This window comes from Loxodonta africana, chromosome 12, assembly GCF_030014295.1.
Source record: "Loxodonta africana isolate mLoxAfr1 chromosome 12, mLoxAfr1.hap2, whole genome shotgun sequence".
In the NCBI taxonomy this organism is placed as follows: domain Eukaryota; kingdom Metazoa; phylum Chordata; class Mammalia; order Proboscidea; family Elephantidae; genus Loxodonta; species Loxodonta africana.
The window spans coordinates 91,926,890-91,996,380 of NC_087353.1; the positions used below are offsets into that span (position 1 = coordinate 91,926,890).

Sequence of the window (69,491 nt, forward strand, 5' to 3'; positions counted from 1 at the left end):
GATTTCCAAGGCTGTACTCTTTTTTTTTTTTTCTTAATCTTTACGGCAGCTGACTGCCACATCTTTCTCCCACAGAGTGGCTGGTGAGTTCGAACAGCCTACCTTTTCGTTAACAGTGAGCGCTTAACTACTGCACACCACGGCTTCAATGTATGATACCTTTAAATTTCTCAGCCAAATTACATATAATTATCATTATATATATTGGTATAAAGGAGCCCTGGTTGCTCAGTGGTTAAGCCCTTGGCTGCTAACCAAAAGGTAGGCTGTTGGAACCCACCAGTCCTCCTGTGGGAGGAAGATGTGGCAGTCAGCTTCCGTAAAGACTACCCCCTGGAAACCATACAGGGCAGTTCTACTCCGTCTTATAGAGTCTCTGTGAGTCACTAGGAGTCGGAATCCATTCAACGCAGTGGGTTTGGTTTTTGGTTTATAATGGTTTTATAGGGAGCCCTGGTGTTGCAACAGTTAAATGCTAGGCTGCTAACCGAAAGGTGAGCAGTTTGAACCCACTAGCCGCTTCATGGAAGAGACAGATCTCTCTCTGGCATCTGTGTCTGTAAAGATTACAGCCTAGAAAACCCTACGTGCAGTTCTGCTCTGTCACATGGGGTCTGCATGAGTCAAAGCTGACTTTCTTGACTGTAATTTTTATGAAAGCAGACTGCCAGACCTTTCTTCTATGGCACCATTGGGTGGGTTTGAACCACCAACATTTAGGTTAGCAGCTGATCAAAAACTGCTTGCACCATCCAGGTTCCCTATAGTGATGTACTATGGATATATATACGTACGGGAACCCTGGTGGCATACTGGTTAAGAGCTACAGCTGCTAACTAAAAGGTTGGCAGTTCAAATCCACCAGGCACTCCTTGGAAACCCTATGGGGCAGTTCAACTCTGTCCTTTAGGGTCGCTATGCATTGGAATCAACTTGACGGCAATGGGTTTGGTTTCTTTTAATGTACATATATACACATACACACACATGATATACGTCGTCTGCACGTGTGTCATTGGATTAAAATTCATCAACTAAGTTATGTTTGTTACTGCTCTTGTTGTTTGCTGCTCTAGACTTCGACTCATGGCGACCCCACATATAACAGAATGAAATGTTGCCTGGTCCTGTGCCATCTTCACGATTGTTGGTATTCTCGAGTCCATTGTTGTGGCCACTGTATATTTTGAGTGCCTTAAAAAAAAAAAAAATTTTTTTTTTCCAACCTAGGTAGCATGGTGGTTAAGTGCTTGGCTGCTAACCAAAAGGTCAGCAGTTTGAATTCACCAGCTGATCCTTGGAAACCCTATGGGGCAGTTCTGCTCTGTCCTTAAAAGGTCGCTATGTGTTGGAATCGACTCGATGGCAACGGGTTTGGTTTTGGTTTGGTCCAACCTGGGGGGCTCATCTTCCAGCACTATATCGGACAATATTCTTTTACTTCTTTTTTTATTGTATTTTAGATGAAGGTTTACAGAGCAAATCAGTTTCTCATTAAACAATTTAAATACGTATTGTTCTGTGACGTTGGTTGCCACCCCCACAACATGTCAACACCTTCCCCTTCTCAACCTCGCGTCTCCATTACCATCTTTTCTATCCCCTCCTGCCTTCTCATCCTTGCCCCCGGGCTGGTGTGCCTATCTAGTCTTGTTTTGTTTTATGGGCCTGTCTAATCTGTGGCTGAAGGATGAACTTCAGGAGTGACTTCACTACTGAGTTAAAAGGGAGTCCAGGGGGCCATACTCTCAGAGTTTCTCCAGTCTCTGTCAGACTAGTAAGTCTGGTCTTTTGTGTGTGTGTGAGTTAGAATTTTGTTCTACGTTTCTCTCCAGCTCTGTTTGGGACCCTCTACTGTGATCCCTGTCAGAGCAGCCAGTGGCGGTGGGCAGGCACCGTCTAGTTGTGCTGGACTCAGTCTAGTGGAGGCTGTGGTACTTGTGATATTTTGGATAATATCCTGTTGTGATTTGTAGGGTTTTCATTGGTTGATTTTTGGAAGTAGATTGCAAGACCTTTCTTCCTAGTCTGTCTTAGTCTGAAAGTACCACTGAACCCTGACCACATGCATGACCCCGCTGGTATTTGAAGTACTGGTAGAATAGCTCCCAACATCACAGAAACACGATAGCTACCACAGTATGACAAACTGAAGGGTGGTAATCAGTAGTCAAGGAATCAAACAAAATATTGCATTGGGCCAATCTCCTGCAAAAGACCTCTATAAAGTTCTAAAACAACGATTTAACAATGATTCTGAGGATGGTGCAGGACCGGGCAGTGACTCATTCTGTTGTACATAGGTTCACTATGAGTCAAAACTAACTTGATGACACCAAACAACAATAAGGTTTTAAATAGCAAAATATCACTTTGGCAACTGAGGTACATCTGACCCAAGCTATGGTCTTTTCAACTGTCTCATATACATGTGAGAGCTGATTAACATAAAAAAGAAGACAGAAGAAGAACAGATACTTTTGAACTGTGCCATTGGTGAAGAATATTGAATATTTCAGGGACTGTTGCAAGAATGAACAAATCAGTCTTAGAAAAAATACAACCAGAATGCTCCTGTCATGGATTGTATTGTGTCCCTCAAAAATACGTGTCAGGTTGGCTAGGCCACAATTCCAGTATTTTGTGATGGTCCACCATTTTGTCTTCTGATGTGATTATCCTATGTGTTGTAAATTCTATCTCTTTGATGTTAATGAGATGGGATTACTAGCAGTTATGATAATTAGGCAGAATTCAATCTACAAGATTAGGTTGTGTCTTAAACCAATCTCTTTTGAAATATAAAAGAGAGAAGTGAACAGAGAGACACGGGGACGCCATATCACCAGGAAAGCAGCACCGGTGCAGAGTGTGTTCTTTGGACCCAGGGTTTCTACGTGGAGAAGCTCCTAGACCAGAGGAAGATTGATGATAAGGACCTTTCCCCAGAGCCAAAAGAGAGAGAAAGCCTTCCCCTGGAGCTGGCGCCCTGAATTCAGACTTTTGGCCTAACTAGACTGTGCGAGAATAAACTTCTGTTTGTTAAAGCCAGCCACTTGTAATATTTCTGTTATAGCAGCACTAGATAATTAAGGGAGAACTGGTACTGAGAGAGTGTTATCTGCTCTAACAGATACCTAAACTATGAAAGCAGTTTTGAAACTGTGAATGGATAGAGGCTGGAAGGGTTTTTAAAGTGCCTGAATTGTAAAAGCCTAGATTGCCTTGAGGAGACCGTTGGTGGAATTATGGACCTCAGACAATTCTAGTGAGGACTCAGAAGAAAGTGAGGATAGCCGTTACACTGGAGACTGTGCAGACAATAAGATGCAGCAGCAGAAAAACAGCAGCAGCAGAACCAGAATACTGGCATGAGACAGTGCCGGAGCCAATCCATAGAGTGAAGTAGCTGAATGCCTTTGCAAAGTGGGGTGCCTCCAGGTACTTATTGCTAGAGCTAAAGAGCTTTGGAACACTTGCCCAAGCAGGGCAGACCCGGGTAGTGAGGCCGAAGGGCTGAGAGGCCAAGGAACCAGGAAGCAGAAGGTGAAGAGACAAGGAACACAGGAAGTGGAGCTGCCTCAGTCTCAAATGGTGGAGTGACCACTCAGATGAACTACGAAATGGGGGTGCCCAAAGTGTAGGGAGCAGAGTTGCCATTCCAGAGGGCCCAGAAGGGGGAGCTGAAGACCAGGGCTCAGGGACCTCCACGTAGAGTCCATAGAGCATGGCCAATACCTAGAATCTGGAGGTCAGGTGTAGCTACTGTGTAAATGGTCTCAGAGAACTGAGGATTATTTTCAAGACTTGAGGGCTAATGTAATGTGTTCTGCTGACTTGCTTGGTGCCTATTATACCTTCTTTCCCTCCATTTTCTCTCATTTGTAATGGAAATGTCTAGCTTGTGCCTGTTCCATCATTGTACTTTGGAAGCAGATGACTTGTATTCCAGATTTCACAGATGAGGAGGAATTTTTAGATTTTGGATATGGAGTCAAATTGAGACTTTTGGTATGATATGATGGGGTGAATGTGTTTCACATGTGGCAAGGACATGAATTTTTGGGGCTCTCATACAACCAAGAAAATAGTGTCAGGAGAAGAGCGTGTTCTTTGGACCTGGGGTTCCTGCACTGAGAAGCTCCTATCCTAGTCCAGGGGAAGATTGATGACAAGGACCTTCCTCCAGAGCCAACAGGGACAGAAAGTCTTCTCTGGAGCTGGTGCCCTGAATTTGGACTTCCAGCCTACTAGACTGTGAGAGAATAAACGTCTGTTTTTAAAGCCAGCTACTTGTGGTATTTCTGTTATAGCAGCACTAGATAACTAAAACAGCTCCTTAGAAGCGAGGATGGCAAGACATCATCAGGAAAAACCAATCGCTAGAAAAGGACATCATGTTTGGTGAAGCAGGTCAGTGAAAACAAGGGAAACCCTCAGTGAGATGCACTGACCCAATAGCCACAACGATGGACTCAAACACACCAATGATGGTGAAGACGGCGCAGGACAGGGCAACGTTGTTCTGTTATACCGTGAGTCACCATGAGTCGGAGCCAACTCGACAGCAACTGATAACGATGACAAGGACAGTTACAGTCTCCTTTTTTACTGTCGCTGCCCCTGCCTGGTGGTGACCTGGTCTAGCTTGTTCCCATGGGGTGTCCTGTGTTCAGGAAGGGTTGGGGGAATGAGTGAGTGATTTGCGTCAAGCCCCTGGCCAGGGGAAGACCCAGTGCGTAGATGCTATAATGCTATGAGGTGGCTTCAGCCTTGCAGGGATGTGGCCAGGCAGAGCCAGCCTGGGCCTCCTGACCCCCACAGTTCCTGGATTCTCCCTGCTATGACCCAGAGCCAGGGTGGGTCAGACAAGGGCCTGACCTAGTGGGCTATCAGTGATTGTCAGCCAGCCCTGCCCCTGCTGAGCATCACCGGGCACTTCTGCATATGGCTCACAGGTGGGCCCGGGGGCCACAAAGATGGCCCTTCTGCAGCCAGCAGACTTGTCCCTGAGGGTGGCTGTGACAGAGATGAGCAGGAACCTGGACGAAGGCTGAGGGGGGATGTTACGGCCAAGTCTGCAGCTGCATGAGTGTGAATGTGTGTGTATGCCGTGGTTTAGCAATCAGGAAACAGCTGTTCCCGTCCACTTGTCCTGGGGCCTGAACTTGGGCAATGCGCCCCACCCCCACCCCCGGCTCACGCTTGGGGACTACAGGTCTCCTTGCCTGGGTCATGCACCCACAGCCCAGCCCAGGCCAGCCCAGGCTTCCCAGGAATTTGCTACTTTCCCCAAGCTCTCCCCATCCTCTGAGGCCCAGCCCAGCCCCTCCCTGCAGCCTTCCTTCCTCCCCACCTACCTCTCCAGGGCTGCCCCTCGTAGGAACCACACGCTCACTGTCTCACTGCCCCTTGTCTGGAAACCCTGACTTCTTATGGAGCTGACATGTGTGTACCTTGCTTATTCAGTAATCCGTCCCTGGCTTACCCACGTCTGAGGCCCCTACCTCACTCAAGGACCCACTGCCCCAAGACTCAGAGGGCTGGTCCTGCTGGGGAAGTCCCTGGGGTCCTCTGGCCTCCAGACAGCAGAGGTTGGCCCTGTTCTACCACCTTCTGGGCCCCACAGCAGAGAGATGAGTTGCCAAAGGGAAGTTGGGGTGTCATGGGCAAAGAAAGCTGGGAGACCCAATCCCCAAAATGTCTAGTGCATCCTGCTCCAGACCGTACCCCCCAACCTCAGGACCCTCTCCCTCTCCTCCTAGGTGGAAGCTGCCCCTTCTGTCCTCCAAAACCAGCTCCCAAACCCCTCTTTCCTCATCATTCCTGCTCTCTCTCTCCTCTACATTCAATGGCTTCCCTCTTGTTATGGGTTAAATTATGTCTCCAAAAAGATATGTTGAAGTCCTAACCCCTACACTGGCAAATGTGACCTTGTTTGGGGAAATATTAATTATCTTTGCAGATGTTATCAGTTAAGTTAATGAAGTCATACTGGAGCAGGGTGGGTTCTAAACCAAATCTCAACTGAGTGGTGTTTTATAAAAGGGAAGGAGAGATTTGGAGAGACACACACAGGAGAAGACAGACACCTCACAAGGGTCCATCTACAAGCAGTCAAGGAACGCTAAGAAATGCCGGTAGCTACGGAAGCAAAAAGGGACAAGAAGACTCCTTCCCCAGAGCCTTCAGAGAGAGCATAGCCCTGCCCACACCCTGAATTTGGACTCCCAGCCTCCAGAACTTCGAGACAATAAATTCCTGTTCTTTAAAGCCACACACTTTGTGGTGTTTTGTTTTGTTTTGTCACAGCAGCAGTAGGTAACTAAGACACCATCTATATAAGTTTCCCGGGGCAGCTATAACAATGTACTACAAATTCTGTGGCTGAAAACAACCAAAATTCATTGTTTCCCAGTTCTGGAAGCTAGACGTCCAAGTTCAAGGTGTTGGCAAGGCCATGTTCCCTCTGAAGGCTCTAGAGGAAGAGCCTTCCTTGGCTCTCCCAGCTTCTGGTGGCTCCTGGTGATCCTGATTTCCTTGGCTTTCGAATGCATCACTCCGATCTCTGCCTGTCTTCAAGTGGCTATCTTGTCACTGTGTCTCTTCTGTTTTTTAATTTTTTTTTTCTCATTTATAAGGACACCACTCAGATGGGATTAGGACCCACCCTACTCCTGTATGACCTCATCTTAACTAACTGATGACACCTTCAAAGACTCTTTTTCCAAATAAGACCACATTCACTGGTACTGAGGTTAGGACTTCAACATATCTTTTTTGGGGGAACACCATTCAACCCATAATAGGAGGGCCAGATCATGCGGTGGAAAGGCCCAGGGACATTCGGTTCTGAGTTCCAGGTCACCGTTTATCAGCTCTGTGGTATTAGGCAAGTTCCCCTTTACAGCTTCGGTTTGTTGTTGTTGTTGGATGCTTTCAAGTCGATGCCAACTCACAGTGACCCCACGTGATGGAGTAGAACCGCCCCACAGGGTTTCTAGGCTGTAATCTTTACAGGAGCAGATCGCCAGGTCTTTCTCCCACAGAGCCACTGAGGGGATTCAAACCTTTTGGTTTGCAGCTGAGCGTTTAACCATCGTGCCACCAGGGCTCCTTAGCCTCAGTTTACTTACCTAGAAAATTCAGGTGCTGAAGTTCTGAACCTACCCCCTTCCCTGTCTCAAGGGTGGTTGAGAGGCCTCCCTGAGAGGCTTCTTGTCAAACTGAGCTTCTGGCCAGAGAGTGGCTGCCACCTTCCCTATGCTGGATGCAGGAGGGAGAGGACAGTGCCGTTAGTCTCTCTTCAGGGTGACTACAGGCTGCCTTGGGGGGCCGTCCCACTAAATTTAGCAGCCACTTCACCACCCTGGATCCCTCCCAGCCTGGGCGAGTTTCAATCCCGTGAGTCAGCAGTCATTAGTGCTTAGATGCCTGCGTCCTGCTGAGGGCCTGGGGGGGGGGTGGCCCCCCAACTTTGAGGCCCTCCCTACGCTCCAGCAGAGGTTTCCAGGATTTCCTCTGCTCATGAACATTCCAATATGGAGTATTTAAGACAAGACTCTGCCAACACAAATGCCATTATCATGAGGCTCCCGGGCAGGGCCCAGGCAAGCTGGTTTCCTGGCAGTCCCAGGGCTCAGAGCAGCCTTTTGGGGGCTGTCATTTGAGACTTCACTGGGCAGTCTGCCTTCTAACCTGGGCAAAGCCTGGCCAGAGAGCAAAAGCTCCTGGAGGCAGCCTCTGGCCTGAGACGGAAAGCACTTTCCAACAATTGTCTGAAAATAGAATGGGTTGTCTCGCGAGGAAGAGAGTCCTCCGTCATGGCAAGGGAGCAAGCAGAAGCAGGAAAACTGCTTGGCACGGAGGGCAGTCTAAGGTCTTTTCTCAACTTCTAGTATCTTAGATATTTGGGGAAGGAGTGGTATGGAGGCAGGGCTGGGCACTAGCACCTTTCTCCCAAACTAGCTGTCAGGAGGAAAAGTTTGTGCTGGGAGAGAGGCCATCCTCCCCAGGTTTCGGGGGGTGCTGGGGAAAGAACCAGCCAGGGGTTTAGGTAGGAGATATCCTGGTCCCACCTGACACACCCCGTCCCGTGGCTGGGTCACCTCTCCTCCTTGGTCCTCAGTTTCCCTTCGTCTCAATGAGGTTCAGGTGAGCTGCTCTTCGAAGACCTGTCCCACTTTGATGTCCCAGGATTCCAGGAGCACCTGAACAGTCAGTAGCCCCTACTCTGAAGGCTCCACCCTGAGGACCCACACCTCCAAGACCCACCCAGCCAGTGGCCCAGGCTGAGTTCAGGCCACCGACCTGTGGGCTCCGGGGTCGAAACAACGGGGAGGAGAAAAACATGTTCAAGCATGCTCTCATCTGGCTGAGGTTTCCACACGTCTAGAACAATCTGCTAAAGCACCACTCATGATCACCATAAAGGTGGAAACAACCTAAGTGTCCATCAACAGGTGATGGATAAAGAACACGTGGTCCATGCATACAACGGAATATTACTGAGCCATAAAGAGAAGTGGCGTTCTGATACATGCTATAATGTGCGTGAACTTTGAAAACATGATGCTGGCTGAAATAAGTCAGAATCAAAGGGACAAATATTGTATGATCCCACTTACATGAAATAATTAGAGTAGGCAAAAGGAGCCCTGGTGGCACAATGGTTAAGTGCTCAGCTGCTAACAAAGGTTGGCTATTGGGACCCACCAACGGTTCCTCAGGAGAAAGACCTGGCAATCCGCTTTTGTAAAAATTACAGCGTACGAGACTCTAGGGGGCAGTTCTGCTCTGTCATGTGGGGTCACTATGAGTTGGAATCTACTTGATGGCACCCTATAATAACAGAATAGGCAAAGGTATAGAGACCAAAGTTTATTAGTGGTTACCAGGGGTGGGAGAGAGGAGAAGGAGAGTCATTGATTAGGAAGCACTGAGTTTCTGTTAATGGACTCTGGGTGGGATTTATGGGGTCCTGAGGGGAGGAGTCCACACCTGGGAGCTGCTGGGGGCCCCTCTGGGGAGACTAGCTGCCGAGTTTCTTTCTCTCCCCCACCCCCTCCCTGGGTCCTGTTCCTCTCCTTTCCTACAGAATAACTAATCTTCGTGGCCTCAGTGTTCCCTCTTTCCCTGGACTTGGGCCACCTGAGCTCATCCCATTGCATTCCCGGCCCAGGGCTTCCCCTCCAAATGGACCCACTTCCTTTCTAAGAGTGACCCCTGCCCAGGAAGAACCTTGTATCCGGGTGTACACAGAACTGTGGGAAAGCCATAAAAATGGCGCCCGTGTGTTAAGGCTCCTCAGGCACTGAGCTAGGGTCTCAGTGATCATACAATAATGGAATCCTCACTTCCATCCAGTAAGTAAGTGCTATTTTCTCTCTTCTTTTATTACTAATTTAATGTTACAGTTTTGAATGGGTAATAAATTTACACAGTTCAACAGTTAAAAACAACATAACAAGGTTACAAAGAAATTTCATTTCCATATCTGTCCTATCCACTCCCATCCCCCACATCAAATCAAAACCTACTGCAGTCAAGTTGATTCCAACTCATAGTGACCCTATAGGACAGAGTAGAACCACCCTATAAAGTTTCCAAGGCTGTAATCTTTATGGAAGCAGACTGCCACATCTTTCTTCGGTGGAGCAGCTGGTGGATTTGAACCACCAACCTTTTGGCTAGCAGTCAAGTGCTTAATCGTTTGGGCCATCCAGGAACTCTGGGAAATATATAGGTAACAAAACAGTTGTCATTTCTACAATCTTCACACGCACAGTTCCCGTGACATGCAATATGTTCATCACGTTGTTTAACCCACATTTCTCTTATTATGAACGCAGACTTCCTTTACTGTGAACTCTCTCTTCCTATCTGTTATGGATTGAATTGTGTCACTGCAAAAATATGTGTTGTAAATCCTAACCTCTATACATGTGGGAATAAGGTTTTATTTGTTATATGAGGTCATATCAGCAAAGGGTGTGTCTTAAAGGAATCACTTTTGAGATACAAAAGGAGCACTTTAGGTACAGAAACCAGCAAGGACAAATGAGGGAGACAGATGCTACATGAAGATCACCAAGGAACCGAGCGATAGAAGCTGAGAAAAGACAAGGACCTTTCCCCACAGCTGACAGAGAGAGAACCTACCCCTAGAGCTGCCCTGTGAGAAAAGTCGAAGGTCAGGGAAAAAGAAGGAGGCCCTCAATGAGATGGATTGACACAGTGGCTGCAACAGTGGTGTCTTAGGTTGGGTTCTTTAGAGAAGCAAAACCAGTAAAGCATATAAATATATGTATATGGAGAAGTTTATATCAAGGAAACAGCTCACGTGATTGTAGAGACTGGAACGTCCCAAGTCTGTGGATCAGGATAGAGGTTTCTCCTGATTCACATAGCCACAGGGGCTGGTGAACCCAAGACAGGCAGGATGGAGAGCAGGGACTCTTGCTCACAGGCTGTGAAGATCGATGAATCCCAAGATTGGCAGGTAAGCTGCTAGCTCAAGTCCCAAGAACCGGAGATCAGGTGGACAACAGGCAGCTGCAGGATCCAAAACCAGGCAAAAGCCTTGGCAAGGCAGACAGGAATGGAGTAGGCAGTGGATGGCAGAGAGATGAAGGCTGAGGGGGTGGTGAGTCACCACAGGCCCCACCCCTGCTGGTACCACTCAGCAGATTCCATTATGAGGGTGATCACATATCAAATTTCAACAGGGAAGTGATCACAACATTATACAACTGCCAAAACACAAAATTATGGCCCAGCCAAGTTGACACACAATCTTAACCATCACACTTCCTTGGTCTAGGAGCTTCTCAGGCACACGGACATGGGTCCAAAGGACATGATCTGCTCCCAGCACTGCTTTCTTGGTAGTAGAGGTCCCCCTGTCTCTCTGTTCGCTTCTCTCTTTTATATCTCAAAAGAGATTGGTTTAAGGCACAACCTAATCGTAAGGATTGAGTCCTGCCTCATTAACATAACTGCCTCTAATCCTGCCTCATTAACAACATAGAGGAGGTAGGATTTGCAACACATAGGAAAATCACATCAGGTGACAAAATGGCGGACAATCACACAACACTGGGAATCATGGCCTAGCGAAGTTGACACACATTTTTGAGGATACAACTCAATCCATAACAGTGATCAAGTTTCCTGTGGACTAAATTATGACATAGGGCTGGAGTTGATATAGTTTTGAGGTAGGACAGTGAAGGGATATTGCTGGCCTTGCCAGCTGGAGGCAAACTGCTTCTGGTGGTCCTTCAAAACAGGTATGGAGAAAAAGGCATTGGCCAGATCAACAGCTGTATACCAGGTACCAGGAGACGTCTTAATTTGCTAAAGCAATGAAACCACACCTGGAATAGCAGCTGCAATTGGAGTCACCACCTGGTTAAATTTTTGATAATCCACTGTCATTCTCCAAGATCCATCTGCTTTTTACACAGGCCAGATTGGCAAGTTGAATGGGGACGAAGTGGGAATCACCACCCCTGTATCCTTCAAGTCCTTCACGGTGGCAGTAATCTCTGCAATCCCTCCAGGAATGCAGTATTGCTTCTGGTTTACTATTTTCCTAGGCAGGGGCAATTCTAATGGCTTCCACTTGGCTTTTCCTACCATAATAGCCATTATTCTACTTGTCAAGAATTCACTGTGGGGATTCTGCCAGTTGCTAAGTCTATCTATTTCAATTATGCATTCTGGAACTGGGTTTGGGGACCCAGTGGACCTACTGTGAGACAGACATAAGCTAAGATTCCATTAATAAACTGACTCCATATGCCCCCACTCTGACTGGTAGACCACAGTGATGTTTTGAGTCTCCTACAATTAAAGTCAGTTCAGAACCAGTATCCTGTAATCCCCCAAAAGTCTGATTATTTCCTTTTCCCCAGTGAACGATCACTCTTATAAAATGCCATAGGTTCCTTTGGAGAAGGCTGGGAGAAAGATTAACAGTATGTTTCTGGCAGTGAAGAGGAGACCTTCCTCAAGGGGACACGGCCTCCCCTTCTTTCAAGGGGTTGTGGGTCTGTAAAATCTCCCAAGTCTGGGAACTGGATGAGGGGCCCTGACTCTCCATTCTGGCAATTCAAGTTAGACTGCTGTTCACTTGACCTAGAATTCATCCACTTGCACAGATCAAGTAAGTATTTACAAGATTTCCTATCTATTTCACTCCTAGGGACACCAGGACTAAGTAGCCAATGCCATAAGTCCATATGAGTGAGACTCTTCTAATTACTGATTTGACTCTGCTGTCCATTATGGTAACCATGCCCACCTGTTCGTCAGTTGCGTGCCACCACTTGGCCCCTACTACCACGGGGTCCAATCAGCCCCATTGTAGTTAGGTGTCTTAATTCAGTTAGGGTAGTTTTCACTGTCAAATCTGACTTACATAAAATAGCAGTCCCAGCAGTCTTCAAGGATGCTAGGGCTCCTTCACAATTTTTTTCCTCACCATTGTGGTAAAAGGTGTGTCCCCTGGGCACTCCATGCGGGGGTCTGTGGGTCTAACCTGATAAATCCACTCTAACATGCCAATTTCCCTAAGCCTTTGGATACCTTCTTTTACAGTATACCAAGGCAGGTCTGGCACTTCAATCAATTTAGCACAGGCCACTGCCCATCCAAATAAATTATTAGATCCTTTCCTAACCTCTCGAGCTGAAACACTGAATGAAGAATCAGTGCTTAATGGGCTCATATCAATAATCTTATTTTTATGTTCCTTGCACCATTATCCCACACCCTTAATAGCCATTCCCATATATATTCCCCAAGCAGTTCTTTTCGAGTGTAGCGTACCTCCTCCTGGGTCACATTTTGTACTTCACCTTTTGGGGCTTTCTGAGACTTAAGCCTAGTTATAGGTCTAGAAGACAAAATGAGTGGTGGGGATCTGTTCTGAAAGCACTCAGCATTGTCTTACAAGGCATTTGCCTCAGGCCATGCCCCACACAACGACTCAGACAAAAGTTCTTGTCTTAGTCATCTAGCGCTGCTGTAACAGAAATACCACAAGTTCCACTTGAACAAAGTAAAACTTTGTAAAGTGGCTTTAACAAAGATAAATTTATTCTCTCACAGTCTAGTAGGCTACAAGCTCAAATTCAGGGCATCAGCTCCAGGGGAAGGCTTTCTCTGTTGGCTCTGGAGGATGTCCTTGTCATCAATCTTCCCCTAGACTAGGAGCTTCTCCACATGGGAACCCCAGGTCCGAAGGATGTGCTCTGCTCCCGGCACTGCTTTCTTGGCGGTATGAGGTGCCCCCTCTCTGCTTGCTTCCCTATCCTTTCTATCTCTTGAGAGATAGAAGGTGGTGCAGGCCACATCCCAAGGAAATTCCCTTTACATTGGATCAGGGATATGACCTGGGTAGGTGTTACAGTCCCACCCTAATCCTCTTTAACATAAAATTACAATCACAAAATGGAGGATAACCACACAATACTGGGAATCACAGGCTAACCAAGTTGACACATATTTTGGGGGACACAATTCAATCCATGACAGTTCTTTAGAGACAACTGGGTTAATCTCATCAGATGGGGTTAGAGGGACTAATGGTTTTCCTGGGGAGGGTGGTTTAGCAGACAAAGATGAAGTAGTCTCTTCAGATATGAGTGAGAGGGCTGGTTCTGTAGGCAGGAGTGATTAAATGGAATTTAGGGACTCAATGTCCCCAGCTTCTTGATTATCTGCCCACATGTCCTCATCACAAGTTTCAGGATCCCATTTTTTCCCAATCAATGCTCTCACTTTAACTTTAGACACCACTCACGGTTGGGAATTCAGTTGGTGGTGTAAGTCAGCCACTCTTGCGATAAGGTGCTGGGTTTGGTTTTTGGCAATAACAGCTCTGTTCCTACAAGAAATAAAGTTTTCTTTCAGGCACAAATGGAAACTTTGAGGTCATTTACGTGGCGCTTGAGCTTCGACTCTGAAGCCCTGAGCTCATCTCTTTCTTTCACCACTTTGTCTAGTGAAAGTAGGACCAACCAACCAGCTTCCTTATGCTTCTCATTCTGACCAAATTGTAGAGAGGTATCAAACATGTGATCACCCAGAGCATTGCCTGTCACCAATACCTGATCTATTGGTGGTGATACCTTGAGTATTTCTATTGCCACCTCATGCCATGGATTAGCAGTGCCTTCTTTACTATTGCCAGCAGACTTATCAACATCTTTAAGACTAAGCAGACTTGGGAACCAGTATAGAAAACTCATCCTTACAATTTTGTTTCTCTAGAACCACTCTTGCTACCAAATGTCTTAGGCTGGGTTTTCTAGAGAAGCAAAACCAGCAAAGTGTGCAAACATATACAGAGACTAATTTATATCAAGAGAATGGCTCACGCAGTTGTAGAGGCTGGAACATTTCAAGTCCGTGGGTCAGGCTGGAGGCTTCTCCTGATTCACATAGCTGCAGGGGCTGGCAAACCGAAGATCATCAGGTCAGACTGTAGGGCTCTGGCTCACAGGCTGAGAAGACCAACGAATCCCAAGATTGGCAGGCAAGATGGCAGGTAATCTGCTAGCTCAAACCCCAAGAACTGGAGGATTCAGAGCGAGCAAAAGCCCAGGAGCCTTGCGAGGAAGTCCACCTATGTTGGATGCTGGTCACACCTCCAAGGAAACTCCCTTTCAACTGATTGGCTACTCACAGCAGATCTCATCGTGGAGGTGATCGCATTATCATACGACTGCCAAACTACATATAACTGCCAAACCACTGAGAATCATGGCCCAACCAAGTGGACATACAACCCTAATGATTACAAAAGAGCTCAAGCATAGCATCAATTGTGAGGACTGTGCACTACAGGCAATGTTTCGTTCCGTTGTACTTAGGGTCACGGTGAGTCTGAATCGACTGGAAGGCACCTAACAGCAACAAACTGTGAGAAAATAATTCTGTTTGTTAAAGCCACCCGCTTGTGATATTTCTGTTACAGCGGCACTAAGAAACAAAGAGACTATCCTTTTCCCCTCTCTGTTGGTCTTCTTTTCTATTTCCAGGATCCTGTTAGGATTGAATTGTGTCCCCCAAATATGTGTTGGAATCACAACCACAAAACAACAACATATCTGTGGATGTAATCCTCTTTGGAAATAAAGTTTTCTTTGTTGTGTTAATTAGACCACACTCGAATACGGGGAGTTTTAAATATAATCACTTCTGAGTTATAAAAAGAGCAGACATATACCATACACCCACACAAAAGACAGACGACACCTGAGAATTGTCTACAAGCAAAGAGATGCCAACTATTGCAGCAGCCACCAGAAACATGGAGAGAGGCCCACAGAAGGGCCCTGCTTCGGACTTTTAGCCTTCAGAACTGTGAGATAATAAACTTGTGTTCTTTACAGCCGTCCACTTTTGTATCCATGTTACAACAGTACTGCGAAACTAAGACAGAGCCCTTTATATATGAAGGAGACAGCCTTTTGTGAGGTGAGTTGCCAATATTTTTTTCCTAGTATATTCTCTGGCTTTACTTATGGCATTTTTTGCCTTAAATCTTTTCTTTTATGACTTCCGGATTTTTAATCATGTTTAAATAAATCTTTTCCCATTCCAAGTTAATGAAGGAAGTCACTCATGTTTTCTTTAAAAAAAATTTAAATCTTTGATCCATTTGAAATTTATACTGGTGTATTGGCTGGATAGAAACCCTGGTGGCATAGTGGTTAAGAGCTACGGCTGCTAGCCAAAAGGCCAGCAGTTCGAATCCACCAGCTGCTCCTTGGAAACTCTATGGGGCAGTTCTACTCTGTTCTATAGGGTCGCTATGAGTTGGAGTCGACCCAACAACAATGAGTTTTTTTTGTTTATGGGATGGATGAGGAGCCAGGGTGGCCCAGTTGTTAAGGCACTCGGTTGTAAACCGAAAGGTCAGTGGTTCAAACCTACCCAGTGGCTCTGCAGGAGAAAGACCTGGAGACCTGCTTCCATAAAGATTTCAGCCTAGGAAACCCTATGGGACAGTTCCGCTCTGTCCTGTAGGGTTGCAATGAGTCAGAATGGACTTGATGGCAATGGGTTTGGTTTGGTTTGGATGGAGTAGATCGAGTGTGGATCCAACTGTATCTTTTTCTACAAGTTGTCCCACCACTTGTTAGAAAGTCCATCTTCACCATATTAAACTCATTTTAAAGTTGAAAAAATTAAGGCTCAGAGAGGTGAGATGAAGAGACCACCCCCCCTAAGGTATGACCAATATGTGACCTTATACCAAAACCAAAAACCAAACCTGCTGCCGTCGAGTGGATTCCGACTCATCGTGATCCTATCGGCCAGAGTAGAACTGCCCCATAGAGTTTCCAAGGAGCGTCTAGGAGATTCGAACTGCCGACCCTTTGGTTAGCAGCCATAGCACTTAACCACTAGGCTACCAGGGTTTCCATGTGACCTATAAGTGACCTATATCTCCCACTTCTAATTTCAACTTCTCATCTTCCTTCTTTCAAGCAAATAATAATGACGATGATAATAATGACAGTGCTACCGGGAGTCCCTGGATGGCACAAACAGTTAAGCACCAGGCTGTTAACCAAAAGGTTGGTGGTTCAAACCCACTCATCCACTCCTCAGGAGAAAGACCTGATGACCTGGTCTAGAAAACCCTATGGGGCAGCTCTCTACCCTGTCACATGGGGTCGTTATGAGTTGAAATCAACTTGAGGGCACCTAATGTCAACAATGGAATCCCTGAGTCGCACAAATACTTAATGCATTCAGATGCTAACCAAAAGGTTGGAGAGTTGAGTCCACCCAGCGATGCCTCGAAAGAAATGCCTGGGGATCTACTTTTGAAAAATCAGCCATTAAAAACACCATGGAGCACAGTTCGGCTCTGACACACATGCAGTTGCCAAGAGTCAGGGTTGACTGGACAGTAACCGCTTTGGTATTAGTGAGCAAACTGAATCTGAAGACTGCCATCAAATTAGGAAAACAAAGACACTGAGCAGAAACTAATACTGGACCACTGAGAAAGGGTCCTGGGAGTCCCGGGAGACTCAGATGATGGCTGGGGGACACAGAGACTAGCTGGACCGCACTAGCTCTGCATCTGCGGAGAGCGTTGGCAGGGGGAAAGGGGAAGCACCCTTCCAACCCCAGGGGAGGAAATCACGTTGAAAACATCCTGTGGCAATGGAGTGCTATTTCTCCTGCTGCTGTTGGTTTGTTGGTGGCTGTTACTCCTGAGGTTGTTAACCAACATCAGTTCACCTCGTTATCCCAGAGAGCCAAGGGGCCCTTACGGGGAAAGGCTTCTGAGCCGGTGGATGGTAGGAGGAATATTTGGGCGCTAGCCCCCCAGAACGAAGCCCACGTCCTCCATGGCAAGAAGCCACTTGGCCACTCCATAAACACCAAGCCAGGCTGTGGTGCGAATGGCACAAAGGAGAGCCACACAATCCTGGTCCCTTTCCCCATTTGTCCCCCAGGATACATCCCACAGTGCAGGCCACCAAGGAAACAGACTTCCTAGCGCCTTTGGCAGATGCAACAAGGGCCACGTGGGAGGCCGCCTGCCACTCCTGAGGCCCGGCATGTTTTCCTCATTTTACCTAGAACTCGCAGACATGCTGCTCCATCCAGACGGCTCATTCTTTCCGAGAGACGATCTAGACATGCATCTGCATCTGGGAGCTCAGCCTCCCTCAGAGTGCTGGGCAGAAGGAGAAGGCGCCTCCTGGGCCTGGCAGATGGCAGCAGCCATGCGACTGTGGACAAGCCACCCTTGTGGCCATCCTCACCTGTGGTGGGGAGGGTGTGGGTCCCCTCCCACGAGGGTTCCCCAATCTGAAGGGTCAATCACAAGGTACTCTGGGCCTCTGCTGGGCCTGCCTTTCCCTAGGGCAACCAACCCTGGGACTGGGATGACGTGAGTCCCCAGACCTGATGTCTAGGACTCCTGGACCCTGAGGCTAAGGGTCAGCAGCCATTGGTCACTCTGATGTTGTCTTTCCCATGAAGGAGAAACCGCTTTCCTTGCCCATTCCTCCATCCAAAACAGGAAATCAAAGGACAGATGAGGTGTCTGTGAGAAGAGGATGCCAGAACCCTCCTCTCCATTTGGGGCCCTGCGGGACCTGGACACGTCCCTAATCCCTCGTCTATTTTCTCAGCCTTGTGATAAAACCCCAAGACCTTGTCACCAGGTGACAACTTCCACACATCTACACACCCAAACACCACACTGAGCTCACCCCTCCCTAGACACCGACTCCTGCGGGAGAGCCCCTCCAGGACTACCCCCGAAGGACCGTTCTCCCCCCGGGACTTCCCCCAGGACCACCCCGCCGCAGAGGGATGGCCGGTCCCCGGAGGGCACTGACAATCACAGGCGAGGACAGAGGGCGTGATCAGTTAGGAACACGGACCCAGAGAAGATCCCCAGGCGCCCGCCCCTGCTCGGAGGGCTCTCTCCCCTCTGTCCCGTCCAGTTTCGGGGACAGTGTCTGCCCGATGCGACTCAAGTCAGAAGCAGGGTCCCTCGGCTGTATGCGGACGGTCGGAGACGGCCGACTTCCAGGTGCCAGCGCCTCGAAGAACCTGCAGGAGCGCGCGAACACAGGACTACTGCGGGGACGCTCCTCTGCTCCGGAGGACGCGGCGCTGGGCGAGGGGCGGCTGCACCTGGGGCTGGAGCAGGGGCTGGCGGCCGAGCTCCGGCTGAGCGCCCAACTCCGCACCTGTCCCTCCGCCACACCGGGCCCAGGAGGCCAGCAGCCGGGCGCGGCAGTGCTAGGGGAACGCGGCCACGACGCGTGGGCGGAGCGACGGCGCAAAGCTGGCGCGAGCTGGGCCCGGGGAAGGCGGGGAGATAGGGCGAGGTGGGCGGGGCCAGAGGTCGCGGAGGGGCGGGGCTGCAGGAGTGGGGAGGGGGCCGGACAGGCGGCGGGGCGGGGCGAGGTCCCGGCGAGGGGGCGTGGCCGCGCCGCAGGGGCGAGACCAAGGGGCGAAGTCGGAGGGGACCGGACGGGCGCCGCGAAGGCGCGATCCGGAAGCAAGTGTCAGATGCGGAGGCGCTGGGCGGGCACTCTGGCGGTGGGCGGTGCCTGCAGAGAGGAGGTGCCTTGGCGCAGGGGCGTGGCCTTTGCGGAAGCTGGGCCCAGGAAGGGGCGAGGCCGCGGTGAGAGGCCGGGGGAGACGGCGCGAGGTGGGCGGGGCCAGAGCTCCAGGAGGGGCGGGGCCGGCGGAGGGTGGGACGGGCGCCGCAGTGACGCGCGCTTACGCGCGATCCCGGAAGCGGGTGTCAGATGCGGGGCGGCCGGGCGGGCGCGCAGGCGGCGGGCGGCGGGGGGGGGCTTGTTGTTCTTCGCGAAGTCGGCGCCGGAGCGCGAGGCGGCGGCGGCGGCGGCGGCAGTGGAGGGGACCGCGAGGGAGCGCGAGAGCAAGCAGAGCGCGAGCCCGCGCGCCCCCCGCGCGACGTTCAGGTGAGGCGCGGTCGGGGGCGCCGGGCGGGGGCGTGGCGCGGTCCCACCGGCCGCTGAGTCATCGTCCGCGGCGGATACTCCCGCTCAGGGCCGTCTGCCCGCTTGGCTCTTTCCCACACCTGCCGTCAGGTGTGCGCGCGCCCGGAGGGGCCCTGCGCGGGGTGGGACGGGCCCCGCGGGCCACGGAGCCTTCTCCGTAGACCCCTCCTCTGGCGGCACCTCGCGGGCTCGGGGTCTCCTGGGACAGAGAAATGGGTCGCCTGCGCTCTCGGGGCCGGGAGAGAGCGCCCCCCTAACTTTGCACGTGTCGCCCAGCGCCCGGGCCGAGACCAGAGGCGGACTTGGAAGAGGGTCCAGGGATCACCCGGAATCGAGGAGGTTTCTGTGGGTGTCCTGGCAGGGTGCGCGCACCCCCTCACCTGCCTTACCTGTTTCACCTTTCTGGTCTGCTCCGAGGCAGAAAGGCGGGGGCACAAATAAACTGCCACGTGCTGGATAGCGCGTGAGCCAGCCGAGGGCGGGGGCGCCCCGCAGCGTGGGCGGCGGGCCGACTTGGGGTGCGTTTATTTACATAGCCGCTTCCGCTCCGTGGGAGCCGGGTCAACTTGTGCTCCGTCTCTCCCTGGCGAGGCTCTGAAGCCTGCCCTGCAGTCACTTCCTACCCGTGATGGGCAGTGCTCCGGCCCAATGGCTGGACGGACACTCTGCGGGAGGACAGGGGGCTTACCCGAAGTGAGGAGAGGAATGAGGAACTGACCTGCCAGGGGCACCCCAAGGGAAGCTTTGGGGTGCGCAAGGAGTGGAGGGGAAGGGTGGCAGGTGCCAGCCGCCAGTCTTGGGGGGCTGTGTCACTTCGCCCAAACCCATCGTCCAGGTCTCATCTTTCTCATCTGTGCGTTAGATCTCTTCCAGCTCCAAAGGTACTAGCTCTTGTGTGATTCTGTCGAGTTCCGGAAACAATAACGTGTTCCTCATTCTTCAAGGAGCCCTGGTGGCAAAACGGTTAAGTGTTTGCTGACCGAAAGGTCAGCAGTTTGAACTTACCCAGAGGCTCCACAGAAGAAAGACCTGTCTGTCTACTCCCCTAAAGATTTCAGCCTAAGAAACCCTGTGGGGCAGTTGTACTCTGTCACATGGGGTCACAATGAGTCAGGATGCAAAAACAACTTTCTTCTAAGAGTCTTCTCTGAGTCCTCGGAAGTGGGGCACGAATCAGGCATGAATTGAGAAAGCCTGACCCCTTCCGTGGTTCTGTTCTTGAATTAGGTCTACTCTGGAGAAGGCAAATCATTTTGCCCTCCGCCTGCTAGTGTATCTCACCCACCTCTGGTTGTGGAGAGGTCTTTTTCCTGCGTTCACAGGGCAGCTCACGTTTGGGGCTGCTGCAGGTTTCTGCACTCTCTGCGTTAATGATTATGCTGTTGACTTTTCACGCAGCTCTTGTAGCCAAGCAGAAATTGGATCTTCCGCTTAGCAATTCATTCAGCAATTGAGTAACCATCAGCCACCGTTTTTGTGCCAGGTGCTTGGCCTCAGGAAGCTCGCCATGGCTCGTAAACCTCCAACACAACTCTGTATGGTGGAGATAGGTTTTTACGGGTGCGTGGTTTGGCTTGGACACAGCCCTTCCGTTTTTTTCTTCACCCGGTATGAACTGTAGAACTCTCCTGGCACCATTGATGAGGCTCGGGTGCTGCAGTGATCATCGCAGAGGACATCTTGATAGAACACAGAGATGCTTGGTATCCCTGGAGCCCAGGCTTCTCCAAGATTTAGGGGGATGGCTATGGCAGAGGAGTCTGTAGTTGTTAGGTGCTGTCACATCGATTCTGACTTATAGCAAACTCATGGGGCGGAGTAGAACTGCCCCATAGGGTCTCCTTGGTTGTATCTTTATGAGAGCAGATCACCAGGTCTTTTGTCCTGAGGAGCGGCTGGTGGGTTTGAGCCACCGACCTTTCGGTTAGCAGCCAAGCACCTAACTATTTTGCCACCCGGGCTCCTTAGAGAGGGGTCTCATACACCCACACACCCATTGCCACTCAGAACTGCCCCATAGAGTTTCCAAGGAGCACTTGCTGGATTCGAACTGCTGACCTTTTGGTTAATAGCCGTAGCTTTTAACCACTACTCCACCAGGGTTTCCAAGAGAGGGGCCTAGAACTTTCAAAAGAGCGTTCCTCCAGGCAGATGAGTGGGGTCTGGGAAGTTATAGGTGGGCTGTGCTGGTGGGTGGTCCGCCACCTAAGACCTGTTGCATGCACGTAGGTAGCTAACATGATTCATGAGAACATCTTCCTTCCTTATAGAACCTGGTAGGAATGTTTTGGAGTTGACCTTGGTAGAGAGAGTCTAAAACTAGATGTCTCGTTATTCCAAGATAAAACATTTGTTAAAACAAAGCCCAAACTAGCCACCTTTGACTTCTGTACTTGAACCTTGCACAGGCTTCAAGGAGCTGATCCCAAACTCAGCAGTGCTTGCTTTCAAGGTGGTCGCTAAAAATGGGCATGGAACTGAGGACACGGGGGAAGTCAGCTTCTACTGAGAGAGAGAGCAAGCGAGCGAGCGCCAGGGCTTGCCGCGTTCCAGCCCCTTCTCTGGCCCCTTGAGGCTGCTGCTGGGTAAGGTCACTTTCCGGACCACTATTTGTCCACTGCGGATCTGGCTCAGGAGATTGCTCTCCAGGCTCTGGGATAGCTACAGGCGCTTGTTTACAACCTTGGGCAGCCAGCACTCTCTGCTACCCAGGCCTGGCTGAAGCCGTGCCTGGCGGCCTGACTGTTTCTGAGTCTAAAGGTTCCTGGAGTGGACTATCTGGGTCCCGGGTCCAGTCTGCATGGGACGCGGTTCTCTGGCCAGCTGGGAGAATTCTCTGCGTAGCTGCTCCTCCGAGCAGTAAACAGTGACTCACCCCGCTCCCGCCCTTCCCGCCCTCCTCGAATGGAAGATGCATTGCTCCGGTATTTAGTTTTGCTTTTTATAAGTCACAGGCTCATGCTTCCTCTTTCTGGCTGGTTCAGGAAATTGAAAGTGTCGTAGGCTTTTAGAACAGGTAGAGAAGGACGTGGAGGGTCATGCGGCCCCCCTCCCACCCCCCACTCTTACACCAGGAAGCTGAAGCCCAGAGTGGTGGCTGGAAGTCTGGTGCCAGCGGCTTGCTGTTTGGGCGTCCTGGGGCAGGGAGGGTGGGGACACAGCCCCTTCCCAGCACTTCTTCGGGTTGCTTGGGCACCCCCCTGCTCTTCAGTGTAGAGCCATGTGCCTGTTGGCTTGTTCGCCAAACCTCTACTCTTGGCTTGGACCTGCCTGCTAGGAGTTGGGGAGGAAGGCTGTGCTCCCAGCCTTCTGGAGCTCACAGGCCAGGGAGGGGCAGTCCTGTCCGCAGAAGGACGTCCATCTGCTCAGGAGAGGGCACCTGCCTGCTGCTGGGGGTGGGGGAGGGTGGAGAGGATGGCGCTGGGGGGGCTTTCTGGAAGAAGTTAGGCAAAGGCAGGGGGCAAGGGAGGGTTGGGGGCCTTCCAGGGATGGAGTGCAGGAGGCCGTGGGCTGTATGGAGCTAGGGCTGGATGGCAGTGGCAACAGGTAGCTCAGGGGAGTGAGATGCTCTGGAGAGGTTCCAGCCAAGGGGTCCCTCTGCCTGCCTGAGGGGCTGCAACGGAGGGGCCACAGTCAGTGAGAGTCAGATCCCGCACAGCCATAGTCCAGGCAGGTGAGAGGAGGCCTGGCAGGGCAGGTGCTGTAGGGTGGAGAGACATTGTAGTTGTTGTTAGCTGCTGTCAAGTCGGCCCGACTCATGGTGACCGCATGCAAGGAAACGCTGTCCAGTCCCAAGCCATCCCTATGATTGGTTGCAGATCGGACTGTTGTAATTCATGGGGCTTTCTTTGGCTGATTTTCAGAAGTAGATTACCAGGCTTTTCTTCCTAGTTCATCGTAGTCGGGAAGCTCTGCTGAAACCGGTTCGGCATCATAACAACACGCAAACCTCCACTGGCAGATGGGTGGTGGCTGCGCACGAGGTGCATTGGCCGGGAATCGAACCCAGGTCCTCTGTGTGGAAAGCAAGAATTCTACCACTGAACCACCACTGCCCCCGAATGGGAGATGGGTAGCCCTAGTGGTCAGGGTGTGGTCTGCGGTGGGTGTGACAGGCACACTGGTTTCAGTGTGGTTGCTGGACCTCAGGCTGAGCCCAGGACACAGAAGAGAGGCCAGGAGAGGATGTTGGCTGTGGGGCCTCAGGTCTTCCCAGAGAGTACCCTAGGGGGAAGTGGAGGCCGGGAGCTCATTGGGATCAGCTGGCAGGGGGACCAGGGGCACAGGGAGATGCACTGAGACAGAAACCAGAAGGTGTCAGGGTGAGGGGCTGGGGCTGAGCCTGAAGCAGGGTGGGGGCCAGGGGCAGGAGCCTGGGCAGAGGGGTGTGGTGTCGCCTGTTATTGCCCCGGCAGCTGCCTGAGTCACCCTCCAGTACAGCCGGGATGACACAGCTTCCCTCGGATTGCGAGTGCAAGGTGACCAGACGTCCTCCAGCATCCGACAGCCATGCCGCGGGGGCCGCCAGCCAATCTGCTGTTGGGTGGGGTGCTGAAGGGGCACCCGGTAGGGGTGCAGTGAGGGGAGCAGCACACTGAGCCCGGGTGTCCTGGGGGACGATAAGGCGTCCTGCCCTGGGACCCCACCTGTACAGAGCAGTGTTACCATAGGTTCGTTTGTGGGGTGACCTGGGACCTGACTGGGGCCCGTGGGGTGCCAGGCCATTTGTCTCCGAGTGGGGTTGCCTGTGAAGAGGCGTCCACTTCCCGGGAGCAGAGTAGACTAAGCCTCTGTGGAGTCCATTCGTGTGTATCTGTGACGCGTGAGGCCAGTGTTCTGGGTTACTTAGGGTTTGCACTTGCTCTTCTGGGCAGGTGGGGCCCCTAGAAGGGCTTCCTGGAAGAAGTTAGGGTGAGGGCTGGGGAGAGGGGCCCCCTAGCAAAAGGTGGGGTAGACTCCTGCTGGGCCTCCCACCCCTCCCCTCTTCCCAAGTCCAATGTCATTGGGTGGGAAAGGGGGGCCCCCACCACATGTTTATCAGACTGGCTGGGTGCATGGAGTGGAGCAGGGAGGAGGGCTTGTGGTCGACTAAGTGCCTGGAGTTCCAGCCGTCACTCACCCGAGGTGTGTCCCTCATGCAAGGCTGCATGCAGCGTGAATGAGGTCAGGTTGGTCCTGCTCGCGTGGCTTGAGTCTAGTGCAGTGGTTTCATCTCGGCGAGGATTAGAACCTTAGAAACCTTGTAAGCCCTCCTCCTCTCCCAGACAGTGTAAGCCTCCTCCGGTCACCCACCCAGTTTGGCTTATGGAGAAAGCCTTACCCTTTGGCCCTGAGCCTGTGTCCTCTCACCTACTGTGCTGCTGGTGCAGTGAGAAGCGGGATACTACTGGGGGACGGATTCGGAACTCCCCCACACCAAAAAGGCTGCGTCAGACAGGAGGCGGTTGACGAATGTTCGCTGGAGTTAACAAAAAACCAGGTTGCCTTAGAGCTGACCTCGCCTGACGGTGACCCCACGTGTGTCAGAGTAGAACTGGGCTCCATAGGGTTTTCAGTGCCTGAGTTTTTGGAGGTAAATTACCAGGCCTTTCTTCTGAGGTTCCTCTGGGTGGACTGTAACCCCTAACCTTTCAGTTAGCAGCTGAGCTTATTGATCATTTGTGCCACCCAGGGACTGCAGGAAACTAGTTGTTGTTAGTGACTGAGGAGTTGACTCCGACTCATGGCGACCCCTTGTGTGTTAGAGCAGAACCGTGCCCCACAGAGTTTTCAGTGTCTGCCTTTTTGGAAGTAGATTGCCAGGCCTTTCTTCCAAGGCACCTCTGCATGGACTCGAACCCCCAGCCTTTCAGTTTAGCAGCTGAGCATGTTAACTGTTGGCACCGTCTCGGAGCTCCCCGCAGTTGACAAGGGGTCTGAAATTGCCATCCTGTCTTGGAAAGGGCAGTCCCACGACTGTTTAACCTGGGCTACTTACTCTGTCCCAGGGATGCCCAGGGGATTTCGGAATGTATCCCTCGAGCAGTTCGCCTCTCCTGGACAGAACAGAGGAGGACGCAGGCCCTACAGACTGCGTTCTCAGCCAGGACGTGTAGGTGGCCCCCTGGCCCCAAATGTGTTTGAAACTCTGCAGCCGCCAGAGTCTGACTCCATCCATGGCCATGTGTGTATTTCCTCTTGTCTTAGAGGAAATGACTTTTCCTGTTGAACCTTGTTTAGCTGTACGTCAGGGTGACATTTTTGGCTTTCGGTTAAACACCCAGCCTCGTCAGCTAACAGAAAAACAGTCACCTAAAAGGTATGAGGAGTCCCTGGGTGGTGCAGACGGTGAAGGGCTCAGCTGCTAACCAAAAGGTTAGCAGTTTGAACCCACCCAGCGGCTCCACTGGAGAAAGACCTGGCAATCTGCTCCTATAAAGATTAAAACACCTGTTGCCATCCAGTTGATTCCAACTCATAGTGACCCCATGGGACAGAGTGGAACTGCCCCATGGAGTTTCCAAGGCTGTAATCTTTATGGAAGCAGATTGCCACGTTTTTCCCCAGTGAAGCAGTTGGTGGGTTCAAACCACCGACCTTTCTGTTAGCAGCCGGGCACTTAACCATTGCATCACAAGGGCTCCTTAAATCTTTTTCGTACACATAGAAAACTTGTCTCCAAACCCCTTTCAAAAAGCAAGCTGTCCTTTTTCTTGCTGGTGAGGTTTGAAGTGATTTTAGCTCAATAACCAGTAACCAGTTGCCATTAACTCCGACTCTTGGCAGCCCCACGTGTACAGAGGAGAACTGTGTCCTACAGGGTTTTCAGTGGCGGATTTTTGAGAGTTCAGGAACAGAGAGCAGCAGGTCAGCCGCAGCACTCCTCTTGTAAGCTTAGTGGACGGACCGACCTGGTACTGCTGTTACCTTTATCCAGAATACGCAGAAGAAACACATAGTATTGACTCAACGCTCTCTGTTCCTGGACCCCAAACGCGAAGGGCAGGAGGGAAGCTCTGGAGTGCCAGGTCCTGGAGCCGCAGCCCTGCGGGGTGTCCCGACTCGGCCAGGCTGCGCCTCAGCTACAAGCCTCTCCACAAGGCCCGGGCTGCCAAGGAGCCAGTGGGTGGGGGGTGGCCAAGTGGTCCCAAGAGCCCAGGATTCTTCCAGATTCTGGTCAAGATGCTACTCACCGAGCTGGTTCCCGTTGCTGAAATGGAGGTCTGACTCACTTGTTTTATGAGAGGAGTCCCCAGATGGTATAAACGGTTCACTCACTCAGCTGCTAACTAAAAGGTTGGAGATATGAGTTCACCCGGGGCACCTCGGAAGAAAGGCCTGGTGATCTACTTCTGAAAAATCAGCCATCAGAAACCCTATGGAGCACATTTGTGCTCTGACACACGTGGGGTCGCCATGAGTCGGAATCAACTCCACAGCGGCTGGTGGTGGTGGTTTTCTGAGTGGAGAGTTGGCATGGGGTCTCGTTCTGCCTTGGGGACTTCTCCATCCCCTCCCCAGGCCCTAGCAGCACACGCAGGCCGCTGGTTCCCAGGAGGGGCCTCCAGGGTAGGCCTGCCCTGGGGCTGACGGGGGTAGCAGGTGAGGAAGTCCCGTCTGTGGGACCTTTGAGGGCTGGGTGGGACCCTGGAGCACCTTCAACACCCTTGTTTCTCGGAAGAGGGTACGTTTCATCCTGGGTGGCCAGCGCACAGCCTGCTGGTGCCAGCGGCATCACGCTGTCTACTCGAAGCCTCTAGGCCCGAATCTCCCCTTCTGGAGGGGTTCGGTGGGTGGGAGAGGCCACACCACTTGCATCCCGGAATCACCGTGTAGGGAGTCGGTGCTGTGGCAAGCAACAACGTTTTATTGTTCTCTGACTTTCTCACCTCTCGAGATGGCCGCAGTTACAGCCTCTTCTTTTACTCAGTTCCCCTAATTTTATTCTCATGTTACAGCTGAGGAGGGTTCCCTGAGCTCCCCACTCCCAGCGGGGCTCTAACTGGGTACCGTCTCACTATAGAGAGAGGCGCAGCTCCCGCTCACCTGGCGGGGGCCTCCTCCCTCTCCCTGGACCCCTCACTGCCATGCTTCCTGTGGTCCAGGGGTCCTGGTCCCCAGAAGTCGGGGAGCGAGTGAGGAGAGTACACACGGGGATGTGGTTCTGGCCGAGGAAGGGGCTGGCCAAGCCCCTGGAGAGGGGCTGCTGGTGCCCCATGATGGTGGGTGGGAGTCACATCCTGTGTATCCTGATGACCTCATGGGGCCCGGGTCTTCACAGGCCAGTTCCCACAATGGGGCATGTCATGGGAAGGCCCGGACCAGACTGTCCTCTCTGGCCCTGCTGGGCTTTTGGCGTGACCCTGCTGGGCCCTAGGGGTGCAGAGCCCTCTGCCTGGCCGGCGGGCATGACCCGTGCCACTCTCACTCAGGGCCGGGGCTGAGCAGTGGCGTCGCAGTGGGCGGGCGGCTCTGTGGGAATGTGCCCTCTGTAAACAGCGGTGACTCACCACATAGCTATGGCTCGGCCCTGGGCGCTGACGCGATCCTGTGAGCTGGAGCTGGCTAAAGGGAAAGTTTCCCAGGGGTTCCTTGTGGCCCCCTGGCCTTTGGCCCCAGGGGAGAGGCCACAGGCACCTGCCAGCCCTCCCAAGTGATGATAGGGTCAACCAATATCCCCACCAGGTCACCCTAATGCTGCTGCTCCCATCTGGGGCAGCCTTCCCCTCGGAGGCTCTGTCCTTCTTTCGTAGGTACCCTGGCCCTCTGCGAGCGTCACCCACCCAGGCCTGGGGTGTACACCCCCATGGAAGCAGCCATGTGGGAGGACTGGGGGGTGGTAGGTGTTTGGGAGGTGCCCGCTATTGTCACTGGAGGGGCCAGGCTCACCTGTGGCCTGTGACACCAAGAGGCAGGGGACATCTTGGTCACTGCCAAGTCAGGGCATCTGGAGGGTGGGGTACTGGAACCCTCCTTTGTATTTGCAGCCCCTGGAAGGGGCTAGTAGGCCTCTGTAGAGGGGGAGTTCGTCCCCGGGAGCTCTCTGTCCTTGTCCTGGGGCTACAGGGGGGTGGTTGAGACAGAGGCTCTGTCCGGCCTCTGTGCAGCCCTGTCTCCTGGGCTGAGGACCCCACCTCTCCATGCATCCCCCCGATGTGCTCTCTGCTTGGTCTCTGTTCTCCCCACATTGGGGACACTGGGGACCCCGGTCCCCTCAGCCAGCCTCCCCTCCCAGCTGCAGGCCATGGACAGGTCCGTTTACCATCTGCCGACCTCGGGTACCCCTTGCAGACGTGACCCGCCATCCCCCTTGTTTCTAGGCTTCTCCGTCGCCATGGCTACCATAGGGGCTGGCTCTGTTCCCAAGGTCACCATGGCAACTATGGGAGGGAGCTGTGCCCGGGACGCTTTGGCTGGGTTTTCATGAATGATTAGAATGTGTGACACAGTGTCGACAGCGGATGGGGTGGCGGGTGGCGGGGACGCCAGACAGAGCCTCCGGGTGTGGTGAGGTAGTGGCTTCTCCACCGCCGCCCAAAGTCTCGAGCCACAGCCCTCGGGGGCCCTGCTGCTGGTGGGGCGGCTTAGCGGTCAGTGCGAGCCCGGCCCATCGGCCTGTACTTCTCAGGGTCATGGTGTGTGTGCAGCCAAGGTGCAGGTGGTGATGTCACAGCTGCAGTACCCAGGGCAGTGGTAGGTGTCTGTGGCCTGGGGTGGGGCATGGAGGCTGGGGCAGGGGCCAGCATTTAGGTAGCGAGGCGGGGGGCTGTCGCCGTTGCAGCAGCGCTCTGGGAGTGGGGGTGGCATTCTGGGAGTGGTGTATGGTGGCTGCTTTGCCTCCACGGTGGGCGCCCTGGCTTCCCACATGGCTGGCAGGTCCTTGCACAGAGGAGCCAGGACAAGAAGCAGTCATCGCTGTGGTGGGGGTTCTACCCCCAGGACCCTAGCAGGTCAGGCAGGGAGGGGCGGGGACACAGCCAAATGGGCAGGAACCTCTGCAAGGGCCGAGGGAGACGGGGCGCCCCGTCTTGGTGTGGGGCTCTGGGCCATAGTCAGCATCACTGGGCAACACTGGATGGCACCAAACATCTTGGGAGTGGATGGTGCTTCCACCTGGGGGGTCACTGGGACTGCTGGCAGCACGCGCCCAGGCCCGCCAGGCTCATGGGCTGGTTTTGATGTTGTCTTTGTGTTTCTCCAGTGACGATTTCCAAGCAGTTCTGTCCTGGTGATTGTGCCCAGGTTATGACGACTAATCCCAAACCGAACAAGGCATTAAAGGTAAGGTGGGGATGAGTGGGCAGGCTGGTCTGGGTGCCCCGTCCCTGCCCAGGGTCCCGGGTGGGATCAGCCCCAGGGCCACTGCCTAGGGTCACGGGTGGGGTCATGGACTGGGGCCGGCCCCAGGGTCACTGTCCAGGGATATGGGTGAGATTGTGGGTGGGGTTAATCCCAGGGTTACTGGCCAGGGTCCTGGGTTGGGTCAGTACCAGGACCACTGTCCAGGATCACAGGCAGAGTAGCCCCAGGGTTACTGTCCAGGGTCCTGGGCAAAGTCAGCCCCCAGGTCACTGTCCAGGGTCCCTGGCAGGGTCAGCCCCAGGGTCACTGTCCAGGGTCACAGGCAGGGTCAGCCTCAGGATCATGGGGCAGGTCCCAGGTAGGGTCAGCCACTGAGCCCTATCTTTCCTGGCCTGACAGTCACCTCTCTTGCTGCCTTTAGAATGTGACTCAGTGAGCCCCGCAGTTGGGCCGGGGTATGACCGGCTAGGAAGGATGTTGTCAGGGAGGGGTGGGTGACCAGTTTGGGGGGCCTGACATCCAGGGAGGTGACTTGCAGGCAGAGAGGGTGTGGTAGGGATACAGCCTGGCTTCTAACGCACTCACCACCTCCTGCTCCTGGGCATGTGCAGAGTGGCCCTGTGCCTTCCAGAGCCACCTGACAGGAAGCTGTGAATGGGGTGCCCTAGGCTTGAGGGCCAGGCTCTGTCTGCACTGAGTGCCAGCCACATCCCTGTGGCCTCTTGGCCTCTGTGGGCAGAGAGTGACCAGGGGCTCTCGAGTCTCGGGGCCCTGGATGCTGTGCGCAGAGTTGGGGCCAACGAGGAGCCTCTCTGTGGGCTGTGGGTTGTGCCCTTGTGCCGGCCAGCGGGAGGGGAGGGGCTGCAGAGCCCCTGCTGTGTTGGAGCCACGTGAGCACGGGAGGGGTCCCAGGACGGCATGCATGTGGCCTCTGTCCTCGTTGAGTTTGGGGAAATACAGCTGCCAGGAATCACCACAGCTGGGGGAGCCCCTGGCCTTTTCCCCCATGATGGCTCATCCCCTCCCCATTTAGAGAATGGCAGTGGGGGCTGTGGGCTGGCCTCAGGGTGGCCATATTGGGTGGTCCCACGAGGCCTCCTCACCTCACTGAGGGAGGGCTCACCCAGGCTGACAAGGTCACTGCTGGGTCCGATGGGCCCTCTGCCTCTGGGAGCTGGGCCCTCAACCACTTCGGTGCTCAGTGATACTGTGCAGACCCTCCAGTTGACCCATGGGGCCCCGCTCACCCCACTCACCCCACATGAAGACCCCTAGATGACCTTCAGGGCCCCCGGCCACTCCTCTCACCACACGTACAGACCACTCCTGTCCACCACCTGCCCTGCCCACCCCATTTGCACAGTGCAGACTTTCGGGTGACCCAGGGGGCCCCGCCCACTCTGCTTATCTGGTGTGTAGACCTCAGGTGGCCCACAGGACCCAGTCCTCCATCCACCCTGCTCATGGCCTTGTGCAGACCCCTTGGTGACCTGTGGGGCCCCACCCACCCTGCCCACCATGTGTGCAGGCTCCAGGTGACCCACGGGTCCCCTGCCCACCCCACTCACCTCACATGCAGGCCTCTAGGTGACCCACGTGCCCCTCCCCCACCCCACTCACCTGCGTGCCCCCACAGGTCAAGAAGGAGGCCGGCGAGAACGCGCCGGTGCTCAGTGATGACGAGCTGGTGAGCATGTCGGTGCGGGAGCTGAACCAGCATCTGCGTGGCCTCACCAAGGAGGAGGTGACACGGCTGAAGCAGCGTCGACGCACGCTCAAGAACCGCGGCTACGCAGCCAGCTGCCGCATCAAGCGGGTGACACAGAAAGAGGAGCTGGAGCGGCAGCGCGTGGAGCTGCAACAGGAGGTGGAGAAGCTGGCCCGAGAGAACAGCAGCATGCGGCTGGAGCTTGATGCCCTGCGAGCCAAATACGACGCCCTGCAGACCTTCGCCCGTACCGTGGCCCGTGGCCCTGTGGCCCCCTCCAAAGTGGCCACCACCAGCGTCATCACCATCGTCAAATCGGCGGAGCTCGCCTCCCCCTCCGTGCCCTTCTCGGCTGCGTCCTAGAGCCTGGCCCAGGCGAGGGGGTGGGGGGTGGGCAGGGGCTGGTGGGGCGCGGGATGCCCGCAGGCCAGAACACAACGCTCGTGTGCCCCCCACGGGGGCCTGTGGCTGTGTCCCGTGGCCACGAGCCGGTCGTGTGTGTCAGGAACGTGATTGCAAGTGCGGGATGAAGTGCGAGGCCCTGTGAATGCGTGTGCAACACGGTCCCCCGTGCATGTGCACATGAGCACATGGAAACTCACATGTGCTCACCCACACGCCCACACGCACTCACACACGCGTACTCTCATACATATGCTCACACACACAACACAACCACACGCTCACAGACACATGCACACACACATGCACACATGTACACACACACACATGCCCCTGACCCTTCTGGACCCTGTCGTCATTTCTCCCTGGAAGATGCATCTTTTTGGGGTCTCTCTGGTGCCCAAGGTCCCTGGGATGTGCAAGCGTCTTTGGGCGTGAGACACAGGGCTCGGTCTTCCTCCCACGAGCGCCTGAGACACGCTCAGTCCGTCTGTCTCCCCTGCAATGCCCCAGCCCCAGGCAGGAAACCCCTCCCTGGCCTGCTCAGTGCCCTGGCCTCCCTGCGGAGCGTGGGACAGCGCATTCTTCCTGGCGCTCCTGAGACGCACTCACAGCCCTGCTGTATCCAGACAGCTCCTGGCCGCAAAAGGTAGATGTGGACTGGAGTCCTTGATGGGGTGGGGGTTGTGTGTGTGTGCACACATGTGCTAGGTGCATGCCTGTGTGAGCATGGGCTGCGTGTATGTGCATGTGTGTATGTGCCCTGTACACTCGTGTTCGTGATCTGCCTGCCATCACCCAGCGGTGGAAGGTGGGCCTTGGAGGAGCCGCTTGTACGGAAGGTCTTTCAGGGTGAGGTTCCTGGTTGGGTGTGGCAGAGGGAGTCGTAGTGCACCGTGAGGCTGCCCCTCTGTGCTCTGGTGGCCCCGGGAGAGGTTGGAGTGCCCTCAGCAGTTGGTCCTAAGCAGATAGATCTCTGGCCTCGAGCCCCTCTGTGAGTGAGGACATGAGGCTAAGCCATGGGAGGGCTTTCCGGGGATGGGCAGGCTGCTGCAGGTCCAGGACAAGGAGAATGGTCCAGAGGATGCTGGGGAGGGTGAGGAGAGGCTGTTCCTTGTGGAGTCTTCATTGGCCGGTGACACTTGTGCCTGTGGGTTTGGGTGGGGGGCCAATCAGTGAGGGCCAGCTCCCAGAGAAGAGGGTGTAGAGACGACGCGGGGCGGTGACCATGGACAGATGCACTGCATGGAGGGTTCAAGGAAGTGGAGGAGGAGGGTGTGGGGAGAGTGAGGAGGACCTGGGGATGTTGCCAGGAAGCCCCAGCAGGTGTGACCTTGGGTTCTAGACCGCTGAGAAAATGGAGGACTCTGCAACTTGGTGCTTAATCGTTGCTGAAGCCTTGAACTCACGCTTTCTTCCTGGGGCTCCGCAGCCTCGACGACAAGTTTGGGGACACTTCCTGGGCTTCCTTTCCCGGGACCAGTGGGAGCGCTCTGGAGGGCCCCCAGCGCTTCCATACTTTCTGACTGGTGCTGCCTGGCAAGGTGGGAAGGAAAGATGCCAGTTGGGGAGGCACCCCCTGACCTGTGGGCAGTGGGGCTAGGGCAGTGGGTGGGGGTGAGTCTCATGCAGGCCATAAGCCACCACAGAATGAGCAGAAGGGACCCTGTGCCTGGACGCCTTAGCTCCTCCCTCACCTTAGCCAGGCCCCTCTGCCACCACCACCAAATAAGACCAAACAAGACCCTCGAAAGTGGCCAGGCTCCTGCGAGGGGTGTCCAGCCCCCTAAAGAGGAGGGCAGGGGGGATGGCCCCCGGGGCTGTGTCAGTGTCCATCCTGGGAAAGTCTCCAGGGCCCCACAGTGGACCACACCGACCTCCAGTCCTGGGCGAGGGCCTGAGGCCATGGCCAGTGCAAGGGTGGGGGCGCTGGATTCCTGCAGAGCGAAAGGCCTGGGGGGTTAAAAAAACAAAGCTGTTGATACCATAGCCGTGGTAGGTAATCCATATTGGATATCAGTAACGACCATGGGAAATATTTAAAGAGAGAAAAAAAGAAATATATATATATATAAAAATTATATACACATTTTATCGTACAGATTTTTCGTAACAACTTTTTTTCAAGTTTGATACTGTAAATCTTTATTGGAGCAGAGCTGGCTTTTTAAGCAGGGGTGGGGGGTTGGACGTCTTGCTCCTCCCTGGCCTCCCACCTGCCCTTCCCAGTGGGGGCCACCACCTCCCAGCATCTGGTCAGCTGGCTGCCCCAGCGGGGGCCTCCCCGAGGCGGCTGTAGCGGGTGCAAACTCTCCTGTCCACCCTGGGCTTCTAGGTGCATGCAGTCCTCAGTCGGGGGTGGGGGGCAGGGAGCGATGAGAGTTGGTTCTTGGAGGTCACTGCCCCCTTCCTGGTTTGGGTGCTGGAGCTGGAGAGGGATCCGGATGTCTCCAAGCACGGAGTGGAGGGAGCTGCCATCGCCACCAGGGGGCGCCTGGCCCCCAGGCTGCCACCAGGGGGAGTGGTGTGGGGGAGAAGGGTGCAGACTGTACCCCAGGACCTGTTGCTCCCGCCAGGAAAGAAGCCAGTAGCATCTTGTGCTTTTCCTTCCAATCATTTTAGATTTCATTGTCACGATTTTAATATATGGTTTTTTTTTTTTTTTAACTTAAGAACAAAGGCAACAGCCTTTTTGTAAGGTGGGTTTGTTCCCCTTCGTCTCTCCTGCTTCCGACTTCCGGGTCCTCTTCACAAAGGCAGACCCTTGCTTCCTAAAAGATAATAGGGCTCTCCCACGCACCAACTCCTCGGCACCTGTTCCTTCTGGCCGCTGTGGCTGCTACGTAATTTCATTTCAATATTTATTTTTGTGCTGCCTTTTGTTATAAGTTATTGCGAGCAGACCTCGTGCTGGGCCTGGTCTGCTGGGCCCCCAGACTCACCACCACCACCTAATTTATTGCTGTACGTCTGCCGCCGTGATTGCTTTTGTACCTTTGCAATAAAGCATTCTGGTTTCAGAGCCTCCGCTTCGAGGTTGGTGCTTCGGGCTGAGCTTTGTGAGCCAAGAACCCCCGTGCCCCTTCCTGATCCCGGTTGCCACCCTCAAACCGGGCAGTGGGGATCTGGGCGGGTACACCTGTGAGGGACCCCCCCCCCAGGCTGTGAGTCCGTGTCCCGACAGTCGCAGATGGAGACACCCTGGCCCCCATCCCCTAGCCTCTGTGTGGTGGGCCTCTGTTTTTCAAGGAGTAAGGTCCAGACAGGAGTCCACTGGAACCCCTGGGCTCGGGCTCCCTTGTGTGCCCACCCTCTTGTGGGAAACACGGGGTACTGTCCATCCACTGGGCCATTTTTCCGATGAGAACACTGAGGCCAACCTGAGTCAGACAAGTTGGCAGAAGCAGGGTCCTACCTACCCTGGGGCCACTTCTGTCCCCCGTGTGTGCACCCCTCTCCAGGCATGGTCAGGGCAGGGTGGCCAGGTAAGAGCCCGTCCTCAGCTGTCACCCACCCTCATGGGGCATGGCGCTTACCCTCATGGCTTCGCTCTGTTGGACAGAAATCAGAAGGGAGGAAGGGCCATCTGTCCGTGAGACGTCCATGGAGGAGCATGCTGTGGGGGGTGGCCACCTTACCCAAGGCCAGCCTAGCCCTGCACTGGGCTCTGTGACCTCAGGCCCGGCCTCCTTCCCAGGACTAGGTGAGGCTTATCAAGGTTGAGTGTGGGAGATTCCTGGGACTATCCTTGGCGCACAGCTTAGTAGATGCCAGCTGCCAAAGGCCTCAAGGCAGTGCCATGCTGGGTGCTCCAATCTCATAGTCCATGCCGTTTGGCCTGCTCAGAGGAGTGCACAGCTGACTGACTGGCTGTCAACCCCCTGCTCCCCAGAGGGGAATGGGACACTCCCTCCCCCAAGCCACAAAGACCCAGAGCACCAGGCCTCTCTTGACCACCCCACAGAAGCCCATCACTCAGGCCAGGAGCCTGCAGAGACAAGCCACACATGCTGTTAGAAGCCAGGCCATTTATACCTGAATAAGCACTGCTCCCTGGAAGTGCTGCCCTGGCTACAAAGATGGGCCCCTTCCCAGACCCTCATTGACCACCCCTCTGCAGGTGGGGGGCTACCAGGGCTCTGGGGCATGTGGTGCAGTGAGGCACCCTTTGCCCGGCCCTCAGCAGTCACAGTGGGGCCAGGGTCCAACTCCCCAGGGCAGTCCGCACCTCTGGGATCTCCCCTGTCCTGTGTAGCTGCCCTGCCTGGAATCTGCTCCACTCACACTGCAGTAAGCAACCAACTCTCAGCTCCTGTGCAGCCCCAGGGGCTGCAGTGGTTGCTGTGCGAGGGACAAGGGGCCAGGCCGGCTCTCGGCCCCACAGTGGTCACCTGGTGCTGACAGCCAGGGAGCCCAGTGCTCCCCTGGTTGATGGATTTGCTCCCACGCCTCTCCGGGACTATGGTCCCTCCGGGCAGACGTCTGACCCCGAGGGTCCCTGGCTGGAGGTAGGCTCAGGAGTGGGCTTTCGGCAAGAGGGTGGCGGGGGGCGGTCCCTCCTCCCAGGGGCCCCCTACAGGTCCTCGGCGGGGATCAGCATCCTCTTCTCCACACTTCGGCTCCTCCTGCCCCAGCTGGCTGGGTCAGCTTGGGGGCTGGGCCCTGAGGCCTCTTGCGTGGCCTGCTGCGTGTACTGCTGGTAGGCGGGCGAGAAGTTGTGGATAGCATCCTGCACGATGTCTTGGGGGCTTATGGTCTCCTTGAGGCCGCTGGAGATGCTTATCATGGGAGCTGGGGACACTGCGGGTGGGTGGGGTGCCAGTGGGTGGGCAGCCACTGAACTCAGTCCCTGAACATAGGGCGACCCCAGCCCTCAGTTTCAGCGCTCAGGCACCGATCTCCCAGGGCCCAGGCCAGCTCCTGCCTTCCCTCTGGCCTGGGGGCCCTGACGCCCTTGGCCTCTCCAAGCTGGCAGACGCCCAGCAGGCCGTTCAGGGGACTCAGCTGCCGGCCCTGGCTTTCCAGGCGGGCCGGTCCAGCATTGCAGTGGCAGCAGCTGCGTGTCCAGGCGCTGATGACCCAATTGCTTTGGGGCCCTCAGGCCTCTGACCCCTCCTCACTACCTACCCTGGCTTTGTGCTGCCAGCCTGCCTGGCTGGCTGCCCGAGACCCTTCACCTGGAGGGGGGGCTCCTGCCTCAAGTCCACCCACCCAATGGTGGAAAGCCAACACAGAGCTAGGCAGGATGCCCCAGGATGGTCACCCGCCCATCTAGGTGCTATCCCATGGGCTCCGGAAACAGGCCCATGGCTTCCGCAGGCACTGAGTGTGTTGATGCAGGCCAGCAAGGTATGGTGCTGGGGAGGGAATGACTGCCCCCCTTCCTGCCCCCATTACAAGCCACCCCTCCCTGCGCCCTTGTCATCATGGGCCGCACCTCCATCCCGCATCACTGGCCCTCCCTGTCTCCATCACGGGCTGCACCTCCCTCCCTGATGAAGGGCCACCCCTCCCTGCTCCCCATCATGGCATACCTGGGGAGTTCTCCTTCTCTGAGTACACCTGGCAGGTGAAGGCGTAGCGCAGAGCGATAGAGGCGAACAGCATCTCGATGCAGATGGTGAAGTTCTGGTAGCCAGCGGCTACAGTGCCTGCACTCACCCGGCTCCCATCGATGGCCTGTACCTCGGGGATGACCTCGCATTTTTCCAGGATGGCCAGCAGCATCCCTGAGGGAGGGGAGGTTACTCAGGAGGCTGGAATAGGACTGACTAGGGCCAAGGCCCCCGCCCTGGCTTCCACAGAGCTGCCCTGGGGCAGCACCCCCACCCCGCAGGGTCTTCAGGGCCCTGGGACACTGGTTCATCTGTTTCTGTTCCACAGAGGGGAGTTAAAGGTCTGAGGGATGGGCGCCCCAAAGCCCGGGTCCTAACCCGGCAGATGCCCAGAGCTTCCCCAGGACCCACCCTCAGCCCCCTGAACTGCCCAGCGATCTTTCTTGTCTGTAGTATTGTGTGTTCACACCTGGCCTGGGCTGGCAGGAACGGGCTTGGAACGGTCGCATCGCCTCCCCACCTGCACCCCTGCCTGCCTTCACCCACTGACCACAGGCAGGCGTTTGCGGGGCACTCCCACTTGCCCAGCACAGAGGGGCTGTAGGACTGGCCTGCGCCGCAGCAGGGAACGCCCTCCCTGTCCCACCCACCCTGCCAGAAGGAGAGGAAGATGACAGCCTTGATGGTGAGGAACTTGAGGATGGGCTCGAAGGGCCGCAGCAGCTCGCGGGTGGCGAAGTAGAAGAGGCAGAGTGCGTAGAGGGCCAGGCTAACGGACACGTTGTAGACCAGTGTGATGTACAGGTAGCCACTGCGGATGCTGGTGGTGTGGACAGGGTCAGGCGGCTGCGCCCCCACTGCCCTCCCCACCCCACACCAGCGGCGTCACCTGCTGCCTAGTGACTGCCTTCCCTCCACCCTCTGAGCCAGGGCAGTTACTGCTGGGTCCCCCAGCAGTGCCCAGACCTTACTTGAAGTCCCCATCATGGTATCTGCCGAAAGCCTGCAAGATGATGGTGAGGGCAGCCATGGCGGGCTTCACGATGCAGAACTGCAGGGTGGCCTGGGAGCAGAGGATTAGGTTGTGCACAGGGGTGGGAGGGATGAGGGTGGGCATGGGGTAGGCGGAGCTGAGGTCGGCCACAGGGTGTGGTGAGGGGGGTGAGGGCGGCACGAAGTGGGCGGTGAGGTCAGGCATGGGGGACAGGGTAGGGTGAGGTTGGGCATGGGGTGGGGAAGTGAGGGTGGGCATAGGGGGTGGGAGGGTGAGTGTGGGTGGGGGGCATGGTCCCCACCCCTGGATGGGTCCAGGAAGGGGGATGGAACAGCCAGCAATGAGCCAGCCACAAGCAGGGCTGGCGTGAGTGTGGCCTCACCCACTCCAACCAGTGGTCAGGTGGGCGTGGACAGGGCCCACTCACCTGCTTGCAGAAGCGCAGGAAGCCAATGGAGTAGGACATGCCCTGCAGGCAGCAGGTGCCATAGAAGCAGCTAGACCTGGGGGCAGGGTTGGCCTGAGAGGGGCTCAGCAGACACCTGGCCCTCCAGCCCCAGCTGCATGTATAGGGCCCTGGTAGAGCTCAGCAGATAGTCAGCCCTGGTTTCCCATCCCCGTCTCTGTCACCTGAATAGGGGGACCTGGTGGGACTCAGCAGACACCTGACCCCCTGTCCCTGTTCTCAATGTGGAGGGCCTTGGTGGGGTTCAGTGGACACGTGGCACCCTGTGCCTGTGTCCAGCATGGAGGGTCCAGGCGGGGCTCAATGGACACTCTGGCCCTCATCCCTGTCCCCAGTGTGGAGGGTCCTGGGGGGCTTGGTGGAACTTTGGCCCTGTTCATAGCGTGCAGGGCTCTGGGGCAAGGCACTCACTTGATGGGCTTCCCTCGAATCTCGGCCATGATGGCGCTCTCACCGCCCAGGTACTGGAAGCAGAGGCTCAGAAAGCTGTAGATGACGAAAGCTGGGGACAGGGGGCACAGTGAGTTTGGGGCCAGGGAGCCACAACCACCCATGGGGCACCACTATCCTGCATGGAGGCCCCCAACCACCCCCTCCTCTGCCAGGGCCACAGGGAACCCTGACCGGCCACCTGAGAAAGCCTGTTTCATGGAGGGGTAACTGAGGCCCTGGAGGAGACATGCCTGGTCAAGCCACTCCACAGGGCCCTCTAGCTCCAGCTCTCTGACCACAAGCCACCCTGGGCAGCAGGTGCCCACCTGTTCTGAAGCCTGCACCCCATCATTGCTTCTGGGGGTCGCTCTCAGAGCCCACTCCCCCTGGCCAGAACCCTGTTTCCTACTATCCTGCCTCTGGGCAGTCTGCCTGGAGCCCTTCCCCCATTGAATGCCACTAGGGCCATCACGGTCCCTGCCACCAGGGCAGCTCCTCCAGACGGGCTCACTGATCCAGACTCAGGCCTAGAGGATAGGGGTGCCTAAGGGCTGGCATTGGCGAGTTGGCCCACGAGTGAAAGTGTTTGAGACCCTGGGAGCCCCTACTCAGCGGCCCCACCTTGGGCCTCTCTCAAGACTCTCTGGGCTGCAGCCTGAGCCTTGGAGCCAGGATGGCTGCCCCGAGGCCGGCGCTCACCTTCGTAGCAGTCCCGCACGGAGTCGAAGTAGACGTAATACTGTTGGCTCCCTAGGAAGAGGAGGCTGAGCCAGGAGTCGAAGGCATAGATGGGGACGATGAAGAGCAGACGGATGATGTAGCGCTGCTCGTTGGGGACGGTGTAGGAGCGCAGGTGCAGGTAGATCTAGAGGTGGGGCAGGGGCTGCTCGGTGTGGGCGCCAGGCCCCCCCACTCGCCCTCTCCTGTCAGGTGGGGGCAGCACGCACACGCTGACCTCCTACCCCATGTGGGTACGTCAGCCCAGAGTGTGAGGAAGGATGGGGTGCGGTGGGTGCCCCCAACAAGCCACGGGGAGCTTCCTTCTGGAGGCAGGCCACCAAGGACCTCTAGCTTCTTCCTATGTTGCTGTTGTGTGGAGTCAGGTAGATTCTGACTCAGAACGACCCCACGTGACAGAGTAGAACTGCACAGAGGGTTTCCAAAGCTCTAGATCTTTACCGAAGCAGCCTGCCACATCTTTCTCCCGCAGAGTGGCTGGTGGGTTAGAACCACTGACTTTTAGTTAGCAGCCTAGTGCTTTAACCACTGAACCACGAGGGCTCCTTTCTTTTTCTTATATGTTCCCATATTTCCAGGTTTTCTACAATGAGCTGCTTGTTATTATTATTTGTTGTTGTTATTAGCTGCTGCTGTCAAGTCAGCCCTCGACTCATGGTGACTCCATACACAATGGGATGAAGCCCCGCCTGTTCCTCTGCCATCCCTGTGATCTGTTGCACAACAGACTTGTGATCCACAGGGTTTTCATCTGCTGATTTTCAGAAGTAGATTGCCAGGCCTTTCTTCCTAGTCCATCTTAGCCTGGAAGCTCCGCTGAAACCTGTTCAGCATCACAGCAACATGCAAGCCTCCACTGACGGTTGGCTGGCGGCTGCACGTGAGGTGCATTGGCTGGGAATCAAACCCAGGTCTCCTGCATGGAAGGGAGAATTCTACCACTGAACCACCAATTATAAGTAGAGAGAATATTTTTTTCTGTTGTAGGTTTGTGTTCTTTATAAAGACCTTCTTTGGGCATGAAATAGCTTCTATTCTTAACAAATAAGCTAGAAACGGGAACAGTCATTCATTCATTTGCTCATTCATTCATTCAACAAGAATCTCCTGGAGTCTTCTAAGGGTCAGACCCTGGGAGAGAAAGAGGAACAAACCATGGTCCCTAAATGGGCACAGACATTCCAGAAAGCAATTTGGCATCTCAATATGTGGGCATCAAAAGGGCTAATGCCCTCTCACCTCTCCTCAGAATTTGTCCCACGGAACAAATATATTCAGAAGTAAAGAACAATGTTTGTGTGCAAGAGTGTTCATCATAACAACACAGAGTGAAAAGCTATAAGGGGCTTTGTGCCCAGCGGTGCAGTCAGACTGATTATGTGTGGTACAGCCGTGAAAAGGAATATTATACAACCAATAAAAAGGACGTCCAGAAAATAACATGGGAGGATGCTCTGATATAATACAACATTTAAAGGCCATCATGACAAGCCAAGTAGGATCCCAAATACATTAAAACGCATGGTAGAGATGAAAAAAACAAAATAAAAAACCAAACCCATTGCTGTCAAGTTGATTCTGCCCCATGTGGTTTCCAAGGAGCCGAACTGTCGACCTTTTGGTTAACAGCCTGAGCTTTTGACCGCTGTGCCACTAGAGCTCTGGTAGAGATGAAAGGATACCAAAAACAAAACAAAACAAAACAAAACCAAATCCATTGCCATCGAGTCAATTTCAACTCACAGCAACACTATAGGACGGAGTAGAACAGCCCAACAGGGTTTCTGAGGCTATAAGACTGCCACGTCTTTCTCCTGTGGGGTAGCTGGTGGGTTCGAACTGCCAGCCTTTTGCTTAGCAGCCGAGCATTTAATGACTGTGCCACCAGGGCTCCTGGAGAGGAACACAAAATGAAAAATACCGTAGGACTCCACTTACGTGCAATCTCCAGAACGGGCAAGCACATGGATACAGAAAGCAGATTAGTGGTTGCCAGGGGCTGGTGGGGGAGGAATGGGGAATTACTGCTTAAGGGGTACAGAGCTTGGGGTGATGGAAAAGGCCTGGAAATACGGTGCTGATGATGATACAACACTGTGAGTGTAGTTTATGCCAGTGAATTGTGCACTTAAAAAGGGTTAAAATGGCAAATTTTGTTAGATATATTTTACCATAATAAAAAAAGAAGCTATTGAGAAAATAAAAAGGAAGAAGGGAGGGAAGGAAGAAAGAAAGGAAGGAAAGAAGGAAGGAAAGAAGTAGGGAAGGCAGGCAGGAAGGAAGAAAGGCAGGCAAGAAGGAAGGAAGGAAATAAATCAGTGTCTTTATCCTGTGTGGGAATACGTGGGTGATTATCATTTTCATCTTTAAGCCTTTCGACAGTGCCTGTGTTTCTGACAAAAACAATGGCCAGGTCTCTAAGAGGAAGAGGAGCTGGGGGTCGAACTCACGGATACCAAGGGGTTATGTGGAAGGCTTCCTTGAAGAGGTGCTGTGTGGACAAGGTGGGGAGGGGGCAAAGGTGACCGTGTGTGCATCGTGCCGGGGTGGTGGAGGCAGAGACTGATAAGACTACTCCTTATCAGCACTCACTCCTGGCTGGGCGGTGCAGTGGAGGGGTGCAGTGTGACTGGTGTCAGCAGACCTCGGGCTGGCTCTGCCCAGCTGGGCGACCTTGTCCTGCTGCTGACCTCTCCCGCCTATATTTCCCCATCTCTAAAGGGACCGTTTGGGCCCCTCTGTCCCATTTGGCTCTAAATGTGTGGAGAGTCTGGGACTCCTCACCCCACGGAGGGCCTGGATGTGGACGCAGGGGAAGAAGACGGAGAGGGTCGGAAGCTGAAGCCCAAGGAATCTCAGTACCCCCGTCCAGGCTGGACAACTGTAGCAAGCTGGGCTATACACACACGCACGCACACACATGCAGCTGGTCCCAGAGTTACAGAACTCAGGGGACGCCAAGTGGGGAAACCAAGTGCCTCCAACCCAGGACTCTGTTTAGCTTCTCCTCCCCTACTGCCTTTGTTGTTACTGGGTACCACTGAGTCGATTTGATAAGAGTAGAACTGCCCATAGGATTTTCTAGGTTGTAATCTTTACAGGCCCCCATGTGTCTGTCAGTTTGTTGTACTGTGGGGACTTGCATGTTGCTGTGATGCTGGAAGCTATGCCACCAGTATTCAGATACCAGCAGGGTCACCCATGGAGGACAGATTTCAGCTGAACTTCTAGACTAAGACAGACTAGGAAGAAGGACCCGGCAGTCTACTTCTGAAAAGCATTAGCCAGTGAAAACCTTATGAATAGCAGCGGAACATTGTCTGATATAGTGCTGGAAGATGAGCCCCCCAGGTTGGAAGGCACTCAAAAGATGACTGGGGAAGAGCTGCCTCCTCAAAGTAGAGTCGATCTTAATGACATGGATGGAGTAAGGGTTTCGGGACCTTCATTTGCTGATGTGGCGCGACTCAAAATGAGAAGAAACAGCTGCAAACATCCATTAATAATCAGAACCTGGAATGCACGAAGTATGAATCTAGGAAAGTTGGAAATCGTCAAAAATGAAGTGGAAGGCATAAACATTGATATCCTAGGCATTAGTGAGGTGAAATGGACCGGTATTGGCCATTTTGAATCGGACAATCATATAGTCTACTATGCTGGGAATGACAACTTGAAGAGCAATGGTGTTGCAGCAGTCTGGAAATCAAGAGACGCATTGAATTGGGTAAATCTGCTGTGAAGGACCTTGTTAAAGTGTTGAAGAGCAAAGATGTCACCTTGAAGACTAAGGTGCGCCTGATCCAAGCCATGGTATTTTCAATCGCATCATATACATGTGAAATTTGGACAATGAATAAGGAAGACCGAAGAAGAACTGACACCTTTAAATTGTGGTGTTGGCAAAGAACATTGACTACACCACGGACTGCCAAAAGAACGAACAAATCTGTCTTAGAAGAAGTACAACCAGAACACTCCTTAGAGAAAAGGATGGCGAGACTGCCTCTTACATACTTTGGACATATTGTCTGGAGGGATCAGTCCCTGGAGAAGGACATCATGCTTGGCAGAGTACAGGGTCAGCGGAAAAGAGGAAGACCCTCCACGAGGTGGATTGACACAGCGGCTGCAACAATGAGCTCAAGCGTAACAACGACTGTGAGGATGGCGCAGGACCGGGCAGTGTTTCGTTCTGTTGTGCGTAGGGTCGCTATGAGTCGGAACTGACTTGACGGCACCTAGCAACAACAATCTTTACGGGAGCAGATCTCCAGGTCTTTCCTCCGCAGAGCTGCTGAGTGGGTTTGAACCTCCGACTTTTCAGTTTCCAGCGGAGTGGTTAACCGTTGCACCATCAGGGATCCTTCCCCACCAACTTGCTGCTCCTTAAATCACAAGCCTGCACCAGACCTAACAGCATCCCACCACTAGAGTAACGCTCTGCTTTCCCTGCAGATTCAAACACACCTCCCGCTGTCAAACCTACCTGTCCATGTTTCAGGGCAGCTTGGCCAGGCTGTATGAGTCGAAATCGACTCAACAGCAACGGGTTTTATTATTTTTTTTTGGCAAGACACAGCTCAAATGCTACCTCCTCCGGGAAGTCCTCTTGGCCTTGTTCAGCCACACTGCTCTGCCTGGCTCACCCTTAAGCACTTGTCATGTCTGCCTTGTATTCTTGTCATGTCGGCCCCACATAGTAGGTGGCTGTTACTGAGAGGGGTGTCTGATTGTTACCTTCCCCCCCTTGGCAGCCTCTGGGGCTCAGGCTCAGCGTGTCCCTGCCATCCCCTGACTGCCCCCAGGGACCCCTGACCAATCCCCCTATGCAGGCACCAGGTGAGCCATCGCAAAGGGCAGCACAGCTCTGTACTCACTCCCTCAGCAGCCTGCCTTGGCTCCACAGCACCCACCCATGAACTGAAGGCCCAACTCCTTACGCTGACATCCAAGTCCTCTTGCTCTAGCTGCTCTGCTTCTCTCCAACCTGATTGCCCATGACCAACACCTTCCACCTGATGGTCCACACCCTGTCCTCCACATGTGCTCTGGCCTCCCACTGCCCTCCCTACCTTTATTTATGCTGTTCTGGCTAGGAACGTCCTCCCTGCTCCTGTCCATTCCTCCACAAATTCCCAGAACCCTCCTGCCCCTGCCCCTGCCTCCCTGCCGATCTCTGAGCGTGGGCATCACTTCCTGTCTGCTCACTCGATGAACTTCCTGGCCACTGTGTATGCCACCTCTCTCCCTGGAGGTCTGCCCTGTCTCCCCAGCTGAAGGCTGCTCCGGGCGGAGGGGGCTGTGTGTGGCTCAGGGATCCCTGGCCGCCCACAGAGAGTTCCGAGTAGGGGGAAGCCCCTCCTGGAGCCCTGTCCGCTCAAACCAAGCTTGGGGACCCTGCTCCCTGCTTTCTTGTGGGGCTCCCAATTTCCCACAGGGCCATGTCCAGGCCCTGGCCAGCCCTCGTGGGGATGCGGCATCCATGGAGAGAGAAGGCCCTTTCTCTTGCTGGCTATGTGGACCTGCAGAACACCTTTGACCTCATGCTTCTCATCAATGAAATGGGTACATGCACTCGGACCTCAGTGGACAGAGGGAGGCCAGTGAGCCAGCCTGAGTGAATGCTCTCCCCCTTGCCCGGCAGACCCCTGCCCTTCCTCAGGCCCAGCTCCCACACCCTGTGTTCTGGAGCAAGCCCACCTCCACTGCCCCTGCTGTGTCCCCTCCTCTGAGTGCCTCTGAGCACTGTCCCTTCCATCCATCTGGACCTCCAGGCGTCTACACTGGGGGTGGTCATTTGAAGAAGGACCCACCAACCCAGCAGCACTCAGCCAGGCCCCAGGTTAAGCAGGGTCCTGAGGGAGGGAGGCACACAGGTTGGAAGGGCCTACCTGGTGGCAGGTGAACACCACCGCAGCCCACACGAAGATGCCCGAGATACCACGTGCCAGTGAGGTGGTAAGGAAGAGCTTAGGAGCCCCCTGGGAGCCATTCTCCACACGGTCCATCTGAGGCCCAGCAGGCACAGTGGGTGTGACTGGAGGGATGCTGGGTTGTGGCCAGGTCACCGACAGCAGGGAGGCAGCAGCTGTGCCTGGGAGCTCCGAGGCATTACTCATCTGCAGAGGGGAGGGAGGATAGAGGGCAAAGGTGAAGGCGCTGGAGCAGGAACCAGCCAGGGAGAGGGAGGAAACAAGGAAGGGAGGCGGGAGGCAGAGATAGGATGGGGATGGAATAGGGGGAAGCGGGGAGGCTGGCAGATGTCCTCCACCAGGTCGTGCCCACCAAGCCCCCACAGCCACGGCCTGGCAGAGAGGGTGCCTCTCTGCCTAGGTCCCAGTCCATATACCCTGAACATCCCCAGTGGCTGCTCTGAGTATGACCAACCCAGCCCCTTGCCCTAACTCCTGGGCAGCCCTCAGGGGCCTTGACTCACAGAAACCCTAGCACCAAGGCCCAGCCCAGGAGAGTCCCCACCCTTCCCAGGGCTCAGACATTAGCTGCCTGACTGTGTGGCCTAGGGTAGTCCCTGCCTCAGCTTCCCCTTCTGCAAAGCCAGCTTCCCCATCTGATGTCCAGGGCTTGTGGTAGTTATTAGTTGCTGTCCAGTAGATTCCAATTCATAGCAAACCCATGTGTGCAGAGTAGAACTGCCCCATAGGGTTTTCAAGGCTGTGATCTTTCAAAAGCAAATTGTCAGGCCTTTCTTCCGAGGTGCCTCTGGGGGGGTCCAAACTGCCAACCTTTCAGCTTCAGCTAGTAGTCAAAAGCTTAACTGTTCGTACCACCCAGGGAACCAGAGCCCACTTTTGAGGGGCCAAGGACTGTCTTTAAGCCAGGTATGAGAAGTGGGGGAGCCCCTCTTGCCCTGCCTGCCCAGGTGAGGTCCAGGGAGTGGCCCAGGTCAGCACTGCCCACAGCAGCAGACATGAGGGGAAAGCAGCCCACCCCCAACGCCCAGCCTCTGGGAGCCTTGCCTCTGGGAGCCTGGCCTATGGGAGCCCGGCTCTGTAGCCTGGACGCTTGTCCTTGGGGCTCTTGCCACGTCCCCTCTCCCAAGCTCTCAGCCCTATCCCAGCCTCCTCCCCTCTGACCAGGGCCCAGCGCCTACCTCTGCATGCAGGAAGCTCCTCTGGAGGCCTAGCCTCCCAGGGAGCCTAGCTGGGCATTCACGTGGCCACGTAGCTCACCACTGCCAGCCCCCCTCTGGGGGTGGGGCAAGGCCACTCCCTTGAGAGCTCCTACCAGGCCCAGGGCAGGATTCGTGGCCGCCCGGCCTCCCACACAGTCCACCCGGCCCACCTGAGCTCAGCTGGCCTGCTGGCCTAAGTCCTTGGGGAAGGGCCGAGGAGGAGGAGTCTCGGAAGCCAGGCCCCTCCCACTGTTGACACTCTATCCCTCCTGGCTGTCTGCTTTGCGGCAGCTGGCTCCCAGGAACCTGCTGGTCACCAGGTGCCCTCACCTGCCTGGGCCAGACCGTCAGGCAGCTGCTGCCTGGGCCCCAGAGACTGGTGGCGAGGGGCAAGGGGGGGTCCTTCCAGCTGGAGGCTTTAACAGTCCTGACCCCAAGCTGGAGGCCAGGGTCAGGGAGTTGAGGGGATGACTGCTTAATGGGTATGGGGTCTCCTCTGAGGATGATGAAAACGTCTGGAAGTTGATAGAGTTGGGGGTCACACAACATTGTGACTGTACTAAATGCTACCAAACTGTGCACTTAAAAATGGTAAATTGTTATGCAAATTTCACCTAAATTAAAATAAAAAGTTCAGGCCCCAAAAGGTGTGTTGGAAAAAAAAAATTGGGGGGACAGCGTCAAGGGGCACTCAGAGGAGGGGACAGGTCAAGTGTAGGGCCTTGCTGGGGTCTGGCCAAGGGGTTGAGGGACCACGGTCCTGTGTTCAGCTGCCGCACCATTCTGTCCATCAGCTCTAGTGCCAGAGGCCTCTGTAGACAGTCTCCTTCTCCCCAAGAGTGTCCCGGGAGGAGAGGCTGGGTGGCCCTCAGCCTGCCGCTGAGCCCTGCTTCTGGTTACAAGGCCTGCTTGGGTACCATCATGAAGGGCCGCTCTGCTTGTAACGGACCACATAGCCCAAGTCCCCACACCACTGACCCTCCTGGCAGCCTTGGATACACAAGGGTCCTGGCCGGAATCGCTGCTCCCTGGTGACAGACAGAAACCCCCACTCAGGGAGGTTCATCAGTGTACCCAAGGTCCCCCAGTGGTCCATGAAGGTTGGGGTCCTTGGGACACAGAGGGCACGGCTCCACCCTCCCCATCCCTGCAGCCACACGGCCCCTGGGATGCCTAGCACCAGTTTGAGAAGTCGAGCCCTGACAGCCAGAGCCAAACCCTTCGGGCGCTACCCACGTCTGACTCCCCTCCACTCCTGCTGCGCTGGCCCTGGCACCAACACCTTGAGCCAGGCCCTCTTCCAAGAACTCCCTGTCCTCAGCCTGGAACCCTCTGTCCCCACTCTCCTCACAGCCGCCTCCTTGTCCTTCGGCTCAGCTTAGGTGTCACCTCCCTGGCCCCATCGCCCTATTTAAACCTCACCGAAATTCCCTCATCCACCTGTTTGCTAGGTGTTTGCCGTCTGCCTCCCCTTGACTCAGCCTCCAGACCCTCGTGCCATGCCCTGGCACATCCATGGCATGGGGGGAGGGGAACCTGGCTAGGTGGGGTGGAGTGGTCCACACCTTCTCCAGGTAAAGTGGGTTCCCACTGTGTGCCAACAGTCCTTCCACCCTGCCTGAGGTGCCAGGGTCAAGCAGGTGCCTGCCTGGAGGCTGGAGGGGGCTGATGACCTTCAGAATCAGGGCATGAATGACAGGACTCTCAGCTGAGGACATTGTTGTCATCACCATGAACCATCATGCAGGTGACGACCACCACTGCCTGGGGCTTGTGAAGGGTGAAGACTCAGACTTTGGGACGTGGATGGGGCCGGAAGGGCCCTGGGGTCAACTGTTTGCCCCCTCGTGCTCCCAAAAAAACCCCGAACTATTTGCCATCAAGTTGACTCTGAATCATGGTGACCCCACGTGTGTCAGAGTAAAACTGTGTTCCATAAGGTTTTCAATGGCTGATTTTTGGATGGAGATCACCAGGCCTTTCCTCCAAGGCACCTCTGGGTGGACTCAAACTGCCAACCAAGTGCTTGGCCATTTGCATCATCCAAGGATGCCTCCCCTTATGCTACAGGTGAGGAAACTGAGGCCTGGAGCCCCATCTGTGTGTGTTTCAGGCCCCCAGCATACTGCGAGGCCTCTGGTCCTTGTCTAGGTGGCAGCAGCGTGGTTGATTGTGCTGTGGGAAGCAGGTGGCTGATGTCAGCAGAGTGTCTCCCTGCTGGAGTCTCTGAGCCAAGCTGAGTCTCAGGGCTCTGCTGAGGGTAGGGACAGAGCCAGACTAGGACTCTGCATCCCCCAAGTTTGGGGTTGTGCCCACCGCCCCATTACTGACGTCTGTCTCTGCTTCCACCCAGGACTGCAGGGGTCTGTAGATGAGGGATGCTTCCCCACCCAGTCCTTCATTCTTGCTAAGTCCTGAGACAGGAGTCACCCATGGCCAGGTGGGCAGCCCTGTCCACTGTACCAGGCCCTGGGCCCCCTAACAGGAGGGGGATCTCCTGAGTGTGCCCATTCTCCCTGAGCTCTGGGGGCTTGCGTCTGGCTTTCTTGCAAGTCGGAGGGGAGGGGTGACCTGTATTCCCTCACAGTGGTGCCCATGAAGGTGTGGGGATGAAGTGGGTGGTCCCTGCTTCAGGCACTGAGCCCAGATGTCTCTGGTCCCTCCCCTGGGCATTGTGGGGTCTGTGGATAGCCCTGCCTTGCCGGTCCTGAGCTCAGGATATACCAGGTGTGGTCCGTGACGAGCATGAGGCCCAAGGTGTGGTGCTGCTCTGCTGGCCTGGCCCCATCATGAGCCTGAGCTGGAAGAGTGGGCAGATTGGGGTGTGCTGGACCAGGCACAGTGGACAAAGGGTGCTGGACCTGAGGAACATGGGACTCAGCACTCAGGGCCCCAGGGAGGGTGAGTTGAGGCTGACCCCGCCCAGTTGTCTCTGGGACTCCGAGCCGGTGGCTGGTCCTTGGGCCCTCACCCACTCGGGAGAGGCAGCAGAGTTGGCTGGGTGACCTTTCAAAGCCATTGCAGGCTGGCCCCACTTGACTACCCTGGGCTCCTCCCACCTAGACCTGGTGCACAGGGCCTATGACCCTTGTTGATTGTGGCCCAGGTAACCGCAGCCAACTCCTGGCAGCTCCCAGCAATCAGCAGGTGCCAGGAGAACTTCCTGTGGGACAGACCTGCTGGGGAGGGAAAGAGCCAGCCCAGCCCTGCCTTTCTGCCCCTGAACGGCCTGTGGCTCCTTAGCCTCTGTACAGGCTGGCTCCTGCCACAGCCAGACCCTGGTCTCAGGCTGACAGCCACCTGCCTCTGGCAGCTCAGGCTCTCTGGAGGGGCCTCGGTGGCCCGGCAGTCCACTGTGGCCCTGCTCCTCCGGAGCCTCCTGCCCCTCCCCTGTTCTCCTTGGTGCCCCTGGGGCTCCAGAGGCACTCTGCTGGGGGGCCCAGTTCAGACTCATGGGCTGGGCTTTTTCTGTTGAGCAGCCCCACCCAAGGATCCCCGGGGACAGCAGACCAGGGGGGATGGGGAGAGCCTGGCAGGGGGCAGCTGGTACAGGCACCCTCCCCCGCCACTGCCCAGGGCTGGCCCTTAAGGTTCTCCTGGTGCTCCTGGGGCACTCATCTGCTGGGGCCCTCACCTGTTGGGGCCCTCACCTGCCAGGACTAGGATGTTGGCAAATGGCATTTTTGACTGAGCTTTTCTGCAGTAGCCATTAACTCATCTGACACCTACCACATGCCCAGGGACAGGCAGGAACCCACTGTTGGCCGAGTCCCGTGGTCAGGGATGCTGGAAGGTACTGTATGAGTTGGCAGGCAGACAAGGAGGGGCAGCAGCTGGGCTGTGGGGACACTGTTGCAGGGCCACAAGAAGTCTGGGTGACCGGGCCACCCCATCCTGCGGACCACAGCAGACCCCCGGGCAATTTCTTTTCTTCCCCTGAGCCTGAAGGTAGTTGGAGAGGACAAAAGAACTTCCAGCTCAAGTTCCTAACCCTCCCCACAGGGTCATGCCCTCGACCACTGACCCTGAGGGGACTCTGCCCACCCCACACCCCTGCCAGGAAGGAAACTTTCAAAAGCAAATTGCCAGGCTTTTCTTCTGAGGTGCCTCTGAGTGGGTTCAAATTGCCAATTTTTCAGCTAGTAGTCAAGCCTTAAGTATTTGTACCATCCAGGGGACCAGAGCTCACTTCTGAGGGGCCAAAGACTGTCTTCAAAGGGAGCCCCTCTTGCCTTGCCTGCCTGGGTTGGGTCCAGGGAGTAGCCCAGATTGGCAGGGCCCACAGCAGCAGACGGAAGGGAAAGCAGCCCACCTCCCGCCCCCATACCTGGCCTCTGCCCGCACCCACAGGCTCCCTGGGAGCCTGACTCTGCCATCTGTCCCTGGCCAGACCCACGCCAGCTCTGCAGCCTGGACGCCTGTCCTTGGGTCTCTTGCCACTTCCGCTCTCCAGAGCTCTCAGCCCTGTCCCGGCCCCTCCAACCTGCAGTCCCTGTGAGCTCCTTGGCCTGGATGAGCAGGGGAGTGCTGCCTCCTGGTGGCCACACAGGATAGGGAACCAGGCCAGCGGCGTTGGGCTGAGAATTGGGCAGGCAGGGCTCTGGGCCAAACAAGACGGGCCGGACGTTGGCTCTGGCCATTCACTACGCCCATGACCTTGGGCAGATCCCGAATCTATTGGAGCCTCCATTTCCCTGGATATCACGTCCCCACACTGGGCAGTGGAAGCTTTAGCTTCTTGGTCAGAACAGACCTGTCACTTGCTCCTCTGTCCCAAGGTGGCCAGGGCTGCGGCAGCACAGCACGGCCAGCCCAGGCCTGGACTCAGGACTCCAGCTGTGTCCATCCTTCTGGGTCCTGGCACACAGAGGACTCCCCTGGGCTCCTGGCTGACCCAGCTCTCGGTAGCCTTACCTTGGCATGGCCCCTGACCCCGGATGGGCCCCAGGCCCCAGATCTTGGTGTTGGCATTTCAAAGCCATTCATCTTCCTCCTGTGGGCTCCCCACCGTCTTCTCTATCCTGTCCATGACCAGCCCACGCCCCCCTCCTTCTGGAAAGCTCTGTTGCCACAGCTCTAGGAGGGAAGCTGTGTCTGCCCAGGACCTGTCCGTACCTGCCCGTCAGCCCTGAGTGACCGGCCAGCTCTGGGTGTGTGCCCTGGGAGCAGGTGGGCACTCTTCCCCTGGGGCTGGGGCAGGGTGCCACCTTGGACTGGAAACACCACCATGCTGTCACGAGACCCTTTCTTGTTATAGGGGCCCCCTGGAGGGGTTTTGGGGGCAGAGATGGGGTGCCTCTCAGAATTTCAAGAGTGAGGAGCCCCATCCAGGAGCCCCCACCAGGACACAGTACCCCTGGGTGCACGTGCATACATACACACGCGCACAAACACCCCACACACAGCTCACCTCTCTCCTGGCTCTCTTGCTGCTGGCCAGGCCCCGTGGGGGATCTGTTTCAGGCCTCCAGATCTGAGACGGGTGGTGGGGTATCTGGCCACAGCATGGCTTCCAGCCCCTCTGACCCCCTTTTCATGGCAGCTGCAGCAGCCCGGGTCGGTCCCCAGTACCGCCACTCCTGCTGTAGCCCTGGCCTCTCCCCAGACCCAGAGTCCTCCTCCCTGCCCGGCCTGCTCTGGACCTGGCCCTACCTGCCCGGTCCACCGTGCCTGGTACCATGTCCTCCTGGCTAAGCCCTCCACAGTCCTCCCACCCTGGCTCTGGGACCAGCTATGACTGCCCAGCTGTATGCGGAGGGGGGTCATTGTGGCCAGCTCCCAAGGTTGTCACAAGGATGGTATGGGGCAATCCGCCACATGCCACGGGTGGCCGTCCTTCCCCACCTGGTCCTTCGGTTCATGCTTCTTCACTCTCCCCTCTCTGGGCCTGTCTTCCCCTCGGGGAGTCTGAGGGCATCCTCCAACCAGCATTGCCTCAGGGCCAGTCACAGCACCCCTAGAATGACCCAGTGCCTTGTGGGGGAGGGGTGGCTCCACTGTACAGACGAGGAAACTGACGCTGGAGGCACAGGCACCTGGCTGGTAGGTGGGATTCAATCTTGCATGTGCTGCCCTGAGCCTCAGTCTTCCCATCTGAAATGGACGCAACTGTCCTCACCCCCTTGGTGGTGGTGAGGGGGTTAAAGGAGCCGTGCTGGCAGCGTCCAGCACTTGGCAGGTGCATATCCTGTGTTCTAGCCGGGGGGTCCCTGCGACTCTGCTTCATTATGGCTAGGGGTTTCTGGGGCTCTCTTCCTTGCAGGCTTTCCCTTCCCCCTCTCCTTCTTCCCCAATCTTTCTTCCTTTCCAATCTCTCTGCCCCTCTTTCTGTCACCTGGTCTCTCTCTTTTTCTCCCTCCCTCCTTCCCTCCTTTTCCAAAGTGTCTCCGGGTGGGTTCGAATTGCCAACCTTTTGGAAAGAATGCCTCCAAAAGACCACAGCCATTGAAAACCTTATTGAGCACAGTTCTATTCTGCACACATGGGGAATCGACTCAGCCTGTAAAACGCCTGTCCTGTCTGCCCCAGCCTCCACCCAGGGCATTCTGGGAACCCACTAGAGCACAAAGTCCTCATCAAAATGGTCCCATATTTGGGCCTCATTTCTGCAAACTTCTCTGGCATCTCTGGTGCCTTTGATCGTTCTATGCCTTCCTGGAATTTAGGGAATCTCCTTTCCACCCGAGCCATCCTTCACTCAACTTGAGGTAGGGTTTTGTCCTGTTTTCTCCCTGCGATGCTGACATGAAGCCCTGATGATGGGGCCTCTGATGCCGTCCCCACTGACGTGCCACCCTCCCACTCACTCATCCATGGCCCCTCCTGATGTCCCGCTTCACGGTGGGGCACGGGAACAGGAACAGGCAGAGCCCGCTCACCCCATGCGACCATGAGCTGTCTTACCCCATGGGGCATTTGTCAGAACTGGCTCAGGGGGACCCAGGGTTCCATCGGACCTCAGAGGCTGCTCAGGTTGGTCCCCGAGAACAGCTACCCTCCTGGCTTCTCTGCACCTGCCAGGGGCCCACTTGCCCTGGGCTCTGACCTGACATCCAGGTCCAACAAGAAAAGGAGGGGACTCTGCTGCTGCCTGGCAGCAAACGATGTTGTTAGCAGCCCTCGAGTCAGCTCGAACTCCTAACAACCCCAGGTACAGCAGAATGAAACACTGCCCAGTCCTGTGCCGTCTTCAGGATCATAGGTATGCTGGAGTCCATTGTTGTGGCCACTGTGCAGTTTGAGTGCCTTCCGACCTGGGTGGCACAAACGGTGTGTGATCAGCTACTAACCCAAAGGTTGTCGGTTCGAACCCACCCATCAGTGCTGCAAAAGAAAGGCCTGGCGATCTGCTTCCATAAAGATTTCAGCTAAAAAATTCTACGGGGCAGTTCTATTCTGTAACACATGGGATCACCGTGAGTAGGCGTCAACTTGACGTTTAACGGGTTTGGTGTTTCCTACCCAGAGGCTCACCTTCCAGCACTGTATCAGACAATGTTCTGTTGTGATCCATAGGGTTTTCATTCGCTAGTTTTGGAAGTAGACTGCCAGGCCTTTCTTCCTAGTCTTAGCCTGGAAACTCTGCTAAAAATGCCCACCATGGGTGACCCTGCTGGTATTTGAAATACTGGTAGCCTAACTTCCAGCATCACAGCACACACAAGCCACCACAGGACAAACTGACAGACATGTGGTGGCAGCTGCAAAGTATGGCACAGATCACCTAAGCCCTGAAAAACTGAACTCCACCACTTCAGGGGAGGGTGAATTAGCCCACTGCGCACCATTACGTCCAGCTGTAAATCTCGGGAGCTGTGATTACAGTTCGATCACGGGGCAAGCCCCACAGGTGGCCTTCCCTGCTCCAGAAGTAACAATTCCCACAGAGCAGAAACGCCGGCTTCACAGGTCTCTTTGTTGGAGTTTGCCTCTCTACTCCTGAATTATGGCAGCTGAGGTGCAGTGCTGAGGAGAGCAGAGGGCCTGGAGCCTTCCGCGCCATGTCCTGATTTATGGGGAGAGGGCTCTAGTAAGTGACAGAAGAGCTTTGTCTCAGTCTGTACTTTTTAATAGCTGCCAGAAAGCTTTGGGTAGCAGCTATGAATAAGTGACTTAGAAAGGCATCGGGGCCCCAGTTTTAGTTAGCTGTCGGTGACACAGCCATCTTTAGGCAGCTGGCTGTGGAGCCAGGCAGATGACACAGGCCTTGCTGGGTCAAAAGCCCTGGCCACCACTCATCACCTGAGGGACTCTAAGCTGCTCGTCTGGCCCTTTTGAGCCTCCATTTTTTCATTACCTGCTTGTTAAGGGTTAAATGAGATAATGCAGTCACTGCCCCTGGGCCTGGCTCTCAGGAGGCACCAAAACAGAGGTTGTGGGGTCAGAGCCAGACGGAAGTGCGGGTGGAGCTGTCTACAGCATTGCCTTTGTTTCCTAGTGCGGCTGTAACTGAAAAACCACACGTGGGTGGCCTTAAAAAGTAGTTTATTTTCTCACAGTTCAGGTAGCTAAACATCCAAATTCAGGGCGCTGCCTATGGGGGAAGGCTCTCTGTTGGCTCCCGGAGACGATCCTATCAGATTCCATAGCCCCGTGTTTCTACCTGTGGCATCTGTTTTCCCACCATTTGTGCTGCTCCTCACAATTCGCCGATTATGGACGCACCCTACACTGACAGGGCCTCATTAACGCAAGGAAAACCCTATTTCCAATGGGATCACATCCATGCCTGTAGGGGTCAGGATTCCAACACATCTTTTTGGGGGTACATTCGGTCCACAACAGGCATTTAGGACGAGGATCGTCCGTTCCTTCAAGGTGCAGCTTATAAAAACAGGAGCCCGTGAGCGAGAGTCAACGCGGGGCCGGTGGCTGGGTTCAAATCCAGCTGTGCAACCATCCTGTGCCTCGGTTTCCCTATCTGGGAGCGCAGATAAGGAGAGTGTGAGGATGAGGTGCTGCATGCAGGGCCCAGTCACAGCTAGCCCGCTGTCGCTGTCGTAGGAGTGAGACAGGGCTAGAGCTTTAGAGCCATTTTTCTTAGCCTCAAGACAGCCCCTCACTCAACCCATTTCCTAGAGTTCTTTCTTTTCCTCCTCAGAACCTTCTTAAGGGGAACAGCCACACGATAGCCAGGATCGGCTGAAATAGGTCCCGCCCTCCATCCTGGCATTCCAGATGAACTTTAGCTCATTAAGTTCTTCATTCACGGTAATTCTCTGCCCCTGGGTGGAGAGCTGACATGCTAATGAACAAAAACGACTAAGTTGTTCCAGTATGGGGAATAGAACCAGGGCCTCAGAAAATGCTTACTCTAAAACGCTCCGCGCCTGCGCCATTTTGTATTTGGAAACTGATGCTGCCTATATAAACCAGCCTCAGCAAGCTGCCTACAGGCAGTCTTGGAAGCCACTTAGCCCTGACTATCTCTTGCTTGGCCAACCAATAAAGTTGCCTTGTGTTCTCCCCAACTTTGTCTCTGTCTTTTTGGCCCTGACGGCATTACTCAGAGCAGAACCTGGAGTTGTGGCAACAGGAGCTCTTGCCATTGTTAGGTTCAGAGACCACAGGAAACCAAAAAAAGATACAAATTGGAATTCGGACTCAGATTCCAAGCCAATCTTTGTCTTGATTTCCCCACTTGTTAAATGACAGAAGTCATGGCTTCGTGGGAAAAAAAACCACCAAAAAAAAAAAAAAAAAACCCATTGTCTTACATGGCTTAGGCCTGCTGTAACAAAAACACCACAGTGTGGTTGGCTTTAAAGACCAGGAATTTACTGCCTCAGTTAAACAGGCTTGGAGTCTGAATTCAGGGTGTCGACTCTAAATGAGGGTTCCTCCTTGTCTCTTTCAGCTTCTGGCAGCTCCAAGCGATCCTTGACTTGTAGATGGATCCTCATGTGGTGTTTTCCTGCGTGTGTGACTCTCCGAGGCTGTCTTCCCTTTTTTAAGACCCCACTCAGAAGGGATTAGGTTTAGGACCCAACCTGCTTGGCATGACTCATTAATATAACAAAAGGAAAACCCTATTTCCAAACAAGATCCCACTCACAGTACAGGGGTTAGGACTTTCACATATTTTTCTGGAGGACACCATTTAACCCAGGACAAGCATCTACTTTTCAGATGACAAGGTAGATAATGATTGATATTGAACAAAGAGGTCTTTACCTGCATGCCAGCTGTGAACATTAACCTGGCATGCTGCACCTTGTACCTTGGCTTCAACCCTTCCAGTGGTTACTCAGGCTCGGGCTCAAGCTTTGGGTGTCCCCTAAGGGCCTCCTTCACCTGCATCTAAAGGAGTAAGTACATCTCAGTTCCTTGGAAGGGGGCTGTTATGGATTGAATTATACCCAACAAAAATCTGTGTCAACTTGGCTAGGCCATGATTCCCAGTATTGTGTGACTGTCCACTATTTTGTCATCTGAGGTGATTTTCCTATGTGTTGTGAATCCTACCTCTGTGATGTGAATGAGGCAGGATTAGAGGCAGTTATGTTAATGAGGCAGGACTCAATCTAAAAAATCAGTGTCATGGATTGACTTATGTCCCCCCAAAAATGTGTGTATCAACTTGGTTAGGCCATGATGCCCAGTATTGTGTGGCTGTCCTCCATTTTGTGATTGTAATTTTATGTTAAGAGGATTAGAGGGGGATTGTAACACCACCCTTACTCAGGTCACCTCCCTGATCCAATGTAACGGGAGTCTCTCTGGGGTGTGGGCTGCACCACCTTTTACCTGCGCCCCAACCCCAGCACTGTAACTGGCACACTGTAAGAAATGTCTGTCGAGTGAGAGTTAAGGGCCGCCAGCTTCCCAAACATCCTAGGGGAACCATAGGAAGAGGAGCAAGACTTATGTTGTGAGGTACACTAAATTGAACTTATGCTGTGTGGCTGAGCTGTGGCAGTACTCTTAAGAAAGACAGTGAAGTATACTGGAGGCATATTTATTTTTGATAAAAAGAAAACTTCTTCCCACGACTGACACAATAGTACATGGAGGGCCGTGAATCACACCCGGTGAGTCACCTTCTCAATTCTCAAGTATGTGCAATGACTCGGACCCCGGTGAAAACCATTCACAAGCCCCCAGCCATGTTCCACTCCTTTCCCCTCCCAAGGCTGATATCGGTGACCAAGCAAAGTGGAGCCTGCCCGACACCTGAGTATTGTTTCTGGCTTCAAGGGCTCCTGGTTGTGGCTGAAGATGTCTTCCAACCATTGTGAGGGGGCCTGCGTCTTCCCTTGATCTTGGTGAGCAGGAGGGTGGTCGGGCCCTATGGGCCCCCTCACCATACCTGGCATGTCCGAATCACCTCCCGCAAGGCTTTCACCCCCTCCATGCTCCTGTCCTTCACAGCCACAGCCAGGAGAACTGCTTTGTTCCCAGCTTCTTGAGACACGAACGTCACCAGGTTCTTTGCAAAGACGTGGATGAGAGGCTGGTGGAGAGAAGGGGAGGGAACCACTTTAGCAGCAAAGAGCTGGTTTTTTTCCTTAGTGCCTTCCCTAAGTAGCCCTTAGGAGCCCAGATGGGCTTCCCACACCACCATTACATCACCAAGCGTTAAATCTGATGCCACTGTGATTCAGAGTTCAACGCAACGCTCAGAACACACCAGTTGTAAACAAACCATTAAAGAGGTGTCATTAAGCTCACTTCCTTGGTGCCCTCTTCTGAGTCCCCTGTCTCTGCTGGCTGTATCTAACCTCCAAAGACTCAGAAGGACAGGTCTGGAGAGGGGTCCTCTGTTCCAGTTCACAGACAATCTTTCCAGGACAGAGCATGAACAGCCACTCATTAACAGTGTCTATCATGACAGAGTCAAACCAGGAGGAGGCACATACTACAGAATCAATCCTTGCCTGCTGGGTAAGATTCTAACGGGCTGGTACAAGCACTCACCAAGGACAGGTGGGACACCCCTAGACCCAGAAATGCCCACTCATGGCCACCGTAGGGGGGCTAGCCTTCCACCTGTTCCAAGAGCTCATTGAGAAATGAAAGCCACAGAAGAGGATCCCCCTCCGCCCTGGGCCTTTCCCAGCCCTTTTACCTCATCCTGCCCGAGAAGGACTTTGGTGGTAAGCATGGGCTTGCTGATGTCACTAGCCACTTCGCTGGGCTCCAGGGAGACCAGGGTCCCCATCTTCCCAAACTGCGTCACCACCACTAGGATGTGGCTGCTGAAGGCCGTGCACACCACCTGGGTGGGGACGCCACACAACACTTCTCTCCTCTGTTTCGAGACCACCAACGGTTTGTCTTCCATGGCTGGGCGTCTTCTATGGCAGCTTTAGTTAGTGCTAGAAAGAACAACAACAAAAAGGAGTAAGTCAGCCAAACAGGGCCCGAGACACCTTGGGAATCAGAATCCTAAATACGTATCTTTTGGCATTAAAATAGAAACACAAGCGGCTGCCTGCCCATATAGATTGTACCTGGAGTCACTGGATGCTGAACAGTTAACACACTTGACCGCTCAGCTGAAAATCTCCCACTGCCTATATGGGACATCTCTGTGAGTCCACCCAGAGGGACCTCAGAAGAAAAGCCTGGTGATCTATTTCTGAAAAATTAGCCACTGAAAACTACGGAGCACAGATGTACTCTGACACACATGAGGCTGCCACGAGTTGGAATTAACTCTGTAGCAACTGATTGGGGGTTTTGGTTTTAACAACATATATGTATGGCCATATACATAATCTTATAAACATATTAAGGTCCTTGAGTGGTGCAAACAGTTAACGTACTTGGCTGCCAACCAAAATGTGGGGGGTTCGAGTCTACCCAAAGGTGCCCTGGAAGAAAGGCCTAGTGATCTACTTCCAAGGCGGGAAACCGCTGGCCAGAGAATGAGGCGGGAAACACCCGGACGGCGGCTGGGCAGAGGGAAGCCGCCATATCTCCTTCCTCGCCGCCATTTCCGCTTCCTCACCGCCCCAGTGCAACTGCGCCTACGGATGAGGTCGGTTATCCTCCAGTCCTGATGGACCACGCCCCAGAGCACGCCCTGCAAAAGAGCCTGCCCCATTCTTGTTGCCTCCCCATGCCTGCTGATTAGGGAGCCGTCTTGGCGAGGTAGGTCCCAGTGATCTCCTTTGTTTGGCTAACCAAATAGTTTTCCTTCCTTTGCTTTCACCTGACTTGTGCCTCAGTGTCTCCCCGAGCAACACTTCCAATCAATCAGCCATGAGAACTCTATGGAGCACAGGTCTACTCTGACGCACATGGGGTAGCCAGGAGTAAAGAGTTGACAGCAACTGCTTTTTTTTTTTTTTTAAATACTGGAATGGAACTTTGTGGATCAGTTGATCAGTAGATGTACACAGGCCACACAAAGAAGCAAATGTCAAAAAGCTTTCATGTTTAGAGGCAGGTGATCTCACTTCCTCCCTGAGCACAGCGTTTCCCGCCCACTTCCAGCCTCCCGCTGGTATGTATTACTTTTATGACTTCCCGCTGATCCTAATGGCACTAATTTAAATCAAGGCGAGGGGGGATTTCCCTCATATCCTTGATACCTGCAAGCAAAGCACCCCAGGTGCTCAACAGCCGAGACCAGAACCCCCGCTTTTCTGCTAGTCTGTAGACTGAATTCTCACTTTATCTGCTTTTGGGGACATCACTGGTCCCAAATGGAATTATTGACACCCATATTCAAGGACAAGGAGGGGCAGAGGCATGGAGGGGCAGGCAGAGACCCAAGAGCTAGGCACGGAGAGACACAAAAAGATAAAGGGCAGGGGGAGACTGAGGTGAAGAAGGAGGTGCAGGGATAGGGACCCGGGGGCTGGTGTCCAGAAACAAACAATACAGGGATGCGGGTCCAGGGGCGGCGAGAAACAGGGCTGGAGACTCAGACTAGGGGCCGGAAGACCAGGGAGGGATCTCGCCTCGGACTACAACAAGATAGGGGGCCGCAGGGCACCCCCACCCTCCCCAGGGCCCTCGGGGTCGCCTGCCAACCCGCCGGACACCGCCCCGGACCTCCACCCGCTGCGCCACCTGAGCTCACCGGCTCCCGCGCCGCGCCCGGAAGTGGCTCAGCGTGTGCGACGAGGGCCCGCCTCCGCCTGGCGCGCCCCGCCCACCCGCCGGCCCCGCCCTCCGCTCCCGCCCCCCGGCCCACTCACGGGCCCGCCCATCTCCTCCCACCGCCTCCGCCGGAAGTGCAGGGTGGGGCTTCTGGTGGCTGAGTCGTGAGCCGTTCGAGCCCTTCGGGAGCGTTGTTTGCGTTCTTCATGAAGATCTCTGCTCGGTGCTTTAGACCAGGAGCTGGGGGCGTTAGGGAAGGGCTACGGGGGCCTCAAGTCCCGAGCCTAGGCTGCTCAGCTCCTTGCCCTCGTGAAGGGCTCTTCGATTTCTCTAGAAGGGCATCCTCGGGACCCAGCCCAGCTCTGGTCTCGGGTCGCGGTGTCCTCGACCGGGGCTCAGGCCCTTGGGAGGGCTTCTCCAGGGCCCTCGTAACAGCCCAGAGAGCTTCTGCCCCGCAGTAACAAAGACACTTTTAGCCTCTCCAGATTGTGCCGGCGCCCCATGCCTCAAAATCTCGTTTGGGGTAACCTGTGTCCACCGCGGTGGAAATAATAACGGATGCTTATTTGGCACTTTTATTTGCCAGGCACTGTTCTGAGTGCCCTGTGTATATTAATTCATTTAATCTTAACAACTCCATTAAAGTAGCAAATGGCTGTTAACCAAGTGGTTGGAGATTTGAGTCCACCCAGAGGCACCTCGGAAGAAAGCCCTGGCCATCTACTTCTTAGAAATCAGCCCTTGAAAACCCTATGGAGCACATCTCTACTCTGATACGCATGGGGATGCTATGAGTCAGAATCCACTCTACTGGTACTTTAATCCCCTTTTTACAGACAGGTTCAAGTTCAGAGAGAGCTTGCCCAAGGCTCTGATAAGAGGTGGCCCTAGGCTTCAAACCCTTACGCTTAGTTGCTGCTCCTCATGTGAGTGCCCAGGTGAAGGAGTAGAATGAATGGAGGGAGGGACATTGCTACCCCCCTAACAGGATGATTTCTGGTTCCTCCCAAGGATCCCTGAAAGTAATTCCTGCCCCCCCGCCCCCACCCCAACTGCTTTATCATCTGTTTCTCCAAGCTGGAGGTTTTATTGGCAGGGTAAGGCAAGGTTTGAGAGGGATTCGAGCCTTGGGACCCTTAGGGGATTAATACTCCAGAACACCATGCTCAGAAGTCTTTCTCTTTCCTGACAGCTCTGTCATGGCTGTATTTGCCTCCCATCAAAGCCTGCGTACCCCACACAATTCCCTAGGGAGCTGTGGCATCCCTAATGCCTTTACACCCTTGTTTTACAATTTAATGTCCTTGTCCAATCCAAGTCAAGTCAAATGAAGCGTGCCCTCTTAAAAATGATGTCTGGTGACCTAAAATAAAAGGCACGCGTACAGAACATTATTGACAGACATAAAAATCAAGAAGATACTTGTTTTTGAGCTTCCTTACAGTCTGTACACAAAGGGAAAGATGATGATTTCATGGTTCCAATAATCAGAAAGGAAGAAGCATATCAATTTCTCAGAAAAGTGTAAGTTCTTGTTGGTTCTAAATTTAAACACACATCCACCCACACACACCCCAGAAGCAAATTGCCAGTGTATTGCTTTGCCAGTGTGAAACCCTCAAGAGGTCCACTCACGTTTATTCACCTATTTGTGCGTTTTCTCAATAGGCAAATATACACGAGAAACCTGACAAAAACAAATGTACAACTCTAAAATAAACATCACCTTTATGACGCTTTGATGGCACTATTAAGCAAATACTCAAAGGCTTGTCATTCTGCTGCTTTTGTCTAGATCTTTGAACAAGACTGAATTTGAGAGATATGGAAGATGGGAAGGCTGTCCTAGACTCAGGTGACGGTGGTTCAGGGAGGTGGCTTCCTGGTGACCTAAACTGATAACGTAAAAAAAAAAAAAAAAAACTGATACGTAGGCAGGATTTAAATACTTTGAAGAATGGATGAGGAAATTTTTCTGCTGTTAGACTGTTCTCCAGTGCAAGAGGGTAATTGGGCCAGAAGGAACGATGCCTTCACCAAATTCAATTAAGATGGGAACCAAATTGTAATGGGGTAAATTGTGGAGGAAAAGAGTTTGCTTGAGAGTTTATCATGAAAAATGAAGGAAAAAAGGGAAAATATCTTGATTTTATCTTAACTCAATAAATTTTAGGGTATGAATGCAGTTGTTTTCATTTATATAGCCAACAAAGAATAAATCAAGTGTTGATTTGGGGTGGAGGAATCATAGTTTTTCAAAAAATTGTGCAATAGCTCAATACGCTCTTCTTCACAATGTGTGTGATTTTCCCAGCTCCATCCTATAAAGAGGATTGGTTTTGCTAAACTGTACTAGGGCACCATCAATTTTCTCAACAGCCTCTTTTAATCCATTGACGTTCAGATCATTTCTTGTTGACATGCATCCTGTCATTAGCCTTGTCAGTTTCCCTGGTGTCAGTTGCCCGCCTGTCTAGCATTGCCAACCGGCCCGTAATCACCAGTGGCCCTGGGCTCCATCTCATCATTCCCCAACAACGTATTCACTGGCTTCCTGAAATCTTGCATCTTTGCGACTGATTTGCATTGTACTCCCACCCCATCACACCACCATGTCCAGTTCTTTCAACGTGGGTGGGGAAAAATTCTGGAGCTACACCAGGAGAGATGTTTGAGTGGCGCCTAAGTACGTAAGTGCTGGGTTCATCAGTGAAAATTTTGTATCAGGGGGATTTCTATGTTCCTCCGAAGTCCCATAACTATGGGGACTCAGATAACTGAATCTTTGGATCGTGAGGATCTCCTGCGTATGACACTTTTGGGATGTTTAAGACTTTGGGTTTCAGAGACGACCTCTTTGGCCTTTACCAGTTCTGTGACTTTGGGCAACTTGCCCTCTCAACCCGTTTCTCAGTTTAAAAATGGAGATAATGCCTCCTTTCTTGATGAAAATCCTCAAGAAGATTGAAATAGAAGGCAAGTTCCTCAATATGATTCAGGTATATATGAAAAACCAATAGCCAACATTATACTTAATGGAGAAAGATTGAGAGCTTTCCCCTTGAAATTGGGCACAAGACAAGGGTACTCGCTCTCACCCCTTCTATTCAACATTGTATTAGAAGTCCTATCCAGAGCAATATGAGAAGAAAAAGAAAAAAGAGGTATCCAGATCAGAAAAGAAGTAAAATTTGCTCTAAAAATGGAGATAACAATTTTCCCTTCCACATAGGGATAAATGAGGTGGCCCGTGTACAGGGATTCATGCTAGAATATCATAAACTTAGCTATGAAATTTATTATTAGCCAACTCTTCCTTAAATGAATGAAATCCTGCTGCTCTATGGCAGATGAAGAGCAGCTTGAGTACAAATAAATCAACCCTCACAACTTGGAGGGACTCACCCTCAAGGTGCTGTTTTTTGCTCTTGATCCGCGTGGTCTGAACTTCCTAGGACCCACAGGAGCTTCTCTCCAAGCTGCTGGGACGGCGACCTCCAGGATCTCTAGGAGGGCCCCCGAGTCTGCCCTACTAACAGTCTTGTGGGTGCATGGCCTTTGTTTAAGTCAGACCTTCCCAACATTTCCCTCTAAATTTTGTTGTGATACAGTAATAGGTAGAAATGACTTTATTTATATAAATGGGAATCATTCTCACTTCTCTCAGCCAGTCTCTGAAAAAGAGCAGGTTAAGAGACAGTTGGAGATTACATTGGTGTAGGCCTGAGATATTAGCACCAGTTGCTGTCAACTCCGACTCATGATAACCCCACGTGTGTCAGAATAGAGCTACATTCTACAGGGTTTTCAGTGATTGATTTCTTTAAAATAGGTCACCAACCTTTCTTCCAAGGCACCTCTGGGTAGACTCAAACCTCCAACTGTTTGGCAGGATGGCCACGCGAAGATGCATCTACAAGCTAAGGAACACCAAGAATCACCAGGAACCACTGGAAATTGGAAGAGACAAAGAAGGATTCTCCCTTAGAGCTTTCAGAGAGAGCACAGCCCTGCCGACACCTAAACTTTGGACTTCTGGCCTCCAGGACTGAGACGCAATAAATTTCTGTGGTTTTAAGCCAACCAGTCTGTGGTACTTTGTTATGATAGCCCTAGGAAACTAAGACAGACTGAGTATAAAAAATGGAGCCCACCTCCCACCAAGTCTATCAGTTCTTGCTTGCAGAGTTGCCAAGGTGGAGAAAGACCTACAGAAAGATCCACAGGCAAACAGTTAAGTTTGCACACAATTGCTCAGGCTGGACTTGTAGCTATTCCTGCCTGCTGAGAATTTTATTCTATAATACGAAATAATCCACCCTTATACCGTATCTGTCCTTCTTCCGTCTCCTTGTCTCTTCATTTTTTAGACACCACTTAGATTAAAAAAAAATTTTTTTTTTTTTTTTTAGATGGGATTAGGACCCAGCCTACTCCAGTAGGATCTCATGTTAACTGATAATATCTTCAAAAATTCTATTTCCACACAAGACCACGTTCATAGGTACCAGGGTTAGGATTTCAACATGTCTTTTTTTGGAGGAGAGAGGCGAGCGAAAATTCAACCCATAACACAACCTCATTGTTGCCTTTCTTTTTTTTCCTCCAACTGGCCATGACTTAACCTTGTGGCCTCGTTGTTTGTCTGTAAAACAGGTTGTGTGGCACAGTGTCCTTCCCATAATGGTTGAAAGACCTCTGAATAAATACAATAACAACAACAAAAAACCCAGTTGCCTTCGAGTTGATTCCAATTCGTGGTGACCCCACGTAGCAGCACAGAAATGTAAATAGTTCTAATTAGGGTGCCCCATGAGACAGAAATTACCTTTAGCATTGCCCAGTTATCTAGAAAAAAGTAGCAAACAATTTGCTTTTCCCATGCTATGAAGATGTAAGTTGGGTGAGTGCAGGGGGAGGGGAGCAGGATACAAGAAACATATTTGCCACTGAGTTTTTGGGGAAAAAGATTAAAAACAACCAATTTAAAATTACACATGTTTTATTACAAAACAAAACCCAGGGTTGTCTATTCGAAATTCAAATTTTTCCCAAGGGAAATTAAAGAATACCATTAAAACTGAATCCAGTTTATAAGGATCTGGGGAATGGCTTGTTCGGAAAGGGAATAAATCATCCTCCCAGGGAGCATTTAAAGATCGTTTATGAGTTGCCTGCAGCACAGTCAGGAGGTAAATGAACCACTTTCCCATAGAGCTCAAAGGTGTTTCCCTGGTGTTACGGGTTGAATTCTGTCCCCTTAAGAAATATGTCGAAGTCCTCTGTACTATGAACGTGACCTTGCCTGGGTTTTTCTTTTGTTATCAGTTAAATCGAACAAGGTCATACTGGAGTAGGGTGGGTCCTAAACCTAATCTCTTTTGAGTGATGTCTTATTAAAAAAAAAAAAAATGTTCCCATAGAGTCAACCAGACTCACGGCAACCCATCTGTGTCAGAGTAGAGCTATGTTCCATAAGGCTTTCTTTTTTTTTTAGTTGTGGTGACCACATACATAATAAAACATACACCAACTCAACAATTTCTCCAAATGCAATTCAGTGACATTGATTACTTTCTTTAAGTTGTGTATCCATTCTTACTATCTTTTTCCAAATCATTCCACCACTGTTAACATAAACTCAATGCCCCCTAAGCAAAAACCCCCTCCCCCCTCCCTCCTATCCTTGGTAACCACTAATAATCTTTGGTTTCTATATATTTGCTTATTTCATATAAGTGAGATCATTTTGTCCTTTTGTGACCAACTTACATCACTCAGAGTGATGTTTTCAAGGTTCATCCATGTTGTGGCATGCATCAGGACTTGATTTCTTTTTATGGCTGAGCAGTATTCCATTGTGTGTATATATACCACATCCCATAGGGTTTTCAGTGCCTGGGTTTTTGGAAGTAGATCACCAAGTCTTTCTTTTGCAGTGCTGCTGGGTGGACTTGAACCTCTAACCTTTCAGTTAGCAGCTGAGTGCAATAACTATTTGTACCACCCAGAGATTACATTTTATAAAAAGGGAGAATAGATACGGAGATAGAGTCACACACAGGGGGAAGACACCATGTGATGATGCAGGCAGAAGCATCTATAAGTAGCAAAGGAAAGCCAAGGATTGCTGGCAGCTACTAGAAACTAGAGAGAGTCCCACAGAAGGTATCGACATGGCCGAGACCCTGATTTGAACTTTTAACCTCCAGAACTGTGAGAATGAATTTCCTTTTTTTAAAGCCCCCCACTTTGTGGGATTTCGTTATGGCGGCCCCATGTGTGTCAGAGCAGAGCTGTGCTCCATAGAGTTTCCAGTTGCTGACTTTCCAAGCCTTTCTCCTGAAGCACTTCTGGGTGGACTTGATCTGCCAACCTTTCAGTTAGCAGCTGAGCATGTTCACCGTTTGTGACACGAAGACACCTGGTCTGTGTAGTCTCAGCTCAGCCTGGGTCGGCGAGGGCTGTGTGGCCTGAGTTTTGGAGTTTTATGTCAACTGGAATATTTTTATTTAACGTCACACAATAAACACAAAGAAAATCTGCTGTTTTGGACTCAATTCAACCAGGAGAGTTTAACACGTGTGGTGCAATGGATTGCTTTTATATGGCCTTTGTAGCCATGGTTTTGTAATTTCCACCAAGTGACTGGGTGGGACTATGCAAATGAGGTGCTTGTGGCCCACCAAGGGGATTGGATAGGTGCTAACAATGTAAATAGACGCATGGCACCCTTGTGGGGGTGGGACCATGCAAATAAGGTGTATGAAACCCTAATGAGAGGATTGGTCAGTTTTGCCATCCCACTAGGCTTAAAGAGAGACACAGAGAGAGAGGGAAAAGCTGTAAAACAGAAGACAGTGAGAGACAGTGGCACGAGACTTCTCTTCACCAAAGTTGGCACGTGTCTACTATCTAGTCCCACCCCTGGTAACCGTCAAGGAATGTTTCTTTCTGTGTGTAAACCTTTTCTTGACTTTTTATAATAGCAGTCTCGTCTCATACAATGCTTGTCATTTTGTGATTGACTTATTTCACTCAGCATATAGCATGTCATTTTGCTTTCCACCAAACTGAGGCTCAAATATTACAATCTTTCCCTTTCTAGAGTGAGGCTTTCTGCCATAGTTAGAAATATTGAAAACTGCTGCCTCACATCTTGCACTATTTACTTAGTTCTTTAATAATGAAACCTTAATCCATGTACAATTTCTTCAAGACTTTGTCTCAATATTTAAAAAAAAGTTATTTCCCCTGGCAAGAAAACCTTCGCGTTTCCCCATGTTGAGCCAAATGACAGAGACCATCAGTCTAAACCTAGGTCAATTATTGCTTGTACCTTTTTCCCTTTACAGGGAGAGAACAGAAAGTCATTGTCACTGAATAAATGTTTATTGAGTTGGACTGAGTTGAACTCAACATGTAATGTAATTGGTTAAGTGCGTGTTGGGTGAAAAGGGGAAACACGAGAGGACAGACATGGCAGGATACAGCTGGAAACCCAAGCCCTGGCACGGCTCTGACACTGCCTTGTTGATGATTTCAAACCCTTCCCCTCGCTGGGTTTCCCCTTTCTTCTTCTGTAAATGGATGGATAGAGACCCTGGGTAGCCCAATGGTTAAACGCTCAGCTACTAAGTGAAAGGCTGGAGATTCAAGTTCACCCAGAGGCACCTCAGAAGAAAGGCCTGGTGATCTCCTTTCGAAAGTCACAGCCATTGAAAACCCCATGGAACACAGTTTCATTCTGCCACACGTGGGATCTCCAAGAGTCGGAGTCAACTCAATGGTAACTGTTTTTTTTTTTTTAAAAAACAAATGGATTCTGTAGCTGGCCCCCCGAGGTCTCTGCTTCTGTGATCACCATGTTTCTTGAGTGCCTCCTGTGTGCTCACCACCTCCCACAGAAGGCTCTGACCATGGGGTGGGCATGGGGGCTAAGGAGGAACTTTCCTGCCTCAGGGAAGTTGGTGATGGGGGGTGGGGTCAATGTGGACCTAGAGTTGGTTTTGTCAGAGAGAGCAGAATAGGGTGGGAAGGTGAGAGATGTCCTCACCTTTCCAAAAGTCTTTTCTGTATCTGTGCGGTGGTCCAGATGGCAGATTTGGCTCAGCACAAGAGCTTAGTGACCATGGAACTTTCTAGTAATGTCAAGGCCTTCCATGGGAGGTGGTGAGTTCTTTGCCTTTGGAGGAATTCAAACGG

General features: G+C 53.4%; 3 protein-coding genes across 4 annotated transcripts; 1 reads left to right on the forward strand and 2 right to left on the reverse strand.

Annotated features, from left to right (window-relative positions):
* The first annotated feature begins 19,381 nt into the window (after positions 1-19,381).
* MAFK (MAF bZIP transcription factor K) lies at positions 19,382-34,934 on the forward strand. The gene is made up of 3 exons (XM_003416660.4): positions 19,382-19,484; positions 29,704-29,783; positions 31,441-34,934. Exons 2-3 carry the CDS (start codon positions 29,748-29,750, stop codon positions 31,873-31,875), a joined length of 471 nt encoding a protein of 156 aa, XP_003416708.1. The 5' UTR covers positions 19,382-19,484; positions 29,704-29,747; the 3' UTR covers positions 31,876-34,934.
* Positions 34,935-35,045: 111 nt separating this feature from the next.
* TMEM184A (transmembrane protein 184A) lies at positions 35,046-46,314 on the reverse strand. The gene is made up of 8 exons (XM_003416493.3): positions 45,994-46,314; positions 40,061-40,226; positions 39,341-39,431; positions 38,891-38,966; positions 38,441-38,532; positions 38,120-38,289; positions 37,449-37,643; positions 35,046-36,714 (listed from the first exon to the last, which is right to left on the reverse strand). Exons 1-8 carry the CDS (start codon positions 46,219-46,221, stop codon positions 36,488-36,490), a joined length of 1,245 nt encoding a protein of 414 aa, XP_003416541.2. The 5' UTR covers positions 46,222-46,314; the 3' UTR covers positions 35,046-36,487.
* An 11,861-nt stretch (positions 46,315-58,175) lies between these two features.
* On the reverse strand, positions 58,176-61,319 carry PSMG3 (proteasome assembly chaperone 3). 2 transcript variants are annotated; one of them, XM_010596255.3, is made up of 3 exons: positions 61,267-61,319; positions 59,302-59,551; positions 58,176-58,686 (listed from the first exon to the last, which is right to left on the reverse strand). In XM_010596255.3, exons 2-3 carry the CDS (start codon positions 59,515-59,517, stop codon positions 58,534-58,536), a joined length of 369 nt encoding a protein of 122 aa, XP_010594557.2. In that variant the 5' UTR covers positions 59,518-59,551; positions 61,267-61,319; the 3' UTR covers positions 58,176-58,533. The 2 variants fall into 2 exon arrangements, with proteins under 2 accessions (XP_010594557.2, XP_003416542.2); XM_003416494.4 differs by having other exon boundaries at positions 61,257-61,319.
* Between the last annotated feature and the right edge of the window lie 8,172 nt (positions 61,320-69,491).

What these genes read in the sequence shown, in the direction of transcription:
- MAFK (XM_003416660.4), top strand. Translation starts at nt 29,748, where the DNA reads ATGACGACTAATCCCAAACCGAACAAGGCATTAAAG. An exon ending in AACCGAACAAGGCATTAAAG is followed by an intron (nt 29,784 to 31,440) that starts GTAAGGTGGGGA and finishes GTGCCCCCACAG; the next exon opens with GTCAAGAAGGAGGCCGGCGA.
- TMEM184A (XM_003416493.3), bottom strand. Translation starts at nt 46,221, where the DNA reads ATGAGTAATGCCTCGGAGCTCCCAGGCACAGCTGCTGCCTCCCTGCTG. An exon ending in TACCATGATGGGGACTTCAA is followed by an intron (nt 38,290 to 38,440) that starts GTAAGGTCTGGG and finishes CCACACCACCAG; the next exon opens with CATCCGCAGTGGCTACCTGT. An exon ending in CTTCCTCTCCTTCTGGCAGG is followed by an intron (nt 37,644 to 38,119) that starts GTGGGTGGGACA and finishes CCCCTCCCTCAG; the next exon opens with GGATGCTGCTGGCCATCCTG.
- PSMG3 (XM_010596255.3), bottom strand. Translation starts at nt 59,517, where the DNA reads ATGGAAGACAAACCGTTGGTGGTCTCGAAACAGAGGAGAGAAGTGTTG. An exon ending in TCCTTCTCGGGCAGGATGAG is followed by an intron (nt 58,687 to 59,301) that starts GTAAAAGGGCTG and finishes TCTCTCCACCAG; the next exon opens with CCTCTCATCCACGTCTTTGC.